Source organism: Pleurodeles waltl, chromosome 4_1 (assembly GCF_031143425.1).
Source record: "Pleurodeles waltl isolate 20211129_DDA chromosome 4_1, aPleWal1.hap1.20221129, whole genome shotgun sequence".
Lineage (NCBI taxonomy): Eukaryota > Metazoa > Chordata > Amphibia > Caudata > Salamandridae > Pleurodeles > Pleurodeles waltl.
The window spans coordinates 63,409,135-63,481,223 of NC_090442.1; the positions used below are offsets into that span (position 1 = coordinate 63,409,135).

A 72,089-nucleotide genomic window follows, 5' to 3' on the forward strand; every position below is an offset into this window, starting at 1 on the left:
CATTGGGAAGTCCACTGTTGGCAAACCCAAGGTGGGCTTTGGCCCTGGAGGGCCTGGAAACCATGCTGGCCACATTGGCCCACTCCAGCTTGGGTTGGGGGGCACAGGTGCAGTGGTGCTGTCTGGTGTTGTGTTTTGGCGGTCCTGAGTCTTTGTGAGTCCTCTTTGGTGCCTGCAAGATGCAGGGAAGCAGCTCCGCTACTCCACGGGAGACCCTGGTTACTTCTCGAAGTGCTGACAGTCCTCCCAGGCTTTTGGAGGCAGAACAGCTGCAGGACAAGTCGTCTTTGGCGCAATTGATTAGAACAGCAGGCAGGTCGGTGGGGTTGGGGCCAAGTCAGTTGCTGCTCCTCAGTTTTTGCTTTTCACAGCACCTTGGGTTCTTCTTCTTTAGTCCAGCAAATCTGAGGTCCTGGTAGCAGGGGGTCATCTAAATACTTAACTTAGGGGCGTTAAGATGAGTGAGGAGTAGTAGTCAATGGGCTACTTACCCCTGGGGTCATTACGCCTTCCTTTGGGGGAGGGAGCATCGCCCTGTCCCCAAATTACTTAATCCACCACACATAAGATGGTGGAATTCCTAAGTCTGTGTTCATTCTAGGCTAGTCACCCTAGAGGTGTGTCCAGCCTGCAAATGCAGCACGCCTCCTGCATAGCTAATTTTCCTGCCTGTCCAGGTGCCAAATGGGCCCTGGGGTGGGGGGTCAACATCTCCCTTCTGAGGAAAGCCAGATCTGCATATCAACAGCAGTGGGCTTCTTTGAAGCTCCCCTGCCTTGGAATGCAGATTTGCAGGGTATTCGGGTGGGAGGGGTGTGTTAACACCACTGCCAGACCAGGGTTTGGTCCTGACTGCCTGAGAGCAAAGGCTTTCACCACTGGTGGGGTCAGAAACTCGTCCGTTATGGCAGACTGGTGGAAACTAGTCAGTCAGCCCAGAGGCAATTGGTAGGTTTTCAGGGGGCACCTTTAAGGTGCCCTCTGGGTGCATGTATTAATAAATCCATCACTGGAATCAGTGAGGGTTTATTAATACGAGATATTTGATACCAAGCATCCCTATTTTCAGTGAAGCCATCAACTAGCTGATGAACTCGTATTGATCAGTGTCTAGCACATGTATTTAAAATGGAATCCCTGTTCACTCACTATGTCTAAGAATTGACATAGTAGGGGCATATTTGTTCTTGGTGATATGCCTTCACCTGTAATATAATGCATCCTTTCGTAAGGCCTGCTGTAGGTGTGACTTACAAATGTTACAGGCAGTGTTAGGGGAAATGGCATACTAGTGTGTGCCATGTCGTGTTTTCACTTTTAGGGGCACCATGTCACAGCCTGCAGTGGCAGTCTGTATGAGTTTGGTGCTGGGTCCCTTAAAGTGGCACAAGATGGCTGCAGCTCTTGGGGATCCTCTTTAGTACCCTGCCCTAGATACCAGAGGCGCCATTTACTAGGGACTTACAGAGGTACTAAAGGACCTGACCACTTGGGGATCAAGTGACCAGGTGGCTTGTTTTGGGGAAGGAACACTGGCACTGAAGATCTGGTTAGCAGAAACTCAGTGCACTTCAGAGTTGCATTAAAAACCAGGCAAAAAGTGAGGGGCTTCTGCAACCAGAACCCAGTTTCCTACAATTATGACCAGGGACACTGGAATTATGAGATTCTGCGGCCACTTTATTTTCCATGTAATCATGAACTGCCACATAATCCATCATATAGTACGTAGTCTGCAGTTGTTAAAAAACAAAATGGTTCTAGCTCAAACAGATCAAGTTGCTAAAAGCTCTGTAACATGTGCTGCTGTGCAGTGGAATGTCCTAAGCAAAGTTTGACTGCTCACATTTCAGTTGCTGATTGCTGTATTTGGATGTGGAACTGGTACTATAATTGGTTTTCTTGATGTACAATCTGAAATATCTTGTTCATACATTGGTGCTCTACAGAAATCAACTATTTTAACTTCTCCTTTACTGGTACCCCAAGCCGCATTTCACCACCCTGAAATCGACCCTACGCTCCGCAGCATGCTTGGTCAATGGGGCCAAAAGTAATACAAACATCACACCTATGCTGGTCAGTCACTCTTCGCTGATTGCCTGTTGAAGCCAAGGCAATGCACAAGAATGTGTGCATCGCTCATAAGGCCCTACACACAACCTCTCCTTGTTGCATGGCAGACAAACTCAAGCTATCAGAAGGTTCTAGACCACCGCGAAATGCCAAAGCACTGAAGCTAGAACCTCTGCCCTTAAAACAAAAAAACAAAAAAAAAGAAGGATGATCCAGGCACAATCCTTCTAGGGTAGCACAACCAGAATTTGTAACTCATTTACCTACACACCTAGGCGCTACCACCTTGCTGGCAACCTTTGAAATTGACCTGAAGGCTCGCCTCCTTTAACCATATTTTAGCTAAAACACTGCAGCTAATCCTTTCCAGCGGGGACATGCTCACTGACTTCTTAGCACGGAGCTTCTCTGCCTCCATTTCATGAGGCACTTATTATCTTTTCAATGTTATATACACTTCTTGTAAAATTAGTTTTTTCTGTAATTTTACCATTTGGTAATTCTTGACCTTATGTGGCTACATTCGGTAAATTTTAATCCACTGTAGCTATCCATTTTAGGACATATGTCTGCTGTAAAGCGCTCTAGCGCCCTGGGTAATGCCCGTGCTGTATAAAAATGCATTAATAAATAAAATACCAGTAAAAGCTGTGCTTGAATCATACACTGATTGTATGTGCTCTCACACTCACTCTCCACTTCACCCAGTCACTGCCAAGGCTATACAACTGAGAGTTGTCGTCAACAGCCCTCCCCCAGCACTGATCCACCAGCTCGGGCATACCCCGCTATCTGTGCACTCACAATTATTCCGCCGCCCAAACTTCGACACCGGCCCAGGTTCGGCCTCTATCGATTGGCTTCAGCTCACTCCGCCCTCACCCGTTAACAACTTTGGCTCTACCTCAGCAGTATTGTCACACGAAGCTTAGCTGTCCCCACTCTCGGGAGATGTAACTATGCCACCCGCCGGTCTCATTACCTTCAGCCCCTCCTCTGCCTATCTGCATATCCCTTCCTCAGAGCTGGAGCTTTCCTCAGAGCTGGAGCTGTGGGACAGCGGTCAAGGTATCCCTTCCTCAGAGCTGGAGCTGTGGGACAGGGGTCAAGGTATCCCTTTCTGGGAGCTGGAGCTGTGGAATAGGGTTCAAGGTATCTGTTCCTGGGAGCTGGAGCTGTGGAACAGGGTTCAAGGTATCCCTTTCTGGGAGCAGGAGCTGTGGAATAGGGTTCAAGGTATCCCATTCTGGGAGCTGGAGCTGTGGAACAGGGTTCAAGGTATCCCTTTCTGGGAGCAGGAGCTGTGGAATAGGGTTCAAGGTATCCCATTCTGGGAGCTGGAGCTGTGGAACAGGATTCGATGTATCCCTTCTTGGGTGCTGGAGCTGAGGAACAGGGTTCAAGGTATCCCTTTCTGGGAGCTGGAGCTGTGGAATAGGGTTTAAGGTATCCCTTTCTGGGAGCTGGAGCTGTGGAATAGGGTTCAAGGTATCCCATTCTGGGAGCTGGAACTGTGGAACAGGATTCGATGTATCCCTTCTTGGGTGCTGGAGCTGAGGAACAGGGTTCAAGGTATCCCTTTCTGGGAGCTGGAGCTGTGGAATAGGGTTTAAGGTATCCCTTTCTGGGAGCTGGAGCTGTGGAATAGGGTTCAAGGTATCCCTTTCTGGGAGCTGGAGCTGTGGAACATGATCTGAGGTATCCCTTCTTGGGAGCTGGAACTGTGGAACAGGGTTCAAGGTATCCCTTCCTCTGAGCTGGAGCTGTGGAATAGGGGTCAAGGTATCCCTTTCTGGGAGCTGGAGCTGTGGAACAGGGTTCAAAGGATCCCTTTCTGGGAGCTGGAGTTGTGGAACAGGATTCGAGGTATCCCTTCCTGGGAGCTGAAGCTGTGAAACAGGGTTCAAGGTATCCCTTCTTGGGAGCTGGAGCTATGGAATAGGGTTCAAGGTATCCCATTCTGGGAGCTGGAGCTGTGGAACAGGATTCGATGTATCCCTTCTTGGGAGCAGGGACTGTGGAACAGGATTCAAGGTATCCGTTCCTGGGAGCTGGAGCTGTGGAATAGGGTTTAAGGTATCCCTTTCTGGGAGCAGGAGCTGTGGAATAGGGTTCAAGGTATCCCATTCTGGGAGCTGGAGCTGTGGAACAGGATTCGATGTATCCCTTCTTGGGTGCTGGAGCTGAGGAACAGGGTTCAAGGTATCCCTTTCTGGGAGCTGGAGCTGTGGAATAGGGTTTAAGGTATCCCTTTCTGGGAGCTGGAGCTGTGGAATCGGGTTCAAGGTATCCCTTTCTGGGAGCTGGAGCTGTGGAACATGATCTGAGGTATCCCTTCTTGGGAGCTGGAACTGTGGAACAGGGTTCAAGGTATCCCTTCCTCTGAGCTGGAGCTGTGGAATAGGGGTCAAGGTATCCCTTTCTGGGAGCTGGAGCTGTGGAACAGGGTTCAAAGGATCCCTTTCTGGGAGCTGGAGTTGTGGAACAGGATTCGAGGTATCCCTTCCTGGGAGCTGAAGCTGTGGAACAGGGTTCAAGGTATCCCTTCTTGGGAGCTGGAGCTGTGGAACAGGATTCGAGGTATCCCTTCCTGGGAGCTGAAGCTGTGGAACAGGGTTCAAGGTATCCCTTCTTGGGTGCTAGAGCTGTGGAATAGGGTTCAAAGTATCCGTTCCTGGGAGCTGGAGCTGTGGAACAGGGTTCGAGGTATCCCTTCCTCAGAGCTACCCTCAAAATCCACACCCACTCGGACGACACCCTCAAGACAGCCGAACACCTCCACTTCCAGATCCACACGGACCCCAACACGACCCTCAGAGGAACCCTCATATACCGCCCTCCAGGACCAAGAGCCCCCTTCAGCGACACCATCGCCGACCTCGCAAGCACCCACGCCCTCGCCTCCATTATTACATCCTCCTGGGAGATCTAAACTACCATCTGGAAAACGCCAACGACGCCAACACCGCATCACTGACCTCCAACCTCCTCAACCTCGGACTCCACCAGCAAGTCAACACTCCCACCCACATCGCCGGACACACCCTTGACCCCCTCTTCACCTCAAGCAACCACATCTCTTTCAGCCACACCTCCGAACTCCACTGGACCGACCATCACTGCGTCCATTTCACCTATAAGAAAATCACAGAGCAACACCGCATCCAGCTACCTCCTCACCGCCGCTGGGGCAAAGTCACCCAAGACCAACTGACCAGCACCCTCATCAACAACCCTCCACCCGACGCAACCGACCCGAGCACAGCCGCCATCAATCTCCATCAATGGATCCTCGACTGCGCCAACACCCTTGCCCCACTCAAGAAACCCACAGCAATCCAAGGAAAGAAAAAAACAGCCTGGTTCAAAGACGATCTAACCACCTCCAAAAGCATCTGCCAGAAGCTCAAAAAGAAATGGATCCAAGAACGCACACCCGACAACCTCGCCACCCTCAAAAACGCCAACCGTGAACACCACCAACGGATCCGCCTCGCCAAGCGCGCCCACTTCACCGAACGCATCAACAACAACGCCCACGACTGAAAAGAACTCTTCGGCATCGTGAAGGAACTCTCCAACCCAAAAGCCAACTCCAACGACATCCCGCCCTCCCAGAAACTCTGCGACGACCACTCCACCTTCTTCCACCAGAAAATCGCCACCATCCACGACAGCTTCAACACCGGTCCACCGCCAGACCCCACCCCCGACGTCTCCTCCCACGACTGCCGCCTCACCGCCTGGACCCACGTGGATGATGCAGAAACCATAACAACCATGAACACCATCCACTCAGGCTCCCCTACGGACCCTTGCCCTCATCACGTATTCAACTCAGCCAACGCCACCATCGCCCCCGAACTCCGCAAGATCATCAACCTCTCCTTCACTTCCGCCACTTTCCCGGACAGCTGGAAACACGCAGAAATCCAACCCCTCCTCAAGAAACCCAAAGCCGACCCCAACGATCTCAAAAACTTCCGTCCGATCTCTCTCCTCCCTTTTCCAGCTAAAGTCATCGAGAAGATCGTCAACACTCAACTCACCCACTTCCTCGAAGACAATTCCATCCTGGACCCCTCACAATCCGGATTCAGACGAAACCACAGCACTGAGACTGCTCTCCTCGCCGCCACAGATGACATCAGACATCAAATGGACAACGGCGAAACCTCAGCCCTCATCCTCCTCGACCTATCAGCCGCTTTTGACACAGTCTGCCACCACACCCTACTGACCCGCCTCCAGGAAGCCGGCATCCAAGATAAAGCCCTCCACTGGATCTCATCCTTCCTCTCCGACAGAACTCAGAGAGTCCGTCTCTCCCCTTTCCGCTCCAAAGCGACCAACCTCATCTGCGGCGTCCCCCAAGGATCCTCCCTCAGCCCTACGTTGTTCAACGTCTACATGGCCCCCCTCGCTAAACTGGCCCGCCAACATCATCTCAGCATCATCTCCTACGCCGACGACACCCAGCTCGTCCTCTCCCTGACCAAAGACCCGCTCACCGCCAAAACAAACCTCCACGTGGGACTAAAAGCCATCGCCGATTGGATGAACAACAGTCGCCTGAAACTCAACTCCGACAAGACGGAAGTCCTCATCCTCGGGCGCACTACCTCGGCCTGGAACGACTCATGGTGGCCCTCCGACCTCGGAACCCCGCCCACCCCTGCCAACCACGCAAGAAACCTCGGCTTCATCCTGGACTCCGCCCTCACCATGTCCAAACAGGTCAGCGCTGTCTCCTCCTCCTGTTTCAACATCCTTCGAATGCTCCGCAGAATCTTCAAGTGGATTCCAACAGAAACCAGAAAGACGGTGACCCAGGCCCTCGTCAGCAGCAGACTTGACTATGGCAACGCACTCTACACAGGCATCCCAACCAAAGACATCAAACGACTCCAACGTATCCAAAATGCCTCCGCCCGACTGATTCTCGACATACCCCGCCGATGTCACATCTCCCCTCACCTGAAGGAACTCCACTGGCTCCCGGTAGACAAGAGGATCACCTTCAAGCTCCTCACCCACGCTTACAAGGCGCTTCACAACACCGGACCCTCCTACCTCAACACCAGACTTAACTTCTACACTCCAACACGTCAACTCCGATCCGCCAACCTCGCCCTCGCCATCGTACCCCGAATCCAGCGCAAGACCTCCAGCGGCAGATCCTTCTCCTTCCTCGCCGCCAAGACCTGGAACTCTCTCCCCACACCTCTACGCCAGACCCAGGACCTCCTCGCATTCAGAAGGCTCCTCAAGACCTGGCTCTTCGACCGCTAAACAGCAGCGCTCCACACCCCCCCCTCCCCCCAGCGCCTCGAAACCCTGACGGGTACATAGCACGCTTTATAAATATTGTGATTGATTGATTGAGAGCTGGAGCTGTGGAATAGGGTTCAAGGTATCCGTTCCTGGGAGCTGGAGCTGTGGAACAGGATTCAAGGTATCCCTTCCTGGGAGCTGAAGCTGTGGAACAGGGTTCAAGGTATCTCTTCTTGGGTGCTGGAGCTGTGGAATAGGGTTCAAGGGATCCCTTCTTGGGAGCTGGAGCTGCGGAACAGGATTCGAGGTATCCCTTCCTGGGAGCTGAAGCTGTGGAACAGGGTTCAAGGTATCCCTTCTTGGAAGCTGGCGCTGTGGAACAGGGTTCGAGGTATCCCTTCCTCAGAGCTGGAGCTGTGGAACAGGGTTCAATGTATACGTTCCTGGGAGCTGTGGAACAGGGTTCGAGGTATCCCTTCAGAGCTGGAGCTGTGGAACAGGGTTCGGGGTATCCCTTCTTGGGAGCTGGAGCTGTGGAACAGAGTGCAAGGTGTTCTCCCGGGGAGCTGTGAGTCATGGTGCCCCATAGTGATGTGGGACAAATGCGGTGGAAGTGGGATTGCTGGGGGTGCTGCAGCACCCCACAATTCACATGCTGAGGTTCAGAAAGTGAATGAGCAAGAAAGATGTTTTTACCTTGTCTCATTTCCTCTGCATTTAAAGACAGAGGAAAATGTCAGGTATGTCTTCTGGCGTATTTCTCTTTATTCTTTTAGCATTGATATAGGCATTTAGGCCCAAATTTAAGAAAAGGTGTGCTGCATTATATGTAGCGCTACTTTTCTTGCACCATTTAGCACCCCCTAACCCCACGATGTGTACGCCATATAAAACATATGGCACACCATGGCCCAGGTCAGGGACAATAGCATCATTATTGTAGCACATTGCAGTATTAGTGCCAAAGTTTGGTACATAGGGGCCAATTAAGAATAATGGTGTGCCTCCTTTTAAAGCCTGCTCTGTGCAGGAGTTAAAAATAGCTACTAAAAATGGCACAGTGGAATCGCAGGGATTCCACTGCGCCATTTTTGCAGTCACACTAACGGGGGAATGTCCCCCTTACATACATTATACCTGGCGCTGGCATAATGTGGCGCAAGGGGTTACAAAGTGGTGCAATTCAAGCCCTGTGGCACTTTGTAAACCTGGCATGGTGAATTTGGCCTCGTTGAGCCACATTGACATAATAGAAAATGATGCTAATGTGGAACAAGGAGGCGCTAGGCCTTCTTAAATCTGGGTCTTAATTTTCTTCCTCTGACTGCAGATTGAGAGGCTTTTGTAAACTGAACTATGTGACAAGCTTGGTGGGGCACAGGGAGTATAAAATAATAGGCTATATGATGTCATTAAAAAAAAACACTAACATTTAATAATGTGTAAATTAATGATACAAATATTTCAAAAGATAGCAGATAGAAAGCATAAAGGAAGCACTTTGCTGTAATTCTGAAGCATGATGGACACAAAGGGTTTAACAGGATCAAAACAAAACTTGTTGATGTGCAAATAATAAATATTAGCTGAAAGCTAAATTCCAGACATTATCCTTTGTGCACTATATAGTTTTATCAGTAAAACTACAAAGATGTGTTGTCTGTAAATGACAGTGCACTACCACAGCATGCTTTAGAAATACAGACCTGCCCACTCACACAGTGCCACCATGTAGTGCTACCGCGTGTCACACGACTTCTGCTCCGTTCACACAGTCACTCGGCGAGGAGCCAAAATCGCGCAGTGGCTGTCCAGGCGAGCTATGAACCACGCAAAAAAGTGGATTTCCAGCATGTCTTTTGAAGCTGTCAGAAACTAATGTCCATTAAGTGGTGTGAAAACTCCCCAGGATATCAGCGACCCTTTTTTTTTTGGGTGGTGGGGAGGGAGTGGTGGGCTTGGTGAAGGGCACAGTGCCACCTAGGTAGTTCATGACATGAGCCCCCCCCCTCCATGGCTTTGTCCCTCCTCATGTTATAACATTTATTTACAATTTGGCAGGACTGGTAATATATTTGTGACAGTGTGCTCCAAAATGCACTACCAGCTAAATACTACACCCTTAACAATCTCCTGCTGAATGGGTGTGGCTCATTTGCTACACGTTCTTTTTCTGACTTTTCACAGTCCGTATGACTGCAGTATTGTAACAAGGATAGAAGTACTCCCATGCCACAATTTGTTCCAGCACCACTGCCACATAGGGCCACAAATCAAAAAACAACACCCTTCCAACCATTGGTGGCATAGCTTGCGGCCCTTAAAGTTAAGCGGTTCAGTGCCCCCCATAGGGGTATAAGTGCTATACAATGCTGCAATACAATATAATAGTTATAATTTGTAAATCACCAAGATTTGTTTTGATCCTATTAAAATCTTTTTTCCATCACACTTTAGAATTAAAAAACAAAACATACTTCATTTGTTCTTTAATAATTGATGATGTATTTTGAAATATTTGTACAGTTCATTTAAATCAACTTAAATGTTGATGTGTATCAGGAAAAAAATGACATTTTAGAGACTTTCCCTCCCATTCTCTTTGCCACAGGGAGATTGTCACATAGTTCACTTTACACATTTTTCTCATTTTGCATTTAGAGAAGAAAAGTAAACAACATCCCCATTTAAAGAGAACAAGCAGCAATTTGTCTGAAGACGTAGCCTGACATTTGACGTCTGTCTTTGAATGCAGAGCAAACGTGACAAGATAAAAACAAGTTTTAAAGACATTTTATTGCTCGTTCACCTTCTGAACTACTCTGCTTAGCTTTAATAAATACAATGTCAGCTGCTTCGGGTCATCTGGTGGGTCCTTTCTGGGAGCAAGCACCCACGCCCTCGCCTCCACTGATTACATCCTCCTGGGAGATCTAAACTACCATCTGGAAAACGCCAACGACGCCAACACCGCATCACTGACCTCCAACCTCCTCAACCTCGGACTCCACCAGCAAGTCAACACTCCCACCCACATCGCCGGACACACCCTTGACCCCCTCTTCACCTCAAGCAACCACATCTCTTTCAGCCACACCTCCGAACTCCACTGGACCGACCATCACTGCGTCCATTTCACCTATAAGAAAATCACAGAGCAACACCGCATCCAGCTACCTCCTCACCGCCGCTGGGGCAAAGTCACCCAAGACCAACTGACCAGCACCCTCATCAACAACCCTCCACCCGACGCAACCGACCCGAGCACAGCCATCAATCTCCATCAATGGATCCTCGACTGCGCCAACACCCTTGCCCCACTCAAGAAACCCACTGCAATCCAAGGAAAGAAAAAAACAGCCTGGTTCACAGACGATCTAACCACCTCCAAAAGCATCTGCCAGAAGCTCAAAAAGAAATGGATCCAAGAACGCACACCCGACAACCTCGCCACCCTCAAAAACGCCAACCGTGAACACCACCAACGGATCCGCCTCGCCAAGCGCGCCCACTTCACCGAACGCATCAACAACAACGCCCACGACTGCAAAGAACTCTTCGGCATCGTGAAGGAACTCTCCAACCCAAAAGCCAACTCCAACGACATCCCGCCCTCCCAGAAACTCTGCGACGACCTCTCCACCTTCTTCCACCAGAAAATCGCCACCATCCACGACAGCTTCAACACCGGTCCACCGCCAGACCCCACCCCCGACGTCTCCTCCCACGACTGCCGCCTCACCGCCTGGACCCACGTGGATGATGCAGAAACCATAACAACCATGAACACCATCCACTCAGGCTCCCCTACGGACCCTTGCCCTCATCACGTATTCAACTCAGCCAACGCCACCATCGCCCCCGAACTCCGCAAGATCATCAACCTCTCCTTCACTTCCGCCACTTTCCCGGACAGCTGGAAACACGCAGAAATCCAACCCCTCCTCAAGAAACCCAAAGCCGACCCCAACGATCTCAAAAACTTCCGTCCGATCTCTCTCCTCCCTTTTCCAGCTAAAGTCATCGAGAAGATCGTCAACACTCAACTCACCCACTTCTTCGAAGACAATTCCATCCTGGACCCCTCACAATCCGGATTCAGACGAAACCACAGCACTGAGACTGCTCTCCTCGCCGCCACAGATGACATCAGACATCAAATGGACAACGGCGAAACCTCAGCCCTCATCCTCCTCGACCTATCAGCCGCTTTTGACACAGTCTGCCACCGCACCCTACTGACCAGCCTCCAGGAAGCCGGCATCCAAGATAAAGCCCTCCACTGGATCTCATCCTTCCTCTCCGACAGAACTCAGAGAGTCCGTCTCTCCCCTTTCCGCTCCAAAGCGACCAACCTCATCTGCGGCGTCCCCCAAGGATCCTCCCTCAGCCCTACGTTGTTCAACGTCTACATGGCCCCCCTCGCTAAACTGGCCCGCCAACATCATCTCAGCATCATCTCCTACGCCGACGACACCCAGCTCGTCCTCTCCCTGACCAAAGACCCGCTCACCGCCAAAACAAACCTCCACGAGGGACTAAAAGCCATCGCCGATTGGATGAACAACAGTCGCCTGAAACACAACTCCGACAAGACGGAAGTCCTCATCCTCGGGCGCACTCCCTTGGCCTGGAACGACTCATGGTGGCCCTCCGACCTCGGACCCCCGCCCACCCCTGCCAACCACGCAAGAAACCTCGGCTTCATCCTGGACTCCGCCCTCACCATGTCCAAACAGGTCAGCGCCGTCTCCTCCTCCTGTTTCAACATCCTTCGAATGCTCCGCAGAATCTTCAAGTGGATTCCAACAGAAACCAGAAAGACGGTGACCCAGGCCCTCGTCAGCAGCAGACTTGACTATGGCAACGCACTCTACACAGGCATCCCAACCAAAGACATCAAACGACTCCAACGTATCCAAAATGCCTCCGCCCGACTGATTCTCGACATACCCCGCCGATGTCATATCTCCCCTCACCTGAAGGAACTCCACTGGCTCCCGGTAGACAAGAGGATCACCTTCAAACTCCTCACCCACGCTTACAAGGCGCTTCACAACACCGGACCCTCCTACCTCAACACCAGACTTAACTTCTACACTCCAACACGTCAACTCCGATCCGCCAACCTCGCCCTCGCCATCGTACCCCGAATCCAGCGCAAGACCTTCAGCGACAGATCCTTCTCCTTCCTCGCCGCCAAGACCTGGAACTCTCTCCCCACACCTCTACGCCAGACCCAGGACCTCCTCGCATTCAGAAGGCTCCTCAAGACCTGGCTCTTCGAACGCTAAACAGCAACGCTCCACGCCCCCCCCCCTCCCCCCAGCGCCTCGAAACCCTGACGGGTACATAGCGCACTTTATAAATATTGTGATTGATTGATTGATTGATTGAGAGCTGGAGCTGTGGAATAGGGTTCAAGGTATCCGTTCCTGGGAGCTGGAGCTGTGAAACAGGTTTCAAGGTATCCCTTCCTGGGAGCTGAAGCTGTGGAACAGGGTTCAAGGTATCTCTTCTTGGGTGCTGGAGCTGTGGAATAGGGTTCAAGGGATCCCTTCTTGGGAGCTGGAGCTGCGGAACAGGATTCGAGGTATCCCTTCCTGGGAGCTGAAGCTGTGGAACAGGGTTCAAGGTATCCCTTCTTGGAAGCTGGCGCTGTGGAACAGGGTTCGAGGTATCCCTTCCTCAGAGCTGGAGCTGTGGAACAGGGTTCAATGTATACGTTCCTGGGAGCTGAGGAACAGCGTTCGAGGTATCCCTTCAGAGCTGGAGCTGTGGAACATGGTTCGGGGTATCCCTTCTTGGGAGCTGGAGCTGTGGAACAGAGTGCAAGGTGTTCTCCCGGGGAGCTGTGAGTCATGGTGCCCCATAGTGATGTGGGACAAATGCGGTGGAAGTGGGATTGCTGGGGGTGCTGCAGCACCCCACAATTCACATGCTGAGGTTCAGAAAGTGAATGAGCAAGAAAGATGTTTTTACCTTGTCTCATTTCCTCTGCATTTAAAGACAGAGGAAAATGTCAGGTATGTCTTCTGGCTTATTTCTCTTTATTCTTTTAGCATTGATATAGGCATTTAGGCCCAAATTTAAGAAAAGGTGTGCTGCATTATATGTAGCGCTACTTTTCTTGCACCATTTAGCACCCCCTAACCCCACGATGTGTACGCCATATAAAACATATGGCACACCATGGCCCAGGTCAGGGACAATAGTATCATTATTGTAGCACATTGCAGTATTAGTGCCAAAGTTTGGTACATAGGGGCCAATTAAGAATAATGGTGTGCCTCCTTTTAAAGCCTGCTCTGTGCAGGAGTTAAAAATAGCTACTAAAAATGGCACAGTGGAATCGCAGGGATTCCACTGTGCCATTTTTGCAGTCACACTAACGGGGGAATGTCCCCCTTGCATACATTATACCTGGCGCTGGCATAATGTGGCACAAGGGGTTACAAAGTGGTGCAATTCAAGCCCTGTGGCACTTTGTAAACCTGGCATGGTGAATTTGGCCTCGTTGAGCCACATTGACATAATAGAAAATGATGCTAATGTGGCACAAGGAGGCGCTAGGCCTTCTTAAATCTGGGTCTTAATTTTCTTACTCTGACTGCAGATTGAGAGGCTTTTGTAAACTGAACTATGTGACAAGCTTGGTGGGGCACAGGGAGTATAAAATAATAGGCTATATGATGTCATTAAAAAAAAAACACTAACATTTAATTATGTGTAAATTAATTATACAAATATTTCAAAAGATAGCAGATAGAAAGCATAAAGGAAGCACTTTGCTGTAATTCTGAAGCATGATGGACACAAAGGGTTTAACAGGATCAAAACAAAACTTGTTGATGTGCAAATAATAAATATTAGCTGAAAGCTAAATTCCAGACATTATCCTTTGTGCACTATATAGTTTTATCAGTAAAACTACAAAGATGTGTTGTCTGTAAATGACAGTGCACTACCACAGCATGCTTTAGAAATACAGACCTGCCCACTCACACAGTGCCACCATGTAGTGCTACCGCGTGTCACACGACTTCTGCTCCGTTCACACAGTCACTCGGCGAGGAGCCAAAATCGCGCAGTGGCTGTCCAGGCGAGCTATGAACCACGCAAAAAAGTGGATTTCCAGCATGTCTTTTGAAGCTGTCAGCAACTAATGTCCATTAAGTGGTGTGAAAACTCCCCAGGATATCAGCGACCCTTTTTTTTTTGGGTGGTGGGGAGGGAGTGGTGGGCTTGGTGAAGGGCACAGTGCCACCTAGGTAGTTCATGACATGAGCCCCCCCACTCCATGGCTTTGTCCCTCCTCATGTTGTAACATTTATTTACAATTTGGCAGGACTGGTAATATATTTGTGACAGTGTGCTCCAAAATGCACTACCAGCTAAATACTACACCCTTAACAATCTCCTGCTGAATGGGTGTGGCTCATTTGCTACACGTTCTTTTTCTGACTTTTCACAGTCCGTATGACTGCAGTATTGTAACAAGGATAGAAGTACTCCCATGCCACAATTTGTTCCAGCACCACTGCCACATAGGGCCACAAATCAAAAAACAACACCCTTCCAACCATTGGTGGCATAGCTTGCGGCCCATGAAGTTAAGCGGTTCAGTGCCCCCCATAGGGGTATAAGTGCTATACAATGCTGCAATACAATATAATAGTTATAATTTGTAAATCACCAAGATTTGTTTTGATCCTATTAAAATCTTTTTCCCATCACACTTTAGAATTAAAAAACAAAACATACTTCATTTGTTCTTTAATAATTGATGATGTATTTTGAAATATTTGTACAGTTCATTTAAATCAACTTAAATGTTGATGTGTATCAGGAAAAAAATGACATTTTAGAGACTTTCCCTCCCATTCTCTTTGCCACAGGGAGATTGTCACATAGTTCACTTTACACATTTTTCTCATTTTGCATTTAGAGAAGAAAAGTAAACAACATCCCCATTTAAAGAGAACAAGCAGCAATTTGTCTGAAGACGTAGCCTGACATTTGACCTCTGTCTTTGAATGCAGAGCAAACGTGACAAGATAAAAACAAGTTTTAAAGACATTTTATTGCTCGTTCACCTTCTGAACTACTCTGCTTAGCTTTATTAAATACAATGTCAGCTGCTTCGGGTCATCTGGTGGGTGGTGTTGTGGGGTGGGGGCAAAGATTAATGTGGATTGTCCCGGCCTTCAAATGAACCAACCTCCCCTCCCCTACATCCCTGGGGTGAGGTGCCCCAGCTGAAATGGAAGGGAGAGAGTCTCATGTGCTGTGAAGTTGAGGGAGGGACAGGGCTAACCAGGAGTCACGCCTACCGCCAGATTGCCTGCTCATTGAGTGGAATGCAGATGTGCGCAATTGATTAACTAGGAAATGTAAAGGCTGCTTGGAAGCCAATATTGTCTTTCATTGATGGAGTTACTTGAAGCTTCATGATGAGATGTTAGCAGATGAGCTGGGGAGTGCAAGTTTTTAATGAACACATTAAAATGTTTGCACCAGGTACAATCTGTGCATTACTATAAACTATATTATGGAAGCATTTATTTTTAATCTTAAACCTATTTGTTTCCACATTTTGGAACAGCTTATCGTTTACTGCCTGTAATAATGCATTTCTCAATGATTTTAAATGCAGTTGCCTGAAGGTGAAAGAACAAAATACTTACAAAATATTTTGCTCTTTTTAGTCACATCTGTGACCCCTAGGCCTACTGACCACGCGCCACTAGACTCAGGATCACAAATACTTATTATAATGCACTTTGACTGCGGGGCAGGAGAGGAGTGTGAGGTGCTGAGAAGAGACAGCAGAGGACTGCGAGACGCTGAGGAGAGACAGACTGTGAGGCGCCGAGGAGAGACCGAGCAGGACTGTGAGGCGCTGAGTAGAGACAGCAGAGGCCTGTGAGGCGCTGTGAAGAGACAGCAGAGGTCTGTGAGGCGCTGAGTAGAGACAGTAGAGGCCTGTGAGGCGCTGAGTAGAGACAGCAGAGGCATGTGAGGCGCTGTGAAGAGACAGCAGAGGACTGCGAGACGCGGAGGAGAGACAGACTGCGAGGCGCCGAGGAGAGACAGCAGAGGTCTGTGCGGCGCTGAGGAGAGACAGACTGTGAGGCGCTGAGTAGAGACAGCAGAGGCATGTGAGGCGCTGTGAAGAGACAGCAGAGGCCTGTGATGTGCTGAGAAGAGACAGCAGAGTCCTGTGAGGCGCTGAGGAGAGACAGCAGAGGACTGCGAGGCGCTGAGGACAGGCAGGCTGTGAGGCGCCGAGGAGACACCGAGCAGGTCTGCGAGGCGCTAATTGGCTTCCAAGTGAGCAGTGACAGGCGGTGCGCGGCAGCTGTCAGCAATATCGAGCAGGATCCGCAGCGTCAGGAGAGGAGGCGCCGGGAAGTCAATAAGCGGATTGTACAAGCACTTAGCCATGACAAATAACACATGTTACCGAAATACAGAGGAATGTGTCAGAAAATGAGGCTGTGCGAAGGAGGGCGGCCTGCGCGCGCTAAAGACGCCATAAAGGCGGGAAAACGCGCAATAATCACAGGTGCCTCCGGGTGATGGATTGGCAGCAGAACCAGTAACAGCTCAGCACTCAGTGCCAGACTATACACACGCACTGAGCGCATGAATTTACTAACACGCTTTAGCTGATGAGATATTAGCGTTACAATGCAAAAACTCAAAAGGCCTAAAATGATAAAAATCTGGGCAGCACTTTAGTTCCCGACAGCACGGTGCGTGACCTCACAGGCAGGGCCGGCTTTAGGGTGGTGCGACTGGTGCGGCCGCACGGGGCACTGATCTGAGCGGTGGAGGACGCTGTTTTGAGCAATACGATTCAAAAGCACCTGCTGCAGAGTTCCTTGTGAGTCCAGCTTCCAAGCAGCAATACAAATGTCAAGATAACCCTTGTGATCAATGTTCCTGCAGGAGGGAGATCGAGTTTTGTCTAGTGGCAGTTTTGACTTGTCATCAAGTAGCACAGAGGGTTAATATGCCTGCTGCAAAGAACAGATCTGTGTTTTATGTGGTTAGCTGAGTGGATTGGTGAAGTCAGCCTTTACCAGTGCTTTGCAAACAATGAAATGTACGCGAGAGAGAGGATATGGAGAGATGCAGAACACCTTTTCCAGGTGCTAGTGTGGGAATCCGAGGAGGAGGTCATGGAGGGGGGCACCAAAAAAAGATTGCCACACCTGTCACCACCAGCACTAAAGTCTTCTCACGGGCAATTTCCAAAAAAACACCATCTGACTGTAGAATAGGCGCCTCCTATGTAGATGTGTGTGTGCTGCAGATCACATATTAAAATCCATCCTTGTTTTCAGATGGATGAGCACAGTACTCCTGAGTGAGGCAATGGTTGCACCAGTCACGTGCAACAGCAGCAGTTGTGTGCAAGTCTTTATACAAATAATATTATTGGTGATGTGATGTGTGGCATCATTGACTTGTCTAATCACATCACACATGGGATTTTCGACAGCCCTACAACTCAGAGCCATTGTTTCAGGACATCCGTGGCCACCGCTGTGAAATTGCAAGGGCGATGTCTGGAACTAAGTTAGGACTTCCTTCACCTGCGTTTATTCATTTTTAGCCGCAAAAGTTGCTCCTTTTTCATGTCACCCTGGTGCCATCACCAGGAGTTTTTTGACTAGTAATTAATCCATGTCTGGCTGTGGAACCCACCAAAGGCTGTGGAACCCACCAAAGAGCCCCTCACTCTAATAGCAGTGGCAAAAAACCCTTTACCTGCTCATGTGGAGACTGCCTGTACCTGTGAGAGACAGGTACAGGCACTTAAATTATAATTTTGGTTAGGGGCACATCATATAGACAGGTATTCAGCATCTCCCTGGTCAGAGGGCAGTGGGGTATTGTGTGTGTACATCGAAAAGGGAATAATCAGAGACACTCCAGTAAGCAACATGGACAAGTCAGAGATGCTCTGAAATGAGTAAAATCATGTTTAATGGGCAAGAATTAGACTTTGGGAGAAGAAGTAGATATATACCTTGTTTTTTAAAGGTAGTGATAATGCCTATTGCTGTACAAGACGCTCATGAGTAAGAAAGAAGACTAAGAACAGTCAAAGTTGGCAAACTGTGAAAGAACTGCACAGTTTATAAGAGGCGCAGATTCAACCTACTTCTGCTAGCTCAAAAGAAGCCAAAAGTTTGAGTAAGGGTTCATGCAACAAACCACTCTCATGCTCCCAAAGGCAGACAAGCACCAGTTGCCCGCCCCCTAGTCATAGCCAGATATGTGAAGGTGAGAGGTGAAGTGCTCAGTAGGCTGCTGCCCTGACATCCCAAGACTAAATTTGCCTGCTGATTATTACCCCTATCTCTTTACCTATCCACGCTAGCCAAATACTTTTCCTAGATCTGGGAGCTCCTTACTCTTTTGAGTTTACCTTAGGGGGTTCCCTCCTGCACGTCAAGAATTTCCTCCTAGACAACTTCCAATTCATTAGCGGGGAATGACATTTCACGGTTGTTGGAGAGTGGCCCTTTCTGTAGGGTCAGCCCCAAAACTTTTGCCTTCCCACTTCTCTTTTATTGATCTCAACTTTGCTGGCCTTAGGACTCTGAACACTTTACCACTGCTAACCAGTGCTAAAGTGCATGTACTATCTCCTCAAAAAATGGTAACATTGGTTTATACCCAAATGGTGTATTTAATTTACTTAAAAGCCCATAGTACAATGCACTACACATGGCCAGGGCCTACAAATTAAATGCTACTAGTTGGTCTGCAGCACTGACTGAGCCACCCACTAAAGTAGCCCCTTAATCCTGTCTCAGGCAGGAACTGCAGAGCCTGGGTATGCATTTTTAAACTGCCATTTAGACCTGGCAAAATAAACCTTTTCCCAGGACTAAACTTTCAGTTTTTACATATGTCACCCCTAGCCTAGTGTAGGCCTTGGACAGTCCAGATGGCAGGATGCAATGTATTTAAAAAATGGGACGTCATTTTTAGTTGTACATGACCTGGTAGTGAAACATTCTAAAATTTGTTTTTCACTACTGCATGGCCTATCGCTCCCATAGGATAACATTAGGATTACCTCATTACACTTTATAAGTGCAATTTACAATTGGGAAGAGATAAATCCTTCAAGCTTGGGGTCTCTGGAATCACAATTTAAAATCCTAACTTATAATGAACTTAGATTTTAAGTAGCAATTCTGAAAATGCCACTTTTAGAAAGTTATTAGAATACACAGGGCTACCCCATATTCCTCCAAGGAACTCAGTGAAGACAATTGTCAAGAATACTAATGTTAAATCACATTGGTAAGACAAAGCCAATATCCACAAGTGAGGAAAAGTCAAGCATATTAATATAACAAATGAGGAAAAGTGACGATACGCACATACTAATTAGATCAAAATATATTGTAATCAAAACATCATACAGATATTAAAACTCAATGTATGAGCATTGGTGCATCAATAACTCAATCAACACTGTGTAACCCCCACAGTGATCCCTTACACTTAGCATTGGGTTTAAGTCCAAGGATCCTAGCGAAGTGCCAACACCTCCTTTACAGCAATAGTCTTTTGATCCACAGTCCAAAATACTGTTTCTTAATTCTCAGGGTCGTGTCATTGAAGTGTGAATGTCGACGTTTCGGTCTTCAATAGCCTAACTGTCCGCAAGAACATCATCAGGATTCAGTGTTTGAAAGAATAAGGTTAACACTCAGTCACACCAGGGCCACTAAGTGGGCTAATAGGCAGGATAAATCCACACCTGGGAACTATACAGTATAGTCACATTCATGGACATCTATTAAACTATTCCAAGCTGCTGCTTAATTATACTTAAGCAAGTGAAGTAAAGCAGAATTGAAACTACTAAAAGGAAGCCAGCAACCGTCTGCTTCTGAGGCCCCACACTCGTAACTTTGAGCGACCAGCAGTCAGGCAAGCGTGACTTAGGGTGATCATAATATATTCTGATCTAATCAGTAAGTGCGTGTCGTCACTTTCCTCATTTGTCTTATTAATATGCTTGACTTTTCCTCATTTGTGGATATTTGAATCATATTACCAATGTGTTTTGGCATGCAGAATGATGTATAAATGACTCCTCCAGGAACTTTTAGAAAGTTGGCATTTTCTTATTTAGCAATTTGATGCCTGCAGCCTGACTCTGATCCCATCTGGGTAGTTGGCAGTTGAGCTTTGTGTATTCCTCCTAGGAAGCCACACACAAACGGAGCTTAGGTGTGACTTGACAGGCCATTCTGGCAGGATGGGAGGAAAGAGCTGAATCCAGTCTCACTGTAGGAAAGTGCCCTTTTTGTCATTGTCACCCCCACTTTTTGCTCACTGGTATTGAGGTTTTTTCACTGTGGTGCACAAGGTCCCTGCTAAACAGGACCCCAGTGCCAGTGCTCTTTCCCTAAAAACATGTACAAATGAGTACAATTGGCATAGACTCCTCTGCCTGTGCAAGCCCCTAGTAAGTGGTACCCCTGGTACCTAAGGCATGGGTAAGGAAGAGGGTCCCCAAGGGCTGCAGCACATATTGTGCCACCCTCAAGGGGTCCCCTAAAAACAAGTAGCACGCAGTTGCCATCGCAGTCTGCATGTCCTGGTGCAAGCAAGGTGAAAACATGACATGGCAAAACCAGCATGTGCCCTGTCACAAACACTGCATCACAATATATGTAAATCACCCTTAAAGCAGGCCTTGGAGCCCCAAGGCAGGGTGCATTGTATTTGATGTGTGGTCCTAGCTGCCCGAGCAGATAGGACCTGTGATGCACAGCCCCATTGCTAAGCATTGCAAGTGAACAGGGAAGCCATCTTAAGGTATGTCCTGGTCACTTGTCAACATAAATTACACAGTCACTTAATGGCTTTACTGAGACATATGGTGCTTGGTATTAAACACCTCATCTTAATAAATCAAGGCTGATGGCAGCCTCAGATTCATTATGACATGCACCCAGAGGGCACCTTTGTGGTGCTCCCTGAACCCCAATAGTCTCCAAGTGTGTTGGCTGACTGGTTTTGACCAGCCTGCCACCACAGATTTCTGACCTCCTGGAGGTGAGAGCCCAGGCTCTCAGAAGGCAGAAACAAAGCCTGCTCGGGACAGAGGTGTTGACACCTCCTCCAGCAGGACAGCTAGTGAATCTGCATACTATGGCCAAGGCATTCAAAGGCCCTGACACCTTTTGGCATGCAATCCATGGCTCCTCCAACCCTAGGTGTAACCATCCCCTGCCCTGAGGTCCATTTGGCACCAAGACAAGAGGAAAAGTTAGTTAGTCCGTAGGTGTGTACCACCTTTAGGCCACCCACACCCCTAAGGTGGGTTACCTGAAGTGGACACTCGAGAAAGGGTTCTAGAATCTTGTGTTTGGTAGATCTAGGTCTTCTGGGATAGGGATATGCCCACTTCCCACAGGAAGTGGTCACACAAGGAGTATAGTCACCCCAAGCCTGAGTAGCCCATTGGCTACTACTCTACACCCCTAAATCGCCCCTAAATTGAGTAGGTGACTCCCCGACACCATGAGAACAGATTCATTGGACTAAAGAAGAAGAAGGACCCAAAGAACCATGAAAAGCATGAACAGAGGAGCTGCACCTGACTTGGCCCCAGCCCTACCATCCTGCCTGAGGTCCTTGACAATTGCACTGACGATGACTTATCCTGAAGTTGTTCTGCATCCAAAAGCCTGGGAGAACTGCCAGCATTCCAAGAAGTAACCAGAAACTCCCATGAAGTAGCGGAACTGCTTCCTTCCACTCCTGCAGGCACCAAAGAAGACTCACAAGGACTCCGGACTGCCCAAAAACAGACACCAGACAACACCACTGCACATGTGCTCCGTAGTCCGAGTTGAAGTGGGCCAGTGGTGCCAGCGTGGTTCCCAGACCATCCAGAGTCGAGACCCACATTCGGTTTGCCATCAGTAGACTTACCGACACCGCCTGTAGCGTCTCTGGGCAGGCGCCTCTACTGTAACTGCCTCAGGTGATGAAAACACAGTGCATCAGGATAGCTGTGCAACTGGCCTCCCTGTCCCATGAAGGAGACGACCAAAGGTGTCCCTACGTCCCCGAGCATCACCAGATCTAGGCTCCCCTGTTGGTTCAGCCAGACTGCCCCCCCCCAGTCCCTACTTGCAGCCTCTTTTCCCTAAGACTGTTTCCCATTGAAATCAATGGGGCACCTGATGTCATACAGCACCTCTGCACCCGGATGCCCTAGAGGCTCCGGAGGTGACCTGTTGGTGCTGCCTTGAACAGTGCCCTGTACTTACCTTAACTCCAGGACATTGATCTTGTAAGCAGCTGCTGAGTACCCATATGCAGTGTATATATTTTTCTCCATAGAAATTGCATTACCGCATTAGAGACACAACAAGAATTTTGCCTGTGTTCTTTAAAAGTACATCAGTATTTATTTTTGTAAAAGTATTCTGGTGTTGAAACATAACATGAACAGAGTAACTATTTTTCTAACAATTGGTCGAGAGTTCCTTCTTGAATGTCTGTCTTATTTATTGCCTCCCTGAGTACAACAAATGCTTAGCACTACCCTCTGATAGGCCTACCTGCTCGTCCACACTACCACAAAAGATAGCTATTGCGATTGTCACTTTTAACCCTGTAAACCAATAAGGATTGCCTGGACTATCTGCATAGTGTCCCATTACATTTGGTACACTACATAAATAGCCAGATTCCTACACTCACTTGTCCTGTCCCCACACAAAGGGCTGCATAGCCCTGTATAGTGAGTCTGGAGCTAGGGCAGGAAGGCAGGAACTCTGTGCCCTTCAAAGGCAAGTCTTTGAAGTGTCTCCCACTTTAAAGGCACCACTGGGTATAAGTACTAGATCTCAGACACTACCACTTCAGTACTACTTGTGGACCTGAGGTTACTCTGCCAGGAAACAGGACAGCTGTGCTGCTATAAGAACTGCCACTCTGCTGGTCCACTACTTTGCGGTCTTCTTGCCTGGGTGAAAAGAACTGGGCCTACCTCACTTGATCCCAGAATGACTGCAAGGACAATTGGCTGGCCTCCTGATCTGAAGTCTCAGAGGCATAAAAGGCTTCCAAAACCCAGGTCCTGCATCTGGACCATGCAAAGTTTTGCCACCCCAGTCCTGCACCCTTGGAAGTCGGCATAAGGTGCACTGCCTCTGTGGAACCATCAGAACCAACGCATCTTCAGCTGCGTGGTGAAAATGCCAAGCAAACTGGTGCATCACCTTTACACTGTGGATTGGACCGGTCACAAGCTTCGCATCGTGGCCACACCCCGCAACTTGGGACCGATGTATCACCTTTAGAGCTGCACAATGCTTTTCCTAGCGCAAGCTCCTCACATTTCTTGTGGACAGCAGCCTCGACGACGATGCCGAACCTCCACATTGCAGCCACAGTGCTCATCAAAATCGATGCATCTCCTCTGATGCACCATGCTTTCTTAACGCTGGCCTTTCGCAATGCAAGCCCCGTCAACAGGATCTTCAACAATGACACAACAGCACCTCGTTGCATCTCAGAACAAACACCTGCTGCACGACACATCTTCAATGTAGAACTCAGATTAAGGTAGTTTGGCTCACGGGACCTAACTGGATCCCGTAGTCAGCCCATGCTCCATTTTGGTCAGCCTGAACTTTTGACTTTGTACCACTTTGGCATGACCAGATATCCACAGTTGGCGCTTTTTGCTTTTTGATTCAGTATTTCTTAAAATCTTTTAAATTCAATAACTCCAGTTCTACTAATGCGATATTTGTCATTTTGGTCTTGTTTTATTTATTAAATTAACCTCTATTGGTCTAACATGGTGTGGTATCCTTTTGTGTGGTATTTTCACTGTTTTCATGTTTGAAGTGATGCACAAATACTATACACATTGCCTCTAAGTTAAGCCTGACTGCTCCCTGCCAAGGATGAGCAGAGGTTAATTTGAAGCTTGCTTGTGCCTTAACCTGACTAGGATTGTGGTACCTGCTTGACCAGAGCTTAACCTCCACTCAATCAGAAATCCAAATTCTAACAACGGTTAAAACACACAAATATGTTGAAAGGAGGCATACCTTGCTGCCACAGTCATGGCTACGATAGCAGCAATGCACAGGCTTTGCAGTTCTCATTTTGTCTGATCTTACCCCATCTCTTCTGAGACCTATTAGATTTATATCCCTTTTGCACGAAGTAGGAAGCTGGCTCTGTATATACTATACCAAAATGAGATATATTGTGGACAGAGTCCAGGGGTTCCCCAGTGGCTTAACAGAGGCTAAAGTAGATAATACTAATGCACTCTTTTGTGGTAGTGAGGTCGAGAAGTTAGGCTTATCAGAGTGTAGTTCAAAGCAGTTGTTGTATACACAGTCAAGAAATGAGGCACACGCTCAATAACTCCAGGCCAATGATTTTATATAGCATAAATATATTTTGTTACTTTATTACTAGAACCCAGAGATCTTAGTTGCAGGTAAGTACAGCTGTAACTAAGTATCAAGCGTATGTATCAAATGTACTTTGTTTAGGTTTTGCAGATAAAGCAGTTTACAAGTAAGTAACACTTTTCAATTGTAAAAGGTGACACTGCAATTTCTCATAGGAACTAATGCAGGCCTAGTGAAAGAAAAGTTTTAGCACAGTTAACAGGTAAGTACTCAAATTACGACCCCAGCCTTCAGGGGCTAGGATGTCCACAAGTCAAAGTTTAAGTTGACCCCAAAAGTGCACCACCAGCAACACAGGGCTGGCTGGGTGCAGAGGCCAAAGCTGGCATCGGGTTTTCAATGGAATCCTAAGAGGACTGGGAGCACTCAGAAGAAAACAGATTGCAGGTAAGTACCTGGAGTTTCGGGGCACAGGCTTGGCAGGTTTAGGACAGCACTGGGGGGACCACAGGTCAGCACCAAACACACACCCTCAGCGGCATTAGGGTGGCCGGATACAGGGTGAAAACACAGTGTCGGGCCAAATGCTTTTCAATGAGGGAACCCCGGTGTTCAAAAAGATGCTGCAGGCTGAGTAGAGTTCTGGAAAACCAAAGGCTGGACAGGACGGAGAGGAGCCCGCTGGACATTGCTGGACCATCGGTCGGATTCCCCAAGGCCAGGGGGCTGCGGATGCAGAAGTACCTTTTGGCATTGGGAATATTTGTCCGATCTGGTCGGGGGGGGGTCCTGTGAATTCAGAATGCAGGCATTGCTGTGTTGGCCAGGAGGTGTCAACACAGGATGGAATCACGGTTGGAATCACTTGGGGACTTTCTCTGGATGGTGGGCTACCTGGACTTGGGCCGTGGGTGTCGGGTGCAGAGTAGACAGGGCTCCCGGATCCAGGGCAGTTCTAGAGTCCTTTTGGAAGGTTTCTTCTGGACAGGGCCACTGTTCTCGGGGGTTCTTGGTCCTCTGCTGGGCAGGCAGTCCTCTGGGGGTTTGCAGAGGTCAGTGGTCCTGCATGATGTGTCGCCTTTTTGTAGCAGAAATCTTGAAGCTGCTGGCAGGTCAGTAGGGCTGGGGACAATTCAGTTGTCATCTTGATTCTTCACTGCTGGGTTCAGCTTTGCAGTCCTTCTTCTTTCTTCAGGTCACAAGGAATCTGGTAAGGTTCAGGGGTGGCCATAAATGCTAGATTTAGGGCCATTAGAGGGGTCCTGAGGGTGGCTACACCCTTCCTGGGCCCACTGCCTTTGGAGAGGGGGGCACATTTCTATCTCTACTGTTCCCTCTCCTCCACAACAAGATGGAGGATTCTGCAAGGAGGGGATCACTTCAGCTCTGGACACCTTATGGGTGGTACTAGCTTCAGCGGTCACACCTCCTTGTTTTACCTAATTTTCCTGCTGGACCTGACACCCAAAGAGGAGCATGGTGTGGGGGAGCGGGCATCTCCATTAGCTGGAGTGCCCTGAGGCACTGTAACAGAAGGCCTGAGTCTTTGAGGCTCACTGTAAAGTGTAGCAGTTCCTGCAGGGGGGGAGGTGTGAAGCACCTCCACCCAGAGCAGGCTTTGTTCCTGACCCCAGACAGCGCAAACGCTCTTACCCCAGACTGGTCAGCCCTGCACTAAAGAGTTGGGTAAAATACATGGGGCATCTCTAAGCTGCCCTCTGTGTGCATTTTACAATTAATCCAACACTGGCATCGGTGTGGGTTTATTGTGCTGAGAAGTTTGATGGCAAACTTCCAAGTCTTCAGTGAAGCCATCATGGAGCTGTGGAGTTTGTAATGACAAACTCCCAGCCCATGTACATAATATGGCCACACTGCATTTACAATCTCTAAAAATGGACTTAAACACTGTAGGGGCATATTGCTCATGCAGCTGTGCCCTCACCTGTGGTATATTGCACCCTGCCCTAGGGCTTAAGGCCTGCTAGAGGGGTGATATACCTATGCCACAGGCAGTGGTTTGTGGGCATCGCACCCTGAGAGGGATGCCATGTCGACTTTACCCTTTTTTTCCCACCAACACACACAACCTGCAATTGCAGTGTGCATGTGTTTGGTGAGGGGTCCCTTAGGGTGGCACAATACATGCTGCAGCCCTTAGGGACCCTCTGTGGCCACAGAGCCTTTGGTACCACTGGTACCTTTTACTAGGGACTTAGCTGTGTGCCAGGGGTGTGCCAATTGTGGAAACAATGATACAGTTTTAGGGAAAGAACACTGGTACAGTTTTTGGGGCCTGATTAGCAGGATCCCAGTACACACTCAGTCAAGTTAGTATCAATACCAGGCAAAAAGTAGGGGGGTAACCATGTCAAAAGGGGCACTTTCCTACACATGACATTTTCAGGTCAGCCTCACAAGGAGAGAGATGCTTGTTATTTGCAATGCTCTACCAGATCATCTCCCCTGATCCCATGTGGGGACGAGCCCTGCCCCTAAATTTGTGGGCCCAATCACAATCAATATGTACTGTTTTGGCATTGGGCCTTTGTATAGAACATACTATGTTTTATGCTTGTAGCACCCTGGGCCAACTTAACCTTCCCTCTTGGGGTGTTCAGCCAAGATGTCCAAATAAAGAGCCTGAATTTAGATCTCAGTGGATGTGTTACTCCATCACAAAGTGATGTATATCCCATCCGCCGAAATATAAATCCCATAGTTTATAACCAGGCCGTGAGTATCCAGATTAGAAGTGGACGGGTTAAAAATGACTTCCTTTTGTGAAGATAAGTTAAGGGCCAAGGCTGGGTCTAGACCCCCTACCCTGTTTCCTTGTCATCACATCTTCCCTTGAACCAAACCTTTTGTCTCCACTTCCCTTGGGGGTAACATAACTGCATTCCTTCTACAGAATCACTCCTTTGACCATCCTTCTTCGGTTTTATTGAGGTTATCTACACAATGGGTTGGTCTAGCCACACTCATGTTGGACCTCGCTGCACATTTATTATTGCCCACCGTATAACACTCATTCCTGGGATTTACTACGTGACTCCATGCCACACACGATATATGTTCAGAGGAGTCCATGTAAGTGGATTCCTTGCAGCATATAGCATAAATCATTTCTCTATGCTGCTGTTGCATGGATGTCAGGGCATGTACCATAGCTGTTTACGTTGACGTACATTTGCCCCTCCCAGGGGCTGTAACTTAAGTCTCTGGGAGCTTTCTCAGGCCTATGTTGTATGTGGTTTAAACTGTAAATGCAGAGCTTCGCAACTCAAAGTTGGTAGGTATTGACATGTGACTGCATCTACCATCACACTTTTCTCCTACACCTTTATGTGTAGGTACAGCTACACAACTGTTTATGACTCGATTGCAGAAACCTCATACATACATACTCCGAGACACGTCCTCTTTCGACTTGGTACCCCACACTTTTTACTTGGAATATGATGTGGTTTCCAACTGTAAATGCCCTGGGCCCCTGCTAACCAGGTTCCCAGGGCCAGATCTCTTTCCCAAAAACTGTGTTTTGGCACTTCAGACATCCCGTAAGTCCCTTGTAAATGGCACTCCTGGTACCTAGGACATGGGCACTGAAGAGGGCCCCCTGGAGCAGCAGCACCAATTGTGCCTCTTTGAGAGGCCCCACACCTGCCTCATGCAGAATGTCATTGCAAGTGCTTGACAAGGTGTATTTAAAAGTTGCAAACTTGACATGGCACTCATCAAGAGGGCCCTGTCCACTAACACTGCATGCACTATAGGTAAGTCACCCCTCTGACAGGCCTTACAGCCTTAAGGAAGGGTGCACTATAATGCATGTGAGGGCATATGTTTGCATGATGAAATATGCCCCTATTGTGTCTTTACAAAACCTTAAGACATAGTAAGTGTACAGGGATGCCAATACATGTGCTGGAAATACATGTGCTAAACACTTGTCATTATGTGTTCAGCAGCTACATGATGGCCTCTCTGAATACTGGGTTGTTTGGTATCAAACAACTCAGAATAATAAACCCACACTGATGCAAGTGGTGGATTTAGTATACCGTGTACCCAGAGAGCACCTTAGAGGTGCCCTCTGCAAAACCTAACAGCCCTGGCAGGTTTGCTGACTGTGTTTTACAGCCTGCCACAACCAGACAAAGTCTGGACTCTTTGGGTGAGAGCCTCTGCTCTCAGGATCCAGAACACAAAGCCTTTCCTGGATGAAGCTGTTACATCTCCTCCAGGCAGGCACCCAGGGCAAGCGGTCAGCTTCAAAGGCGTTACCACCTCTAAGATCTGACCTCTGACTCTGCTGCTAGCAGCAGATGGCCATCCAATGGTTTTCCCCCACTTTGAGAGGTAAACTGGTGGGAAGACCTAGCCAGAGTAGGAGGAGTGGTCACCCCAGGTGTGGCAGGCAAGGTGACAACTCCATTTCATTTTCCTTCATCTGAGATGGTAGGAAAATTGACAATCAGGGTTAGGGATGTGACCCTTTCCCACAAGAAGTGGTCACATAGTGGGTGTAGCCACCCTAAGGTAGTTGGCCCATTGGTCACTACTAGGAACTCCCCCTAATGCAGTATTTAGTTGGCATCTCTGGACCTACAGATGAGATTTGATGGACACAAGAAGGGCAGTGACAAAGAAAACCCATGGCTCGAGAACAGAAGTCCTACTGCCAGAAGAAAAAGGCATCCAACCCTGCCTGCTGTACCCAGGACTCGACAATCGCAGCTGAGGGGTTGGCTCAGCACCAGACAGACTCTAAGAAATGCCAGAGGACCTCCAACCTTCTAAGAATTGCCAAGAACCTCCCTCTGAGTGAAGGCATCACTCCCTGCACCCTGCAGGCAAGAAACCAGTGAAGTCCAGTTCACTGATTGGCCACTGACCAATGAACCAGTGATAGCAGCCTGATAGACCCGCAGGACAAACCCTGCTAGCGTGCCAAGTTTGGTGGCACTGTGGCCTCCAGTGGCTCAGACGTGCCATAGCCTGGGGTACTCGACTCCCAACGTCGGACACCCAGAAGAAGAGTCCACTCTGGACCAGAAGTAAGCTACAGTTAAGGTACTTCAGGACAGCCAAGAACCAGCCCCCAGAGTGGCCCTGCTGACCTGCAACCCACCCTCAAAGTGACCTGCACCTTACTCCAAGGACCCTAGGATGCACAACCCTTGGCTGACTAATCCACGCTGCACCCGGCCTCCCTTTCCTCTGCATCGACAAACCAGCTGTGCTATAGTGGTTCCCAACCCCTTGCAACATCTGCACTCTAAGAGGACCCATCACATTTACCTTTAAGTCCATCTGTGCAGTGTATTCCCAAGTGTTCCCCTTCACTGTTCTTCACCAGCTCCAAGACATTCAGCTGTTGCTCCTTCCAAAACCTGGAATCACCCGAACTTCTCCGACTGGCCCACAGGACATCTTGATGACCTCGACCTATAGACAGAAGGTGACACTTGTAAGAATATTGCCTATTATGAGCATTTTTAAAGTTTTATTCCATTGATTCCCTTGGTGCGTGATTAAGCACAGAAACAGAACATTTTCTAAACTTTGAAAAATCACAACTTAAAAAGTACTTACCTGATTTTGATGGTCTTGGTCTTAATTTTTTATAAAAAATCTGAAGTATTTTTTAAATTGGTCTTCAGTTATTCTTTTGAGTGTGCGTCCACATTATTTGATACTGTGAGTAAAATGCTTAGCACATAGCCATGATAAGCCTTACTCCTCACCCAAACTACCACAAAAACAGAGCATTAGGTGGTCTACCTCTGGAAACCAAGGCAGGGTTGCTTGGATTCTCTACAAAGTGCACATCATTTTTGTACATTATATAGAGAGCCAGACTCCTACACCTACACAACATCAAAACAAATTCACATAGGCCACGCTAAGCTAACACAATTGCATCCATCCATATTGTGGTGCTTAATGTCTAAGAGACCTCACACTTTCTGTGTTAAATTCACAGCACAACAGGAAAACACAAGACAAGCTAAACTTTGGTACTAATTCATAAGCCATATCAGCCACATGACAAATACATGCACTTCCATTCATATCACTCTCAGGGATTAGGATTACATCTGTCCACACATGTGCTTCAGTGCCTTGTGGAGGGTGTGGGTGTATGAACATCTATATAAATGCAACTACAGTACAAGACAATACAATTAAACCTGACAGCACTGGCAGACAATACCAGTTGTGATAAAGCACTATACCAATGTCTCTTAACGTACCCCAAATAGTTACCTAAGATCGGACATAGACATTGACGATACGCAAGGATGGCCAGACTTGCCTGATACATCAATTTACGTATCTCCTATAATCTTGTAGACTCTGATCTGCATCTTTGTGTTTGCTTCTCATCCTGGGAAGTGACCATTTTGAAGTATATAGGCCCATATTTAAGAAAAAGTGACGCATCAGCTATGATGCACCACTTTTATTGCGCCCCCACCTACCAGCATCTAAGGACACCATGGTTGTGCCGCATTTATGATACAGCGCACCATGGTGGTCGTTAGCACAATAGCGTCAACATTTTTTAAAGCTATTGTGGCACTTTGCTACACTAGCGTGAAAAATGTTGACACTAGTGCAGCAAAGTACAAGGAGGCCCATAGGTTACTATGGAAGCGTCATTTAATGCCTGCTCTGAGCAGGCGTTAAAAATGACGTCAAAAATGGCACAGTGAAATCTTTTAAATTTCACTGCACCATTTTTGTGGGCCTCCTAGCACCAGAACACCCCCCTTGCATACATTATGCCAGGCATTATGAGGCACAAGGTGTTACAAAGTGGCACAGTGCATGCAGCAAATATGGCGCTGCAGAAAAGCCACGTTAGCGCCACCTGAGTATAAAAGATGACACTATAGCGTAGCTAAGGTGGCGCTAGGGCCTCTTAAACATGCCCCACAGTGTTAAAGAAAATGCCACATGACCTGAAGAATTGCATGCAGAGTTCCTTAGAGACTAGGTTAGGCGGGAGCTAGTTTACAGCTCTTACCCTGAGGTAAGTCAGATGGAAACAGGGCTGAAACCCGGTGCCTTAGTATGTAAATCCTATATAATGGTGCGTTCATCAAAACAAAAACATGTATGTACATGCAAGTCAGGCATTTAAAGAAGTGTGGGACTACACAAATGGTGGGACTGCAATATGCAGATAGCAAGGCAACACACATTGGGGGTCATTCTGACCCTGGCGGTCATGGACCGCCAGGGCCAACGACCGCAGGAGCACCGCCAACAGGCTGGCGGTGCTCCCATGGCATTCTGACCGCGGCGGTACAGCCGCGGTCAGATACGGGAAACCGGCGGTGTACCGCCGGTTTCCCGCTGCCCAAGGGAATCCTCCATGGTGGCGCTGCAGGCAGCGCCGCCATGGGGATTCCGACCCCCTTACCGCCAGCCTTGTTCTGGCGGTTTTGACTGCCAGAACCTGGTTGGCGGTAACGGGTGTTGTGGGGCCCCTGGGGGCCCCTGCAGTGCCCATGCCAATGGCATGGGCACTGCAGGGGCCCCCTAACAGGGCCCCACCAAGATTTTCAGTGTCTGCCACGCAGACACTGAAAATCGCGACGGGTGCAACTGCACCCGTCGCACCCCTTCCACTCCGCCGGCTCCATTCGGAGCTGGCATCCTCATGGAAGGGGGTTTCCCGCTGGGCTGGCGGGCGGCCTTCTGGCGGTCACCCGCCAGCCCAGCGGGAAACTCAGAATTACCGCGGCGGTCTTTTGACCGCGCAGCGGTATTCTGCCTGTGGGACTTTGGCGGGCGGCCTCCGGCGCCCGCCAAAGTCAGAATGACCCCCATTATATCTCACGATAAAAGTTGGGCCTCTGTTATTGTTTGAAACATGGCCCAGAATGGGAGTGTTGGGTGTAGACTGTTTACATACAGTAAATCTGCTGATAATTTCATCCTGCAAGGAAATAAACTTACCTTATAGTGTGGCAGTCAATTCATTATGCAAGTGTTTCTCTAGGAGTCACTTTGATGTGAATCAGGAATAGGAAAACAGCATATCACAAAGTGACAGGTTGCACACATCCCACAAACTGTGTTTCCTGAATATTAACAGCAGAAATGTTTATCTGGCTAGTAAAAAATGCAGCGGTTTTCATTGATATTGTGTACTGTTCTGGAATTATTTTAATGTTTCCTGATATCAGTATATCATTTAAGACTCACTGATTACTGTCCACGATCATTAGATGGCATATCAAAACTAAAGTGGTGTCTGGTAACAATGAAAACTGTATAGTATATTTTTTTACTAACTATGTATGCCACGAAAATGAACTGATGTGTGGACAATCTTTTTTCTACATGATATTATTATATAATATATTTTCATCTTCATTAAATTGCACAAATGGGGCCATTACTCTTGCAGGTCCGTCACATACCGACATATCAGTGCAGGTGAGTATCTCATATATTCTTTTATTTACTCCACAACAACACTCAGTATACGGAGACATGCCCACATTTGTGTGGTCTCAAACATGCTTATTTGGCAATGCCGTAGTGGGCAGACAGAAGTCATACCTTTAGTCAGCAATGGGGCAGTAGCACCTTTTTGGGCTGATGATAAATATTTCATGAGCACATTGTCCTGCCACAGAAGGAATAGTGGGCGAACTGGCAAAAACGTTTGTCTCCTAGAAAACACTTTGTGAAAAGTGTTCTAATATGCTTTGTATTGAAATCTGAAGAAGCACCATTTTAGTTGTGATTGTATTCAATCCATTTTCCAAAGATTACGGTCAGTAGACTATAAAATATAAAATCCGTGAAAACATGTTTCGTATAATTATTTTGGGTCTGTCCAATAGCTATAAAATGCACAGATTGTTACTCTCATATTTGTTCTGTGTACTCTCTGCTCTCATTGCTTGAAGTGTTAGCACCACCCCAAATTCTTATAGTGTTAGCACCACCCCAAATTCTTACAGTGTTAGCCCCCTCCCCCAGTTAAAGACTAGTTGCTCTGCTGAGCTAGGCAAAGCATTGACAGAGAATGAGCAGGAAAGGGTCCACAGCCGGGGCGGTCCACATCAGAATGTGCAAAAGAGCCAGTGTGGTTCACGTCAGAATGTGCAACACAGCCGGCGTGGTCCACGTCAGAATGTGCAACACAGCCAGCGTGGTCCACATCAGAATGTGCAACACAGCCAGCGTGGTCCACATCAGAATATGCAACACAGCCAGTGTGGTCCACATCAGAATGTGCAACACAGCCTGCGTGGTCAACATAAAAATGTGCAACACGTTGAGTGCGCGGTCCACATCAGAAGGTGTAGCAGAGCCAGTGTGGCCCGTATGAGAATGTGCAACATAGCTAGCGAGATGAATATCAGAATCTGCAACACAACAAGCGTGGTTTACATCAGAATGTGCAACACAGCCAGATGGGCCACATCAAAATGTGGAATACAGTCACCGCTGACCACATCCGAAGGTGGAGCCCAACCAGTGTGGTCCACATCAGATAGTGAAACACAGCCAGTGAAACAGAAACAAGAGAGACTGTATTTAAAATATCTACACTGAAGCTAAAGTGTGGGAATGGGAAAATAGAAATCAAATTGGTAAGCGTTTAAGGGAAAAGAACTTTGTCATACTTGCTGTGGTAATGCCCTAGCCTTCAGACTTACTGGAGGGTACAGCTGGACACTACAGACAAGATGTTCTCAACCACAATATCTAGATTCCTAGCACACTATGACCCAGATTTATGGTGTCCTAGTGCCGTTCCAACACCAACCACATTAGCGTCGTTTTTTTATGCTCATATGGCTTTGGAAGGGCAAAAACACCACGCCATATTTATGAAGTGTTGCAATGCTTGCATTGCCCCACTTTGTAACAACTTGCGCCACATTATGCCTGTGCTAGACATAATCTATGCAAGGGGGGCGTTCCGGTGTTAAGGGGGGCATAACAATGGTGCAAAGAAATGTATGAGATTCCTTTGTGCCATTTTTATCAGCATTTTTAATGCCTGCTTAGTGCAGGTGTTAAAAAGAGGCTCCCATTGTGTTCAATGGCCTCTGGGTGCTTTGCAGGATTAGCATCAACATTTTGGACGCTAGTCCTGCAAAGCGCCGGACTAGCGTAAAAAATTATGATGCTAGTCCCTCTGAATACCACCATGGTCTGCTGTATTTTGAATACGGTGCACACATAGTGACATTAGGGTGGCACTAAGGGGCTCAAGAAAAGTGCCGCTGCACTAGGTGCAGCGTCTCTTTTCATAAATCTGGGCCTATATACTGGAGCAAAACATTAGAAAAGACTGCACACCTGTTAGACCTGGCAGCCTTAGGGTGGTCACCCTCAACTTTTTGCCTGCCTCCCTCCACTTTTTGACACAGTTTTTACTGGTTTTAGCACTCTGCACACTTTACCACTGCTAACCAGTGCTAAAGTGCATATGCTATCTCCCTTAAAACATGGTGACATTGGCTTATAACTCCTTAGTAAAAGTGCACTACATGTGCCCAGGGCCTGTAGATTAAATGCTGCTAGTGGGCCTGCAGCACTGATTGAGCCACCCACATAAGTACCCCCCTAACCATGTCTCAGGCCTACCATTGCAAGGCCTGTGTGTGCAGTTTCACTGCCAATTTGACTTGGCATTTAGAATACTTGTCAAGCCTTAAACTCCCCTTTTTCTACATATATGTCACCCCTAAGGTGGCCCTAGGTAACCTATAGGCAGGGTGCTATACAGGGAAAAGGCAGGACATGTGCCTGTGTAGTGTATATGTCCTGGAAGTGTAAAACCCCTATATTCGTTTTACTCTGCTGTGAGACCTGCTCCTTTCATAGGCTAACATTAGGGCTACCATCATATACTGTGTGAGTGGTAGATTCTGATCTGAAAGGAGTAACAAGGTCATATTTATTATAACCAGAATGGTATTACAAAATCCTGCTGACTGGTGAAGTTGGAGTTCATCTTACTATTTTTGAAATGCCACTTTTAGAAAGTGAGCATTTCTCTGCACTTAAATCCTTCTGTGTCTTACAATCCAGGTCTGGCTGGGTTAGTTGACAGCTCCTTGTGCATTCACTCAGACAACCCCAAACACTGGATGCTCAGTCATACCTGCACAAATCTGGATACTGAATGGGTCTTCCTGGGCTGGGAGAGTGGAGGGACTGCCCTCACACAATGGGCTGCCAAACCCCTTACTGTAACCCTGGCAGACAGGATGGAACTGAAAGGGGACCTTGTGCACTTCAAAGCCACTCTTTGATGTCTCCCCCACTACAAAGGCAGATTTGGGTATTTAAACAGGGCAACCGACCCTACCAACTCAGACACTTCTGGACAAGATGACCCTGGGGAAGAAACTCTGAACCTGAATCTGCAACCATGCCAAGAGAAGCTGCCTGGCTGCCCAAAGGACTCACCTGACCTCTTTGCTGAAAAGAACTGCTGCCTTACTGTTGCCCTGCTGCCTTACTGCCCTCTGGCTCTGCTGAGAAGTGCTCTCCAAGGGCTTTGATTGAGATTGCCTCCTGTTTTCCTGAAGTCTCAGGGCCAAAAAGACTTCACCTCTGCAAATAACTCTTTGTGCTGCGAAAAATTAATGCACAGCCTGTCGGAATCGATGCACAGCCTACATCGCGGTGAGAAAATCACCACACACTGAATTGGAATGACGCAGCCCGGCTTTCCGACAAGAGATTGGTGCAGCGCCATCATTGCGACTGGAACTTCGACGCATGGCCCACTGGACCGACGCATAACTGAGCCGGAACGACGCAGCCCAACTTCCTGTGAGAAGAATCAATGGAGCGTCTGCCGTATGACAGAAATTTCCCCACATCACCCACTGGATCGACGCAGCTCCTGTGACTTAGTTCCGCACGTCGAGGATTTCTCTGCATCGTCCCCGGGGCGTCCAAATACCCTGCAACCTGAAGAAGATCCAAGTCCACGTGCTGGAAATCGAGACAAGGCCCTTGCTGCATGGAAAATATCGACACATCATCTGTGTGCGACCGGAGAAACCAGCACACACCTCCCAGTTTTCTACACATCTCCTCCTTTGTGGTCCCTTCCGGATAATTTAGACGCAAAACAGGTACTTTGTGTTTGCAAGAGACACTTATTGCTTTTTAGGAACTAAAGACTCTATTTTTAATTACAATAGTGATCTCTCAACTTGTACTGATCAAATCTTGATCGTTTTGACCTCATTCTACTCAGATAAATATTCTAGATTTTTCTAAACCTGTGTGGTGTATTTTTGTGGTGTTTATACTGTGTTATTGCATGATGTATTGCACAAATATGTTACACATCGCATTCTAAGTTAAGCCTGACTTCTCAGTGCCAAGCTATCAGATGGTGGGCACAGGATAATTTGGATTGTGTGTGACTTACCCTGACTAGAGAGAGGGTCCCTGCCTCGACAAGGGATAACCTGACTGCCAAACAAAGACCCCATTTCTAACAACACCATTTTTCAATTTCTTAGTCAAATAATTTATTTAACTCAGTTGCCCAATTAGTGCTCCTCATCATTGAGTAGTTAACATCACAAAACACAACTGCAAAAGCCTATAGAGTAGTGCCTAAAAACTGACCATATTGACAGACAAACAACTGCTGATAGAACTACATGATAAAATATAGTAACAGGTGCTGTAGGAAAGTTTGGGGGAATGGGTGTTTAAGGGGTAAGGTTTATTAAGTTGTGTTAATTGCCAGGTAGTGCTTGTAGGAAGGTATCTTGCTAAAGAAAAAATAAAAAGATTGTGATCATAAAACTTACCAAGATAACCATAACCACATACATTTGGGGACAGAAGAAAATTTATGTGCAGACAAGATCTCTACATAATACAATAACCGCACCTCGCCGGACATCATGCAAACATAGAAACACTTCCTACACATGCCTAAAGCAAAAAACATCATACTCAATGTAGTGTGTCAGTGTCCCAAATGGGAGTAGTAAGAGCTAGACTAGTGATGCCCATAATACGGCCCGTACCAACATTCAGCCTTCCTGACCTTTGTATGCGCCCCCTGGTTAACAGCAGCATTGGGCTGCTGTTCACTCGACTCACCACTAACTTTAAAAATATGTTAAATAAACAAGTAAGCATTTATTTAAGGTGAATTTAAGTTGAAGGAAGGAAGTAACAAGAGTGCCCTGCACAACTTAACTTCAGAAACACCTTCATTTAAATACATATTTATAGCAAATGTGTAAAAGAATGATCAGGTCTATTCAGAATTCAAAAAGTTACATTCATTAACACACAGAACCGTTTCACCTTATGTTAGAAATGGTGTCTCGGGCTGGCAGTGGTTTGTACTCTGTCCAAGTAGGGACCCTCCATCTAGTCAAGGTAAGGGAGTCACACTGGTAAGATAACCCCTGCTCACCCCCTTGGCAGCTTGGCTCAAGCAGTTAGGCTTATCTCAGACAAACACGCACATTAACACAGTGAAAACACCACAAAGTACTCCACACCAGTTTAGAAAAATAGCCTAATATTTATCTGAGTAAAATAAGATGTAACAACAACAATCCAACATACACAAGTAAGGATATGAATTAAAGATTAAATCTTAGTAAACGTCGTCTTGACTCAGTTATTCCCAACATTCCAAAGCCACTTGCGAGGGAGTGTGGGCCGGTCACAGAGTAGCATAGAGGTACAGTACCTTGGAAAACGATGAGGAAACACAGATGTTGCATGGAGCCGGTGCGGTGTCGTTTCTCTACTGCTACCAGGAAGGTGAGGTGTCAGTGCCTTACTGCTAGGCAGAGGAGGTGAGGTCACAGTTCCTTATGGTTGCAGGGGAGATGATGCGTGTCAGTGGCGAAGAATTGGTTCCTAACGACAAGGTGGGTTTGATGAATCCAGCAGGTCAAGATGCGAGGAATCGACTTTGCTGTGTTGTGATCCCAACACAGGGCCACAGGTGCTACGGTGGAGTCAGAGTTGGGTGTCATGGACGTGGGTGATGCAGTACCCAAGACTTATGCTTTGACAAAGGACTTTGGAGGTACTGCGGCATCATTGGGCCACGTTGCAGGTAGCAGTCGTTGCACTCAGCGGGGACCATGGCTCCAGTCAGGCAGCAGCACGGAGTCAGACAGCAGCACTGGTTCCGAAAACCTGCCACAGTCAATGTGCTTGGTTTCTTCCTGGTTGCCTCAGAACTCGCTCCCAAAGGCCCAGGACTTGGACTTGACACCACTTGGCATGTCAGAACTTTCAGCAAGAAAACCCAGGTGCTGGCAAATGAAGTCTTTGATGTCCCTGAGACTTCTTAACAGGAGGCAAGCTCAGTCCAATTCCTTGGAGAACCTTTGGAAGCAGGATGTAGAAAGCAAAGTCCAGTCCTTTCACCCCAAGGATAGAAGCAGCAAGTAGCAGGCCAGCACAGCAAAACAACAGGCAGAGTGGCAGTCCCTCCTACAGCATCTGGCTCTTCTTTCTGGCAGAATGTTCTCAGTCCAGAAGGATTCTAACTATGTGGTGTCAGAGATCCAGTACTTATACCCATTTCTGTCTTTGAAGTAGGCAAATTTCAAAGAGAAGTCTTTGTAGTGCACAAGACCCCATCTTTCCTGCCCTGGCCTCAGACATACTACAGGTGGTTGGAGACTACTTTGTGTAAGGACAGCCACAGCCCTATTCAGGTGCAAGGGTCAGCTCCTTCCATCACTCTAGCCTAGGAAGACCCATCAGGATATGCAGGGCATATCTCAGCCCCCTTTGTGTGACTGTCTAGAGTGAAATAAAAAACAGCCCAACTCTCATCTTGAACCAGATCTGTATTCCACAGACAGGCAGAGGCAAAGAATGGTTAAGCAAGAAAATGCCCACTTTCTAAAAGGGGCATTTTCAGACTTACAATTTAAAAAACAACTTATCCAAAAGATGTATTTTTAAATTTTGAATTCAGAGGCCCCAAACTCCATATCTCTATCAGCTCCAAATGGGAAATTACACTTAAAAGCTATTTCAAGGCAATCCCTATGTTACCGTATGGGAGAGATAGCCCTTGCAATAGTGAAAATCAAATTTAGCAGTATTTCACTGTCAGGACGTATAAAATACACCAGTACATGTTATACCTTTTAAATACACTGCACCCTGCCCATGGGGCTGCCTTGGGCCTCCCTTAGGGGTAGCTTACATGTAGTAAAAGGGAAGGTTTGGTCAAATTGGCAGTGCAAAACTGCACACACAGACACTACAGTGGCAGGTCAGAGACATGTTTACAGGGCTATTCATGTGGGTGCCACAATCAGTGCTGCAGGCCCACTAGGAGTATTTAATTTACAGGCCTTAGGCACCTCTAGTGCACCTTACTAGGGACTTACTAATAAATTAAGTAAGCCAATCACGGATGAACCAATCACCAAAATAATTTAGACAGAGAGTGTTAACAGTTTAGCACTGGTCAGCATGGTAAAGTATAAAGTACCCAGAGTACTAAAGCCAGCAAAAAACGAAATTACCAACAGGATAAAAAAATAGGAGGTCAGAAGACAGAGCTGTCATGCCGCGGGCTTCGGTGGCTCGGGCAGGGGACCCGGTTCGAGCCGTGGTCCGTTTTACCGGCCGCAGGGCTCACAGTGGCACCTTTTTCCAGCTGCGGCTCACGTCGTTGTCCGCGGCAAAGTCCGGGGCCCAGGATCGGGCGTCTGGCCTCGTCGTCTTCGGCACCCGGTGCGGGCCTCGGCATTAGGTGTCTGCGCCCCCACAGACCCTCACTTACCTGGTGCCCTGTTCTAGGGCTCTTTTCTTCTTCCTTCTTCTTCCTTTCTTCTTTCTTTTTCTTCTTTTTTTCTAGTGGGGCCATATTCTCTTTCTCTCAGCATGCCTTTCTTCTTGCCTTTTTCCCTGCATGCATCTGGTTCCCTTTCTCATATGATGTCCTCTTCTACCTTGTTCTATAATCTTTTACCAATCTATAATGGCGTTCTTGCCACTTCCTGCTCAGGGCTATTTAAGGGGTTAGATTCTTGTGCTCCTTGTGCTGCAACACTTCCTGATCACGCTCCGGCTGTTTTTTTCGATTCTAGTTTTTGTTCCTGGTTGTTCCAGCTTTCTTCCAGTTATTTTTTCTTGACTTTGGAAGTCTGATATTTTTTTTAACGTGTCTTTTCTTCTGTTCCAGGGAGTTCCTGTCATAGAGGTTTTTTCCCTTTGGGGTTTTTCCTCTGGGACTCCGTCTGGATTGCATGGACTGTTTTTGACATACCATTGTCAGCAGCACCGGCTACCGGAAAGGGCCGCCCTTACCTTGGCCAGAGCAGGACCTGCAACAATTGAGGTCACCCTCCAGTTCCAGTTCATAAGCGAAGGGTAGATCGTGACAGATTGCAGCGCCCAAAAACCACGTTTTTGTCAAGCATTATGGAGAACACTCCGATGGCTGCTGTAGAAACAAACCAATCGTTACTCCTGACCGTCCATCAACAAGCCCAGGAACTGCAACAGTTACGAACTGAAAATGCGGCTTTACAACAAGCCTTGGTCTCCCGAACAGCAGATGTTCCCACCGTTTCTGCTACCACATCACACTTTTTCAGGGGATCCCAATAAATTACGTGAATTTCTTGATGCCCTGACAGTCTATTTTGTGTTTCTATCTTCAGAATTTGTGCAAGATATGACTAAAGTAGGATATTTAATCAGTGCCCTGTCTGATCCAGCCTTAGCTTGGGTGACTCCTTTGGTGGCTACAAATGATTCCAGATTATCTGACTATTCGGCCTTTGTTGCAGCCTTTCAGCAAATGTTTGAACTTCCTGGACTTGAGTCCTCCGCTGAGGAAGCCTTATGTGACATCCATCAGGGTAACCAGGACATCTTACAATATATCACACACTTCAGACAATTGGCAGCAGAAACTACTTGGGTAGAACGTACTCTTGTTATCCTTTTTCGTAGGGGTCTTCGGGATGAAATAAAAGATGAGCTTATACATTCCACTAGACTGCAAGATTTAAAGGGTTTAATGGACTGAGCGCTCTCCGTAGAATATTGCCTTAAAGAACGTAGGATGGAGAAGAGAAAGAGTCGTTGATCACCTCATTCAGGGATCTCACGTACCATCATTCACTGGTCCAAAGAGACTCGACCTGAGTCTCAAGGAGCTACAGATGAGGAACCTATGCAAATAGGCACAGCTCGTGGCCCCTTAACTGCTAGCGAACGAGAAACCAGACGACGAAAAGGACTGTGTCTTTACTGTGGTGCTTCTGGTCATTTGATTCGTACATGCCCAGCTTGTCCTGCGAAGTCTTTGGGAAACACCGACTCCCGTCCTCTGTGAGAAGGGAAGGGACGGGATTCTCTGAGATACCTTCTATTTGTTTTTCCAAAGAAAAAACAATGGTCCTCTTTCTTTTACCTATTACATTGCAGTTACCTGACGGTTGGGAAGAGAGGGCGTTGGCGTTGTTAGACTGTAGAGCCAGTGGATATAATATATATATATAATATATCTTGATGAGACACAGGCTTTGAAAAAAAAAATCCTCAAATACCTAAGGACAGTCCAGAACAGGTTCATACAGTTGATGGATCCCTTCTAGCTTCTGGTCCTGTCATGAACACTACTCCTACCTTATGTTTACATTTTGGAAAACATCAGGAATATGTTTCCTTCAATCTGATTTCCTCACCAAATCACGTAATCATCCTAGGTATACCCTGGTTAACATGGCATAATCCTCATATCACTTGGGAAACCAGAACTATTTCACTCTCTTCCCAATTTTGTCAACACCACTGCTTTTCATCAGGAACATACTGGTCACCAAATAGAATGCTATTCATACCACAAGAAGTAGATTGTTCCATCAACTCGATCCAAGAGGTACCCAGTCATTACCTGGAATACGCAGACATGTTTCAGAAACCCGAAAGACCAGTGCTACCACCACATAGAGAATATGATTGTGCCATTCCCTTGGAATCCTTTGGGAGAATGTACTCACTTACTGAGCCCGAGAAGAAGATATTCAAGGAATATCTACAAGAAAATTTACAGAGCGGCCTGATTGCACCCTCTTCTTCACTTGCTGGGACTCCTCTCTTATTCATGGCTAAGAAGACGATGGATCTACGCCCCGTACAGACTTTCATGGACTCAACAAGATCACCATAAAGGACCAGTATCCTCTACCCCTTATAAAAGATACTCTGGAAGCAGTAAGAGGGGCAAAGACATTTACTAAGTTAGATCTTAGGGGAGCCTACCATCTTCTAAGAATAAAAGGTGATAAATGGAAAACCGCGTTTCGCACAACTTTTGGTCATTATGAATATTGTGTAATGCCCTTTGGCCTAACCAACGCTCACTCTATTTTCCAAAGGTTTATGGATTCAGTGTTTTCCGACCTTTTAAATCAAACAGTAGTAATATACCTAGATGATATCTTAATATATTCCAGTCATCCAGAACATCATACTATGCATGTACTTCAAGTTCTAGAAAGACTCCGGCAACACCAACTATTTTGTAAACCAGAAAAATGTGAATTGGACAAGACTGAGGTAAAATATTTAGGGTATCATATTAGTCAAGTTGGTATTGCCATGGACCCAGACATGCTTCAAGCCATCCTAGACTGGCCATCCCCCTCTTCTATCAAAGAAACCCACAGTTTTTTAGGATTGGCCAATTTCTATCATCAATTCATCACAGTTTTCTCCCAACAAACTAGTCATATCACACAAACTCTTAAAAAAGAGAATTTACAGAACGTTTTTTTTTGGACAGAAGCTGCTGAAACTGAATTTCAAATCCTGAAGCGTGTCTTCACACAAGCTCCTATATAACAGCATCCTGATACCACCAAACAATTTATAGTAGTCACAGATGCTTCAGAGAAAGCAATTGGACCGCATTACTACAAAGATGATGGATTAAAACACCCAATTTTTTATCTGTCTCATGTACTATCTGATTCAGAGCGTAATTACTCTGTCTTGGAATGAGAACTACCTGCTTTAAAGACAGCTTGTAATGAATGGAGACAATTCCTTGTGGGTTCAAGGGAAACATTTGAAGTAAGAACAGACCATCAAAATTTACAGTGTCTACGAAACTTCCAATGTCGGAACAGTTGCCAAGCCTGATGGGCCTTCTTTTTCAGTTAATTTGACTTCTATGTAACCTATATACCAGGTCCTCAAAATATTCTGGCAGACACCTTATCACAACGCTATCCTGAAGGTATTGATCCAGCTACACAAAACCTCATTGAACCAGATAGAATTATTGGACTAGTACAGTCCTTTCTTGCTAAAGTACAGTCTGAGTATTCAACCCTCTCTGAACTTGAAATGAAACACTTACGTCCAAATTTATGCAAGGTTAAGGGGTATTACTATCATAAGGATGCATTGTTCCTCCCTTCAAAGATAGTCCAAACGAAAACACTACAAATGTGTCACGATTCTCCTTTTGCCAGTCATTGTGGTATCAAAGCCACACAAGAACTACTACTTTGCTCCTTTTGGTGGCCTACGCTAAAGAAAGACACCAAGAGTTATGTGGCTTCTTGTCCCATCTGTGCTCAAACTAAAATACCCCATACCAAACCAGCAGGATTGCTTCAATCTTTACCCATCCCACCAGCCCCTTGGTATACTGTATCAACTGATTTCATGTGTTCCTTACCCCCCTCAGCAGGAAATCGAGTTATAATTCTGACCATTGATTCATTTACTAAGATGGCTCATTTGAATGCGTTAAAGAAACTACCCACTGCAAAAGAATTGAGTCAAATCTTTATACAGGAGATGTTTCACCTTCATCGTCTCCCTCAAGTCATTATCTCAGACCGTGGCCCCCAATATATTTCAGGCTTTCGGGAATTTTTTTGCAAAATCCTACACATCAATGTGGCCTTATCATCTGGTTATCATCCACAAACAAATGGACAAACGGAACGCCTAAGCCAAGGACTTGAACAATATTTACGCTGTTTTTGCAATGCTACTCAAAGTAACTGGTCTATGTACTTACCACCCGCCGAGTTCACATATAACAACACAGTACATAGTGCTTCAAAAGTCACTCCTTTTTTTTGCTGTTATGGTTTTCATCCCAAATCCTTTCCTGCTATCATCAAGGAATCCTCTACACTTCCTGCAATCACCTCATTTACTCGACGACTACGTAGTATCCAACGTATTATACATTCCAATCTTCTATCTACCAAACAACAAATTAAAAAGATGGCTGATAAGAGACGATGTGATGCCCCATCTTATCAAGTCAGAGAGACAAGGTCTGGCTTTCTTCTAAATTTCTGCCCCTCCGTCTGTCACAAAATAAGTTCAAACCCCGTTATTATGGACAATTCCTGATTCTTCAAAAAGTCAATCCGGTATCATTTTGTCTTTGTTTACGTCGAACTTGGAAGATACATCTTGTGTTTCATGTGTCTGAGCTGAAGCCCTATATGCCTGATCCTTTTCATAGACAATTTTGTTGGTGGATGATGTACCCGAATATGAGGTTCAGGAAATATGTGACTATCGTATATTCCGAAAACGTCTCCAATTTCTCATTCACTGGAAGGGTTATCCTCTTAGCGAATGTTCTTGGGAAGATGCCTCTTCTGTTTACGTTCCTCTTCTGGTCTGTCGTTTTTTCTGTCTCTATCCGGACAAACCGGGGGCTCCGGGGGGCTGAGGGGACCTACTGTCATACCACGGGCGTCCGCGGCCCAGGCAGGGGACCCGGTTCGGACCGGGGTCTGTTTTTCCGGTCACGGCTCGCGTCGGAGCCTGTGGCGAGCTCCGGGGCCCAGGATTGGGCATCGGGCCTCGCTGTGTTCGGCGAGAGGCGCGGGCCTCGCATTAGGCGTCTGCGCCCAACCCCTCACTTTACTGGTGCCCTGTTCTAGGGCTCTTTACTTCTTCCTTCTTCCTTTTTTCTTTCTTTTTCTTTTCTTCTTTTTTTCTAGTGGGGCCATATTCTCTTTCTCCCAGCATGCCTTTCTTCTTGTCTTTTTTCCTGCATGCATCTTCCCTTTCTAATATGGCGTCCTCTTCTACTTTGTTCTATAGTCTTTTCCAAGTCTAAAATGGCGTTCTTGCTTTTTCCTGCATGTCACTTCCTGCTCAGGTTTGTTCCAGCTTTCTTCCAGTTAATTTTTCTTGACTTAGGAAGTCTGATATTTTTTTACGTGTCTTTTCTTCTGTTCCAGGACGTTCCTGTCATAGAGTTTTTTTCCCTTTGGTGTTTTTCCTCTGGGACTCCTTCTGGGACTCCAGATAGCAATAGCTATACCAGATAATTATAAAATCACCAGAAGAGACCGCAACAACAAACCAGGAGGAGGAATCGCCATAGTCCATAAAAACACCATAAGAATCTCCACCAACTCCGACGACATCATCAAGTCCGCCGAGCACCTCCACTTCACCATCTACATAAATACCAACAACACACTCAGAGGAACACTGGTCTACAGACCTCTCGGCTCGAGACCACAGTTCTGCGACGATATCGCCGACGCCATCAGCTCCCAAGCCCCTCACCTCAACGCACTACATCCTCCTAGGCGACCTGAACTTCCACCTGGAAAATAACAACGATACCAGCACCACGAACCTAATCAACAACCTCGCCAACCTCGGCCTCAAGCAACTTGTCACTTCAGCGACCCACTCCGCAGGCCACACACTCAATCTCATCTTCTCAACCAGCAACCACGTCGCCTTCAGCCACACCACCAAACTCTACTGGACAGATCACCAATGCATCCATTTCTCCTACCAGAACTCACTCACAACCACCGCACACAACCGCCCGACGCAACTGGAGCAAAATTTCCACGGACCAACTGATCTCCACCCTCGCCCAGACCCCCCCTCCCGGATCTCAGACCCCAACACAGCCGCAACCAACCTGCACCACTGGATTGAAGACTGCGCCAACACCCTCGCACCGCTCAAAAAACACCCTAACACCCCGCACAGAATCAAGGCCAGCTGGTTCACCCCAGATTTAAAGGAATCCAAACAACAATGCCACAGAATGGAAAAAAGCTGGTGCCGTGACCCCACCACCTCCAATCGCATCACCTTAAAGGAGGCCCTAGGCAGACATCACCAATTGATACGCACCGCCAAAAGGACCCACTTCAAAAACCGCATCAACACCAACGCTCGCAACAGCAAAGAACTCTTCGCCATCATCAAAGAGCTATCCACCCCCAGGGCCTGCTCCAACGAACCCCCGCCATCACAGGAGCTCTGCAACTCACTCGCATCTCACTTCCGTCGAAAGAGAGAAGAAATCCACAACAGCTTCAACTCCCAGTCCCACCAGCTAACTGCAAACACCCCCGAGCCCTACGCGCCAAGCAACACCCACCTCCTCCACACCTGGACCCCGGTCAACACAGAAGACACCGTGAACACCATGGCCACCATCCACTCCGGATCACCATCGGACCCCTGCCCACACCACATCTTCAACAAAGCCAACACCATCATCGCCCCCCAGCTCTGCCACACCATCAACAGTTCCTTCGAATCAGCCACCTTCCCAGAGAGATGGAAGCATGCAGAAATCAAAGCCTTGCTAAAGAAACCCAAGGCAGACCCTGACGACCCCAAGAACTACCGACCTATCTCCCTCCTCCCCTTCCCAGCCAAGGTCTTCGAAAAAATCATGAACAATCAACTATCCCGTTTCCTAGAAGACAACAAGGCACTCAACACCTCCCAATCCAGATTCCGCAAAAACCACAGCACCGAGACTGCACTCATTGCTGCACTCATTGCTGCAACATCAGGACCATGCTCGACAAAGGAGAAACAGCAGCACTCATCCTCCTGGACCTCTCCGCAGCTTTCGGCACGGTATGCCACCACACTCTCCGCACACGCCTCCACAACGCTGGAATCCGTGACAAAGCCCTGGACTGGATCTCGTCATTTCTCACGGACAGGACCCAAAGAGTCCGCTTCCCGCCGTTCCTATCAGAAGCCTCCAACATCACCTGTGGCGTCCCTCAAGGATCTTCACTCAGCCCCACACTTTTCAACTTGTACATGGCCCCCCTTGGAAACATCGCACGAACACACCACATCAACATAGTCTCCTACGCTGACGACACTTAGCTCATCATCTCCCTCACGAAAGATCCGACTACCGCAAAGGTCAACCTACACAACGGACTCCACACCATCACCAGCTGGATGGAATCAAGCCACCTCAGGTTAAACACAGACAAGACAGAATTAATCATCTTCGGCACCAACCCCTCAGCCTGGAACGACTCCTGGTGGCCCACCTCCCTAGGACCCGCACCCTCACCCACCTCTCACGCACGCAACTTGGGCTTCATTCTGGATTCCACACTCAGCATGACTCAGCAGGTCAATGCCATCTCCTCTTCCTGCTACAACACCCTCCGCCTGCTCCGCAGAATTTTCAAATGGATTCCCATCGAAACCAGGAAAACCGTCACCCACGCCTTGGTCAGTAGCCGATTGGATTACGGAAACACCCTATATGCAGGAATAACAAACAAACTCCAAACAAAACTGCAAAGAATCCAGAACGCATCCGCCCGCCTCATTCTGGACATCCCACGCTGCGACCACATCTCACCCCACCTCAGAGACCTAGACTGGCTACCAGTATCAAAGAGGATCACCTTCAAAATCCTCATCCACGCACACAAGGCCCTCCACAACACAGGACCCGCCTACCTCAACGACAGACTCACCTTTCACACCCCCACCCGCAACCTTCGCTCCGCCAACCACGCCCTCACCTACGTTCCTTGCATCCGCCGCATGACCGCTGGAGGAAGATCATTCTCTCACCTCGCTGCAAAGACCTGGAACTCCCTACCACTCCACCTCCGCCTGACCCAAGAACTTCTATCTTTCAGGAAACTCCTCAAGACTTGGCTTTTCGACCAGTGGCTCCCCCCTCGCCCAGCGCCTTGAGACCTTACCGGGTGTGTAGTGTGCTTTATAAATCCCTGATTGATTGATTGATTGGAGGGCAGGGACTGTTTTTGACGTGCCATTGTCAGCAGCACTGTGGCTATCGGAAAGGGCCACCCTTACCCTGGCCAGGGCAGGACCTGCAAGAATCGAGGTTGCCCTCCAGTACCAGTTGACAAAGGCCGTAAGCGAAGGATAGATCGTGACAAGAGGAAACCACGCCAAGAGCTGACAGATCTAACTTCTTAGTACACCAGATTATACCAGCGCATAGAAGAAATCAATTTTTTCAAGTGATAGTGTTCTAACAAGAATTTAGAAATAGTCACTCCCACCCACCTGACAACAATGCCAGTGGTGAACTAAGACGATGGTCAGTTGCTAAGTACACTGTTTGGGTGGTTTGAGTGTCTACTATACATGAACATTATAGTTTATTAAATCAAACACAAGAAGGTTTGGTACAGAAGACATCCTGAAGTCATGTATGTGGAGGTCCTCATATGTGATAATGAATACAAAGCAGGGACAATGAAATAAAACATTTGCCTGGGGTCACACAAGTTAGTTAAGTGGAGAAGCAGCGATTATCCACAATTTTATTTTTTTCAGATTGTGGGATTCAGACACTAAACGTATATGCTTTGCTTCCCTTACACCCACCTTATCGCCAAGTCTCGACCACCTCCCTGCTGCCATCAATGCGGCCTCGGTCACATCACAGAACAAACTTTGTGGTGGCTACCGGGAAAATGCTTGTGAGTACCCATGAGCTAGACACATGTTTTATTGCAATACAATGCCGGGCTCTGGGTGTGGCTGATGCATTGTAATGTGGCTCTTTTGCCAGCAGGGGGCAGCAGCGAGGAAGCGACGTCTTTATATTCTCTCTCTTTCTCTCCCCTCCATCTATCTCTGTGCCTATTGCCTCTCCACAGAAAAAGTGACTTCCGGTGTACTTCATACATTCTTTATTTTCTTGAATACTTGTAAACACCCAGGGGACACCAGAGATTTTGTAGCAGACACACTTCTAGGTGTGGATCCTGGCGCATGAATGGTACAGTAACTAACCATCTGTGGTCTCGGCGCCCTGGTGACTGCACGCTCCACTGCGCCTTTACGAGGCCCCACGTGCCGGTGTGTAATGATCCGAGCAGAGACCCATTGATGAATCGAGTTTGGCAGCAGCTGTGGAGGCTAATTACGCAATGCATTCATTAATCAGGCCATTTCATATATGTGCGAAAACAAGTGCTTCATTAATTATACAACTCGATGATGTCTGCAATACCATGCCTGATAAACCTGGGTTGCTGTTTATTAAGTGCCAATTCTGCACTTTTTAGAAATTGGCTGCATTCACTGGCTTCTAAAGTTGAACAGCCCTGGTCAGAATGTTGGCTGTTCTAAGTCAATAATTAGGGAGAATTGTAAAAGAAAAGGATCTGTAATAAGATATTTTACATTGCATCAACATTTTCCTGCACCAGTTTGCAAGGTCTCCAGAGGCAGGGATTTAAAAGGCTCCGCGTGGAGTGTAGGAAACACACGTAGGCGCGTGCTTAGAATTTACTCACGAAAATTGTATCCATCAATATGTTTGCCACATCTCCCTGGTCAATTTCCACAGTGCAAAAATGGATACAGTTCCAATGTAAATGCCCGCAATGAGGGGACCCGCGGAGAGAGAGACGCAGTCTAGTCTCTCTGCGGGTTGATTCGGGACAGGGGAAGTGGCGCGCAAGGCGCCTGATAGGACAGGAGGTAAGTAGGGGCGGGGTTTTGATTTAGGTTTATAAGGGGGTGGAGGGTGGGGTCGGCCCTTTTGCGCGCCGACTAGGAGGGTAGGAGATTTGTTTTAGGTAAGACAAGGGTTTTTTTCATTGTTAGGCAGTTAGGCCCAGAATAGTGTAGTGGTTTTTACCCGGTTGCCGGGGAACCGAGATGCGGCCGGACAGTCAGGAACACCGGGATAGGGGGGGGGCGGTCCCGCGGGCAAAAGTACACGGCGTTTTCTGGCAAAGCCGGGAGGTGGGGAAAGCCACCCCTTTGGGGCTGGCATAAGCAGCTAGACACCGGAGGGAGCGGGCCCTCGGGCAATTTTTGCTAATTTTCAGCGCGCGGAAAGCGCGCGCGCTGGCACGAGACGGCCCCCTGGCCCGAAGGCAACAGCGGAAGGCCGCGTTGTAGAGGGCCAGCTGCGGCAGGCCCAGCAGAGACAACAGCGCCCCACAACCTAGTAGAGGGCCCTCAGAACAGGCAGCCAGGAGCACAGGGCGGCGAGGGCACAAAAAAAAATATATATATATATATTATTTCAAGTTTGTGGAAAATTTAGATTTAGGCCCCATTGCCACCCCCCCACAAGCAAGGGGCCACAAGGGCAGCATTTGAGCCCGTGTGCCAGGGCAGGACAGGCAAAAAAAAAAAAATATATATATATATATATTATATTAAATTTAAGAAATAAATAAAAACAGCTATAAAACACACACCTAGGATATATATAGTAGCCCACATATATCCCACCCAGAGCCCGTGGAAGCCCGGACAGGACCATATTAGAACGAATTGGGGCCGGGTCGGGTGTCGGAATGGCCACAGGCCACGACGCAGAGGCAGTCAGGGCCGCGCTGCGCGTACTCGGCGAGGCAGGCATGGCAGATCTGCTCAGACCAGGGGTTTTAGACCAGGCTTGGGTTGGGATGGCACGCCCCACCAGGGCGGCATCTGGCAGGGTCGCGGCCGCAGTTGCGGCCTGTGAGTCTCAGGAATCTGAGGGGGAAAAAGATGAAGGGGATATACCCCCCGGACAGGGCACGTCGGAACAATCACTTCACGGTGCACAGAGCCCGCTGATGTTCGGCGAGGGGACACAACCTTTCCAGGCTAAAGGCACAGACTGCGCACAGGCAGATTTCGACCCCGCAGGCCCGGGCGGGCAGGCGGCGGGGGGGGCGGTTTTGTAGGGCAAGGCAGCGAGATAGAGCAGCCCATACCGGGGACTAGCGGGGTTTGCGCCCCCCTAGACTTGTCTTATCACAGAGGGGAGGCCCCCAACACAGGTTGTTTCGAGGCGCCAGTAAAGAAAAGAGGCAAGTATGCCGGGAAAAACAGGGGAGGGCCGGGGAGGGCCAAGACGGTGCCCCGCCAGGCCAGGGGGGGGAAAGTTAAGTCACCACAGGAACCAAGGGTCGTGGCGAGCCAGAGTTCACCCACACAGGGGAACTGGGACCAGGCAGATACCTGGGATATAGAGGCCAGAATCAGGGAGCAGCGCAGGGCGGTATTGGAGACGGAGGCCAGGTGGGCACAGCTGTGCAAAGACAGGGAAGAGGCGAGCGCCCACAGTGAGACAACTCATAAAACTAGAGAGGCCAGCGGGCAACCAGGTATGCGGCAGCCAGGACAAGAGAAAGGAACCTGGGTATGGGTGCCGCAGGTAAGAGGTGAACGGGGTCAGGAGGCTAGAGCGGCCGAAGGGTTAGTCGGCGAGGGGAAGCCCGGTGACGCAGACGGTCACAGGGACAGCAAGGCAGCGATGCTAACGACAGAGGTTGGCAAGAGGAGGTGCATGCCGACTGGGCGCAAGATGGCCCAAACGCGTTGGCACGAAGCACTGGAGGGGTCTACGGCGGCCTTCTCCACACCGAGGGACCGAGGTCAACGTCAGGAGGACACGCTTTTTGCGGGCAGGGAGGCAAACGAGAGTGCCTCAACCAATGTGAGAGACGTGGGTCAAAGCAAAGGCCATTGGGAAGGCGAAGATGATTTGGAATTGGATTATGAGGAGGAAGGGGATGAATGGGAGGATGGCGAAATACACGATTGGGAGGTGAGCGCTGTGAAAAAGGGTGGGGGGCGAGGGCGCAAGAGCGGCGCAACCTCTTCTTCGTGCTCTGTTTTGCAGGTTACAGCTCCGTTGGAAGGCCCCACTGGTGTTCGGCAACTTACGCCGCGTGGCAGAAGCCTAAAGAGAATACCAAGGAGTCTGGGAGACACCGCTGGAGGTAAGAATTGGTGGTCAGTGTGGGGCGAAGGGAGTGGGTTAACTAAAGAGGCTAACACGAGAAGGTCCATTGGGGTGGGAGACGGGTCAGTTTTAGAGAAGGCAGGTGACAGTGACATCCAGAGGACTGTAGAGAACAAAGATAAGGAAAGCACCGCCACGAGTGGGACGGACCCAACAGGGAAAGGGGATACAGGAGAAAAGACGGGAGATGACAAGGAAGGGGGAGGGCACAGGAAGAGATTGCCGTACATGGGTTTAGCCATGCCACTAGGCTCGCATGTGGCCGAGAAAACTAAAAACAAGATATGGAAACACGAATATGTGGATGTGTTTAAACTGTTACACAGGGACATACAGGCAAAGGAGGGGTCCAAAGAAGAAGAATGGGAATTAGCACGTAGGCCTCGGGTACCGATAACAATGGACAACTGGACATCGGCCTTTCTGATATTCGCCAGTATATACTGCGAGAAATACCCGGACAGGGCCATTGCACTTTTTAAGTACATGGATATAATTAGGAAGGCCCAAATGCATTTTGGAGGTTTCGCATGGCTCAGTTACGATGAGGAATTCAGGGCCCGGGTGAGTGTCAATCCGGAAAAAACATGGGGTGACGTGGACCCCGAATTGTGGATGCAATGGATGGCATTGGCACAGACAGCGGCGTCCACTCACACTGCGAGTGGCCTGCCAGTTACTTACAAGCCCTTTCAAGCTCGCCCCACCCAGGGAGGGGCAGGCAATACCACTAAGACAGCAGGGACAACGGCAGGGGCTTGTTGGAACTTTAACAAAGGTTTTTGTTCCAGGGCACAATGCAGGTTCAAGCACGACTGCTCCAAGTGCGGGGGCCGTCACCCAGTCACCCAATGTTTCTCTTTGTCCAGCCCAGCTGAACAGTGGAGGGCCGCCAGAGGGAGAGGGGGACATGGCACTCCTGCGCATAAAGGGGCCTACACCAGTTAGACTGGAATTCCTTTTACCATGGTTACATAGTTACCCAGACATGGAAAAAGCGCGTCTACTCGAATGGGGTTTTAGAGAAGGTTTTAGAATAGGTTATCAGGGCCCTAGGCAACGGAGATGGGCTGACAATTTGCGGTCAGCAAAAGAACGCCCGCAGATAGTACGGGAAAAATTGGCGAAAGAAGTATCGTTAGGCAGAATAGCAGGCCCATTCTCCAGGTGGCCAAGTGACACCCTGATGATATCCCCCTTGGGAGTGGTACCCAAAAAAGCACAGGGGGAGTTCCGGTTGATTCATCATTTGTCTTGGCCGGAAGGGACGTCTGTCAATGACTTTATTGCCCAAGAGGATTCTAAAGTAATTTACGCGTCAGTTGATGATGCGATAAAGCTGGTCCTAAAATGTGGCAGGATGGCGGAATTGGCAAAATGTGACATTCAATCAGCTTTTAGACTGCTCCCTATTCATCCAGCAGATTTCGACCTCTTGGGCATGCAGCTGGACGGCAACATATACGTGGACAGGGTGCTGCCCATGGGCTGCTCGATATCATGTGCTCTTTTCGAGACTTTCAGCACATTTTTACAATGGGTTTTTGTAAGGGCGAGCAGACATAGGTGGGTGACGCATTACCTAGATGATTTCCTATTCGTGGGGCCAGCGGCATCAGGGGCGTGTGGGCGGGCTCTGGATGCTTTCCAGAGAATGACACAACAGGCAGGTGTGCCTTTGGCTCCAGAAAAAACGGAGGGCCCCGTGCTGATTTTAACCTTTTTGGGCATTGAACTGGATACGAAAGACCTGGTCGCCCGTTTGCCAGCGGCAAAGGTGGGAGAAATGCTGGTGTGCCTAGCGGAGGTACGCGCCTTGCATAAAATGGACCTGAGAACGGCTCAGAGGCTATTAGGCTACCTTAATTTCGCGTGCAGAGTAGTTAGGGGAGGTAGAACTTTTTGTAGGCGTTTGGGACTTTCCATGTCAGGTGCTGTACTTCCACACCACAGGATAAGAGTATCATTGACGTTACGAGAGGACATTAGAGTATGGGAGATTTTTCTGAGACATTTCAATGGAGTGCCGATGTCTTTTGGGGAGTCAGACACGGTATGGCAAGTACAAATATTTTCAGACGCGGCAGGTGCATCAGGTTTTGGTTTGTATTGGGACGGGAGGTGGTGCGCGGAGACATGGCCGGCGTCTTGGATGCAGCAAGGAAGAAGCATTGCGTTTTTGGATTTTTTTCCCCTTTTAGTTGCGCTGGCGGTGTGGGGACAAGAATTAGCTAACAGGACAGTGATTTTTCAGATAGACAATATGGCAGTGGTAGAACTAGTCAATAAACAGAGAGCAAGGGACCTCAGAGTTTTGCGCTTGTTGCGCCAGTTCATGTTGTTATGCCTGTCTCTGAACGTTATTTTTAAAGCTGCGCATATACCAGGGATTTACAACGAGATTGCAGACTCACTATCTCGTTCACAGTGGCGGCGTTTCTGCGAATTGGCACCTGCAGCGGATCAGATCAAGACTGCGGTCCCGGCAGACATCTGGGAATGGGGGGCATGATGATCACAGGGCTGGTGGAGATGTCATTAGCAGTATCCACGCGGCGTAATTACAGAATGGCATGGTTGGAGTTTCAATCTTTTGAACAGTTTTGGGGCAATTTTTGGGCACAAAGCCTGCCAATGTTGGAAGCCAGGACTAGACGCTTCGTGCTGTTTCTGATCGGGGAGGGTTTATCTCCAGCCACAATTGGCGGGAAATTGGCTGGTGTGTCTTTTTATGGCAAATTGTTTTTCGGTTATGACCCAGCGCGCAACGATCTATTGGGAAAAATGCTGAAGGGATGGAGCAGGGTTAGAGCGAGCGGTGACAAGCCAGCAAGGGAACCCATTACGTTCGAATTGTTAGTAGAGATGGTACAGGTGCTACCAGTTTGTTGTAGGGATGACTACGAGGCGAGTTTATTTAGGCTATGTATGTTGTGGATGTTTTTTGGCGCATTTAGAGTATCAGAGTTGTTGGGGGTGGGGAAAGAAATCGGGGTACGAAGAAAAGAGGTATGCGTGCATAAGGACAGGTTGGGGATATGGCTACGACGGTCAAAAACTGACCAGCTGGGGAAAGGCAAGTGGATATGGTTGAAAAAAGGGGGTGTGGAGTTAGCTTTCCCGGTCGAGGAATGGGTCAATTTCAAAGAGAGATGGCCAGGGGCAGGTGAAACAGGGGTTTTCATACATGCGTCAGGGAAGAAGCTAACGAGTTATCAACTTCTACAGGTCATGAGGATGGCCTTAGGAAGGATAGGGCGACGCGCAGGTGACTACGGAACACACTCATTTAGGATTGGCGCGGCAACGGAGGCAGCACATTTGGGATGGGACTGGGCAAAGATCAAGGCTATAGGGAGATGGAAGTCTAGGTGCTCTGAGAGATATGTTAGGCCTTGAAAAACACGGAGCAGATAGAAGAAAGAGAAAGGGGTGGGGGGGGGGTTGTGTTTTTCAGGCATTTGTTACAATGTTTTTTCTTTACAGGCTGTGTGGCCGGGCCGGAGGCGGGAAAGATGACGACATGGTTGGTCGGCCATTTGTTTGTGCACTGGGCAGCGAAATTTGCAGAGAAGCAGGTTTACGGCAGATCATTGGGACTGCCCAGCAGAAGCCATGAAGTGCGTTGGTGGGGCAAGAGCGGTATGAGGTGGGGGAGCCTGCTTCCATTCATCACGAGTAACTTGCCTCAGTGGGGATACCCAGATTTGTTATTGATACATCTGGGGGAGAATGACCTGGTGAAGCTATCGGGCTCACCTTGATTCAATTGATGCAGAGGGATTTGGAACTGTTAAAACAGAAACTATATGGAACATGCTTGATATGGACGGAATTTGTGCCGAGAAGGGTATGGAGAGGGGCGATCATTAATGGAGCCATAGAGCGGGCTCGGAAAAAATTGAACAGAGCTATGAGAGTTTTCTGTTGGGCCCAGGGGATTAAAGTTTTGAGACATGGGGACATAAAAGAACAAGAACAAGTTTTGTTTCGAGACGATGGGGTCCATCTATCTCAGTATGGTATGGTATATTATATCACAGAGTTGAGACTGATGCTGGAAGGCGCATGGGGTACAAATTTGTGTACCCGGAAATAAAGGGGGGTGGGGCAGTGAAACGCCTCACGGGTTTCTCTGGTTGGCAGGAGATGGGGGAGGGTGGAGAGCCAGGTGCGGGCTTGTCCACCCTTCCAGGGGGAAAACAAGGAGGTGAAACATCAGAGCGGGGAGGGGTAGGCTACAGGCAAGGAAGGCATGGGCGGAATAGGGGAGCATATACGGCAGGAAAATTGATGGGAGACATTTGAGGAGAAAATGAAGGTGAGGGAGTTTTGTAAAAGTTAAAGTCTGCCTTAAAAGATATACAGTTAAAGGTTTTAAAGTATTTGTTTGTGTTTAAATCCTGTTCTAATAAAATGACCTTTTACACCAACAAGAGTGTCACGTATGTATGTCCCGATGAGGGGACCCGCGGACAGAGAGACGCAGTCTAGTCTCTCCGCGGGTTGATTCGGGACAGGGGAAGTGGCGCGCAAGGCGACTGATAGGACAGGAGGTAAGTAGGGGCGGGGTTTTGATTTAGATTTATAAGGGGGGTGGAGGGTGGGGTCGGCCCTTTTGCGCGCCGACTAGGAGGGTAGGAGATTTGTTTTAGGTACCACCCACCCACCCAGCTAGGAAGGCAGGGGGAGGAAGGGTTTTTCGGTTAGGTATATTAAGTTAGGTCAGGTAGGGGGGGCAACAGTCATTTAGGACAGGTGAGCTTTAAAGAGATAGCAGGAGATGGGGGAGGGTGGAGAGCCAGGTGCGGGCTTGTCCACCCTTCCAGGGGGAAAACAAGGAGGTGAAACATCAGAGCGGGGAGGGGTAGGCTACAGGCAAGGAAGGCATGGGCGGAATAGGGGAGCATATACGGCAGGAAAATTGACGGGAGACATTTGAGGAGAAAATGAAGGCGAGGGAGTTTTGTAAAAGTTAAAGTCTGCCTTAAAAGATATACAGTTAAAGGTTTTAAAGTATTTGTTTGTGTTTAAATCCTGTTCTAATAAAATGACCTTTTACACCAACAAGAGTGTCACGTATGTATGTCCCGACGCGAGTAGTGGAATTATTCATGGTTGAGTGAACTAAGCGGATACAATGCAGGAGTTCCTCTAGGAGGGGGTGAAATGTCATGCATCTGTGGACAATCACCCAAGAACAAAAATATCTGAGACCCACTCCTCGGGGACTCTTCCTGGATAGCATCAGTACATTGTGTGCATATCCAGTCACATATAACCGAGAGGGATCCCAGCTCCCTGTATAGGAACAAATATTTTGCACCTTCCTTTTTGTAAGGGTGGACAGAATTGGGGCAATTTGATTCTGCGGAATTACATTAAAATTCCATGAGATTCCACGGAATTCCACCACTGGGAAGAATGGGCATTTTGCACTATTTTCTTAGCGCAAAATGCACACATGTCCAAAATGGGATACAAGGATGCATTTTGTGCTCTGAAAATAGTGCAACGAAGTACCCCTCTGTGCCCTTACATACTCTGCAGTGGTCACTGCAGAATATGTAAAGGTGCAGGTGCTGAGTGGTATGCAGTGGTTTTAAAACTTTCACTCTGCAGTGCATAGCCCTCAGTGCCCTTACATACTATGCAGTGAATACTGCGGAGTTTGTAAGGATGCTGAGATATACACACTGCAGTAGTATTTAAAGGGTGCCACAAGTGAGAGCAGTCCCTCTATCTTTCAAAACCACTGCAGATTAAACTTTAATCTGCAGTGATTTTTAAACATAGAGTGTCTGCTCCCTCTTCCAGCTCTTTTTAGAAACCTAGGGCCTGGTTTAGTTTGGCAGATACGGTTACTCTGTCAAAAACGTGACAGATACCAGCCGCGTATTACAATTCCATTATATCCTATGGAAATTGTAATGCGGCGTACGGAATATTCATGACATTTGTGATGGAGTAAACCATCCGCCAACCTGTAAATCAGGCCCTTAGATTACTGCAGATTAATCCCTTTATAAGTAATTCTGTATTACAAGATTGATGCGAAATTAGTAAATTCCTCTGATTCCGCCGGCAGAATTAAACATTCCGCCCAGTCCTACATTTTTGCACATCCCCGTTTCATTCCATTGGTTTCTTCCAAACAATATGACTTCCTCCTCCGTTCCCCCTCCATTTCAACCTGCCCTGTGCAGACAGAATGTGGACTCTGTGAGTTGTGCAACAGTATGAGCTCATGGGGCTGTGAGGGACTCTTCTAGGAGGCTTTATCGATGGAAAGGCACCAATACGTTTCTGTTGTGGAACCCCGTTACCTGATGCTCTTTGACAATGCAACAGTGGCATAGAGTGCTTGTTACTGTATTGAGGAGAGCTGATCCACATCTTCACCCCTGCCCCATTCCACCTCTCTAACAGCCAAGGACAGGAGAGATTGAAATGATCAACATTTGCATGAGAATGAGGAAAAGCACCATCTATTTAGGTCTTGCGTTAGCCAAGGTCTTTTGATTTTAATAAAATGATGTGGATTGGCAGCTTTCAACTAGCTTACTTCATACATTGGCCTGTTGCCATGTCATTCACAATCTGCTTCCGCCGTATATAACATACAGCATAGGGCAATGGGTCAGCCTACTTCAACCACTGCCTAACCTCACTTTCTCTTCTTTTTACTCTTTCACAAGGATCATATCCACACACAAGGTAGTTCACTTCCGAGCCAGTGGTTTTGTTTTCACAATATTATTACATTAGTGATGACTTTGTGTTTAGAGCCTGCTGTGTTAGCAAGTCATTTTCTACCAGCTCTTGCTTTTTATGTGAGCACAGGGCACATTTCAGCTTTATCAGGTCTTGTCCCCTGCTGTTGTAAATTGATTTTGAAATGGCCTTTATCTGACTTCTTCTATTTCACACTATACCTTATTGTGTTCATTTGATACTTTCTTCATGAAGTTATTTTCATTTTAGTATGCATTCAATGACACAAATTTTCTGTTGTAGGAAATCTGCCTTTTCACACCCGATTTATCAACTTTTGCTGAACTCTATATTTGCACTAGCCTCTTAATTTTTTTATAAATAACTTTAATGATTTTGCACAGGGAAGACAAAAGAGAACGTCCCAGCATCCTACAGAAATGCAGGTTAGTATATACATATTACAGTCTTCTCACATCAGTCAGTTGTGTGTCCAAGGCTCTTAGCCCCAGCCCATAGTACTGTCACTATTTGCCCCAGAATCTAGCATGTTTTTGGGTGCACCCCCGGCACTGTAATTGGGTTCCTCCTGGTGAGCGCACTAGCCAAAGCCCCTCTGCCATTCAGCACTGGGGGTGGGCACACCTCCATCTCTGTGCTATGTCTCTTTTGCCAACCAAGGTGGGCACACCCACCAAGGTACACTGTCCCTGATGCCACCAATGCCTTCCAGCATCCCTGCTAGAGCAATTGAGGTGTTAAGTTGTTCGGTCTATCAAGGACCTGAGTGTGGACATCTCCAATCTGATGCCAGTGTCCGACAATTTTAGTGCTTCAGTGCCCTTTTTACTCTGTCCACTTTATCTCTGCTAACCAGTGAAATAAACATTTGCCTAGGTTCACACAAGTTGATTAGGTAAGTTATTCACAATTCTATGCTTTCAGATTGTACAATTCAGACACTAGATGTATATGCTTTGCTTCCCTTACACCCACCTTACCACCAACACTCAACACCCACCCGGTTGCCATCAATGTGGCCCTCGGTCACATCACAGACCAAACTTTGTCATCACAGTCGATTTCAGCCTTAAAGAGATTGGTGCTGTCTTTGGTCAGTGGGTGGATAGTTCTAATAGTCTATTTTTATAAGTGGATTTACTACTCTTTCATAGAGTCACCAAACACCATAACAGCAATTGCCTTTCTTGAAAGGGTATTTCTTATTGAGAGTTCACCACTGAACACAGTGACTGATAACGGCATGCATTTTGTGTCCATAGAGATGAGGGAATTTTTAAACAATTTTGACTTAAGACATTCACAAGTGGCACTATACAGTTCTTCATTGAATGGCACACGCGGCTGTGGGGGGGAATTAATAATAAAAGAAAACTCACCTGAATCGTTGCTGCCGCCATTACCACACTGCTCCTCTACTGTCTAACCAGGCTGCAGGCACAGGCTTCCAGCCTGCCCTGCGGCCAATCCTGATGCTGCTCAGAGCAGCTTCAGGATTGGCTGGAAGCACCCAGCCAGGGCACTCCCAGGCAGACTGGAGCCTGCGCCTGCTGTCACCAGCTTGCAACACAGTGCCGGGCTTGAGAGAGCCTACTGCGCATGTGTGTTTGGCTGGCCCAAGATGGCCGGCCAAACATACATGCGCAGTGAGGGGGAGTGCTGTGCACTCCCGATCATGGCTCTTCACAGCCTTTGGCCCTGACCCGTTTACCAAAAAACGATAATAAACATAGTTTTTTTCGTTTTTTGGTAAAAGGTTTGGAGCAGCTGCTGCTGGCGGGGGGCAACGCTTCTCTGCCCAAGAGGAGGAGCCATGCCTGGACCAGAGTCTATGAGTCTAACTCCACCTGATATTAACCCAAAAGCCTATTTTTATAAGTAGATTTACCACTCTTTTGTAGAGTCACCAAACACCATGGCAGCAATTGCTTTTCTTGAAAGGGTATTCCTTATTGAGAGCTCACCACAGAATATAGTGACTGATAATGGCATGCATTTTGTGTCCACAGAGATGAGGGAATTTTTAAACATTTTGACTTAAAACATTCACAAATGGCACTATACAGTCCTTCGTCAAATGGCCTTGTTGAGAGGGCTAACCATACATTGAAAGAGGGCATACAAACTGCCATTGCTGCTAATATTGTTGGCTTTTCTTTTCTGGAGGAAAAGCTTTAGGCATATGTAACCACTCTGCATTCTATTACAGGTATTATACCTTTTAAAGTACTAAGGGGAAGAGAAGCCAGAAATAAATTGATAGCAGAATGGTTATGGAATACGTCTGGTGGTAAGCAGACATTTGAGAAAGATGAAAAAGGATGCCAATGAGAGAGTCTTGTGGAAACTAGATGTACAAAAGAGAAACTATGCAGAAAGAATGCGAAGAATATTGATGTCAATGTGAATGATTGGGTTTTAATCAAGAAACCATTTAGAGTTGGTAAGGGATGCTCTAAATTTTCTTTACCAGTCAAAGTTGTCAAGATGAAGAAAGCCTGGTGTTGCTTACATGGCAAAGGCTGGTGGAACAAGGATAGTGTAGGTCCGATACTGAACTCCCAAGCAGAAATTTATTTTCACACTTGTGCCAAGAATGGATTACTTGATTCCATGTAGGCTACGGATCTTTCTAGTAACAACGATGTTTCCAAAACCCACAGATGGTCTGAATAGGCCAATGGCCGATGATTTGAGCACTTCTACTTGTGGTGATACTGTGGGTGTTTGCGGGCTAGTTGGCACTCGTAGTTCATGTATTGTAAAACTTCCTGCCAGACTACAGGAGTATGTAATATCCTAATTTTCCTTTTATGCACTCTTCATTTGTTTTATTGTGTATAAGTAAGGGGGTGATAGTATTGAGGGTTTTGTGTTCCACATGTTTTGTTTACTCACGATGTAATATGTAATCTGTGCTCTTGACCTACGTTGGTGTAGAGCTCTCGGTAGGTTCTGAAATGGTTGGGTAGTTGCCAGGTGCCGGATCATTCCTTGTCCTGCCTGGTGGTTTGCGCTGTTGAGAGTCTCCCTCCCTGCCAGTAACAAAACTGTCTTCTTCTCCTCCCGCATGTGGAGTGTTTCCTGGAGATGATCACCATTATACACCCCATGCTACAACATCATCTCTGATCCGAGGGCTAATCCAGGGCCTTTGTCTAAGTACTGTGATTATGTGGCATTTTTAGTGACTACTTTTTATAAGTGTGTGGTTATTTTGGGAGGGATGTGTAGGAGGCTGGACTGGCTTGTAGTGAGTACCAAGGGGTACTTGCACCTTGCACCAGGCCCAGTTATCCCTTATTAGTGTATAGGGTGTCTAGCAGCTTAGGCTGATAGATAATGGTAGCTTAGCAGAGCAGCTTAGGCTGAACTAGGAGACGTGTGAAGCTACTACAGTACCACTTAGTGTCATATGCACAATATCATAAGAAAACACAATACACAGTTATACTAAAAATAAAGGTACTTTATTTTTATGACAATATGCCAAAGTATCTTAGAGTGTACCCTCAGTGAAAGGATAGGAAATATACACAAGATATATATACACAATAGCAAAAATATGCAGTATAGTCTTAGAAAACAGTGCAAACAATGTATAGTTACAATAGGATGCAATGGGGAAACATAGGGATAGGGGCAACACAAACCATATACTCCAAAAGTGGAATGCGAACCACGAATGGACCCCAAACCTATGTGACCTTGTAGAGGGTCGCTGGGACTATTAGAAAATAGTGAGAGTTAGAAAAATAACCCTCCCCAAGACCCTGAAAAGTGAGTGCAAAGTGCACTAAAGTTCCCCTAAGGACAAAGAAGTCGTGTTAGAGGAATAATGTAGGAAAGACACAAACCAGCAATGCAACAACTGTGGATTTCCAATCTAGGGTACCTGTGGAACAAGGGAACCAAGTCCAAAAGTCACAAGCAAGTCGGAGATGGGCAGATGCCCAGGAAATGCCAGCTGCGGGTGCAAAGAAGCTTCTATTGGACAGAAGAAGCTGAGGTTTCTGCAGGAACGAAAAGGGCTAGAGACTTCCCCTTTAGTGGACGGATCCCGCTCGCCGTGGAGAGTCGTGCAGAAGTTGTTTCCCGCCGAAAGAACGCCAATAAGCCTTGCTAGCTGCAAATCGTGCGGTTAGCGTTTTTGGACACTGCTGAGGCCCAGGAGGGACCAGGAGGTCGCAAATTGGACCAGCAGAGAGAGGAGACGTCGAGCAAGACAAGCAGCCCTCTCTGAAGCAGGTAGCATCCGGAGAAGTGCCAGAAACAGGCACTACGAGGATGCGTGAAACGGTGCTCGCCGAAGTTGCACAAAGGAGTCCCACGTCGCCGGAGACCAACTTAGAAAGTCGTGCAATGCAGGTTAGAGTGCCGTGGACCCAGGCTTGGCTGTGCACAAAGGATTTCCGCCGGAAGTGCACAGGGGCCGGAGTAGCTGCAAAAGTCGCGGTTCCCAGCAATGCAGCCCAGCGAGGTGAGGCAAGGACTTACCTCCACCAAACTTGGACTGAAGAGTCACTGGCCTGTGGGGGTCACTTGGACAGAGTCGCTGGATTCGAGGGACCTCGCTCGTCATGCTTAGAGGAGACCCAAGGGACCGGTAATGCAGCTTTTTGGTGCCTGCGGTTGCAGGGGGAAGATTCCGTCGACCCACGGGAGATTTCTTCGGAGCTTCTGGTGCAGAGAGGAGGCAGACTACCCCCACAGCATGCACAAGCAGGTAAACAGTCGAGAAGGTGGCAGGATCAGCGTTACAGAGTTGCAGTAGTCGTCTTTGCTACTATGTTGCAGGTTTGCAGGCTTCCAGCGGGTTCAGCAGTCGATTCCTTGGCAGAAGGTGAAGAGAGAGATGCAGAGGAACTCGGATGAGCTCTTGCATTCGTTATCTAAAGTTTCCCCAGAGACAGAGACCCTAAATAGCCAGAAAAGAGGGTTTGGCTACCTAGGAGAGAGGATAGGCTAGCAACACCTGAAGGAGCCTATCACAAGGAGTCTCTGACGTCACCTGGTGGCACTGGCCACTCAGAGCAGTCCAGTGTGCCAGCAGCACCTCTGTTTCCAAGATGGCAGAGGTCTGGAGCACACTGGAGGAGCTCTGGACACCTCCCAGGGGAGGTGCAGGTCAGGGGAGTGGTCACTCCCCTTTCCTTTGTCCAGTTTCACGCCAGAGCAGGGGCTAAGGGGTCCCTGAACCGGTGTAGACTGGCGTATGCAGAATTGGGCACATCTGTGCCCAACAAAGCATTTCCAGAGGCTGGGGGAGGCTACTCCTCCCCTGCCTTCACACCATTTTCCAAAGGGAGAGGGTGTCACACCCTCTCTCAGAGGAAGTTCTTTGTTCTGCCATCCTGGGCCAGGCCTGGCTGGACCCCAGGAGGGCAGATGCCTGTCTGAGGGGTTGGCAGCAGCTGCAGTGAAACCCCAGGAAGGGCAGTTTGGCAGTACCAGGGTCTGTGCTACAGACCACTGGGATCATGGAATTGTACCAACAATGCCAGGATGGCATAGAGGGGGCAATTCCATGATCTTAGACATGTTACATGGCCATATTCGGAGTTACCATTGTGAAGCTACATATAGGTAGTGACCTATATGTAGTGCACGCGTGTAATGGTGTCCCCGCACTCACAAAGTTCAGGGAATTGGCTCTGAACAATGTGGGGGCACCTTGGCTAGTGCCAGGGTGCCCTCACACTAAGTAACTTTGCACCTAACCTTTACCAGGTAAAGATTAGACATATAGGTGACTTATAAGTTACTTAAGTGCAGTGTAAAATGGCTGTGAAATAACGTGGACGTTATTTCACTCAGGCTGCAGTGGCAGGCCTGTGTAAGAATTGTCAGAGCTCCCTATGGGTGGCAAAAGAAATGCTGCAGCCCATAGGGATCTCCTGGAACCCCAATACCCTGGGTACCTCTGTACCATATACTAGGGAATTATAAGGGTGTTCCAGTAAGCCAATGTAAATTGGTAAAAATGGTCACTAGCCTGTCAGTGACAATTTGGAAAGAAATGAGAGAGCATAACCACTGAGGTTCTGATTAGCAGAGCCTCAGTGAGACAGTTAGTCACTACACAGGTAACACATTCAGGCACACTTATGAGCACTGGGGCCCTGGGTTACCAGGGTCCCAGTGACACATACAACTAAAACAACATATATACAGTGAAAAATGGGGGTAACATGCCAGGCAAGATGGTACTTTCCTACACAACCCCCCCCCCCAAACGAAGGACAATAAGACTAGCCATGACCTGATGAGTCTTCATTGTCTAAGTGGAAATATCTGGAGAGTCCATCTGCATTGGAGTGGCTACTCCCAGGTCTATGTTCCACTGTATAGTCCATTCCCTGTAGGGATATGGACCACCTCAACAATTTAGGATTTTCACCTTTCATTTGTTTTAGCCAAAGTAGAGGTTTGTGGTCTGTCTGAACAATGAAGTGAGTGCCAAACAGGTATGGCCTCAACTTCTTCAGAGCCCAGACCACAGCAAAGGCCTCCCTCTCAATGGCAGACCAACGCTTTTCTCTAGGGGTCAACCTCCTACTAATAAAAGCAACAGGTTGATCCTGGCCCTCAGAATTAAGTTGTGATAAGACTGCCCCTACTCCTAATTCAGATGCATCAGTTTGGACATAGAATTTTTTAGAGTAACAAGGGCTTTTCCGGACAGGTGCAGAGCACATGGCCTGCTTCAGCTCCTCAAAAGCTTTCTGACAGTTTGCTGTCCATAATACCTTTTTAGGCATTTTCTTGGATGTGAGGTCATTAAGAGGGGCTGCAATGGAGCCATAGTTCTTAATGAACCTCCTGTAATACCCAGTGAGGCCTAGGAAGGCTCTCACCTGAGTCTGAGTGGTAGGGGGAACCCAATCAATAATTGTTTGGATTTTCCCCTGTAGTGGTGCAATCTGTTCCCCACCAACAAGGTGTCCCAGATAAACCACCTTACCCTGCCCTATCTGGCACTTTGAAGCCTTGATAGTGAGGCCTGCCTTTTGCAGGGCCTCCAAAACTTTCCATAGGTGGACCAGGTGATCATCCCTGCTGGAGCTAAAGACAGCTATATCGTCCAAATATGCTGCACTGAAAGCTTCCAGCCCTTGCAGGACTGTGTTCACCAACCTCTGAAAAGTGGCAGGTGCATTTTTCAAACCAAAAGGCATTACAGTAAACTGGTAATGTCCTCCAATGGTTGAAAATGCAGTCTTAGGTTTAGCATCTTCTGACAATTTGATCTGCCAATACCCTGCAGTCAAGTCAAAAGTGCTTAGATACTTGGCAGATGCCAGTGTATCTATGAGCTCATCTGCCCTGGGTATAGGGTGAGCATCAGTTTTGGTTACCAAGTTGAGACCTCTATAGTCTACACAAAACCGCATTTCCTTCTTTCCATCTTTGGAATGGGGTTTTGGTACCAGTACCACAGGAGAAGCCCATGGACTGTCAGAGTGCTCAACCACTCCTAGTTCTAACATTTTCTGGACCTCTTGCTTTATGCAGTCCCTGACATGGTCAGGCTGCCTATAGATCTTACTTTTGACAGGTAAACTGTCTCCAGTATCTATAGTGTGCTCACACCAAGAAGTGGTACCTGGCACAGTAGAGAAGAGTTCAGCGAATTGATCTAGGAGATTTATGCAATTATCTTTCTGCTCAGCAGTAAGACAATCAGCCAAAACTACACCTTCCACAAGAGCATCTTGTTCTGTGGAAGAGAAGAGATCAGGTAGAGGATCACTGTCTTCTTCCTGTCCCTCATCAGTTGCCATGAGCAGGGTGAGATCAGCCCTGTCATAGTAGGGTTTCAGGCGGTTGACATGGAGCACCCTAAGGGGACTCCTGGCAGTGCCTAAGTCAACTAAATAGGTGACTTCTCCCTTCTTTTCAACAATTGTGTGGGGACCACTCCATTTATCTTGGAGTGCTCTTGGGGCCACAGGCTCCAAGACCCACACTTTCTGCCCTGGTTGGTACTGAACCAAAACAGCCTTCTGATCATGCCATTGCTTCTGGAGCTCTTGGCTGGCCTGAAGGTTTTTACTGGCCTTTTTCATGTACTCAACCATCCTTGATCTGAGGCCAAGTACATAATCCACAATATCCTGCTTAGGAGCTTTTAAAGGTTGTTCCCAGCCCTCCTTTACAAGTGTGAGTGGACCCCTAACAGGGTGTCCAAAAAGAAGTTCAAAGGGGCTGAAGCCCACTCCTTTCTGGGGTACCTCCCTGTAGGCAAAAAGGAGGCATGGTAGAAGGATATCCCATCTCCTGCGGAGTTTTTCAGGGAGACCCATAATCATGCCTTTGAGAGTTTTATTAAATCTCTCCACCAGTCCATTTGTTTGTGGATGATAGGGTGTTGTGAACTTGTACGTTACACCACACTCCTTCCACATGGCCTTTAAGTATGCAGACATGAAATTGCTTCCCCTGTCTGATACTACTTCCTTTGGGAAGCCCACCCTGGAAAATATTCCCAGGAGGGCCTTTGCCACTGCAGGTGCTGTAGTGGTCCTTAAAGGAATAGCTTCAGGATATCTTGTGGCATGGTCCACTACCACCAAGATAAATCTATTGCCTGAAGCAGTAGGAGGGTCAAGGGGGCAAACTATGTCAACCCCTACCCTTTCAAAGGGAACCCCAACCACAGACAGTGGAATAAGGGGTGCCTTTGGGGTGCCACCTGTCTTGCCACTGGCTTGACAGGTTTCACAGGACTTACAAAATTCCTTTGTGTCCTCAGACATCCTAGGCCAATGAAACAATGGAACCAATCTGTCCCAAGTTTTCATTTGACCCAGGTGTCCAGCTAGGGGAATGTCATGTGCCAGGGTTAGGAGGAACTTCCTGTACTCCTGAGGAATCACTAATCTCCTGGCAGCTCCAGGTTTAGGATCCCTATGCTCAGTGTACAAGAGGTTGTCCTCCCAGTAAACTCTGTGAGAGTCACTGACATCCCCATTAGCCTGTTTGACAGCTTGCTGTCTGAGACCCTCTAATGTGGGACAGGTTTGCTGTGCCACACTCAGCTCCTCTCTGGCAGGCCCCCCTTCACCCAAAAGCTCAGCATTGTCTGCTTCCAGCTCCTCTGGTGTAGGTTCTGCACAGGGAGGGAATTCTTCTTCCTCAGAAGTTGAATCCACTGTAGAGGGAGGGATAGTAGGAAGTGGTTTGCTTCTACTAGCCCTAGCTTTAGGGAGCACTTGGTCCATTGTTCCAGGATCCAAGCTTCCCTGTCCTTTTTGCTTTTTGGCCTGAGCCCTTGTCAAAGCAAAAATATGCCCTGGGATGCCCAGCATTGCTGCATGGGCCTCCAACTCCACATCTGACCAAGCTGATGTCTCCAAATCATTCCCTAATAGACAGTCTACAGGTAAATCTGAAGCTACCACAACTTTCTTTGGACCAGTAACCCCCCCAGTTGAGATTAACAACAGCCATGGGGTGGCTAAGTGTGTTGTTGTGAGCATCGGTTACTTGGTACTGGTGACCAAGTAGGTGTTGTTCAGGGTGGACCAGTTTCTCTATGACCATAGTCACACTGGCACCAGTGTCCCTGTAGGCCTGAACCTCAACACCATTTATTAGGGGTAGCTGCTTGTACTTATCCATATTAAGGGGACAAGCAACTAAGGTGGCTAAATCAATAGCCCCCTCAGAGACTAACACAGCCTCTGTGGCCTCCCTAACAAGGCCAACCCCAACTAAGTTACCAATAGTGAGCCCAGCTACTCCCTTGGATTGGCTATTAGTAGGTTTGCTCCCACCACCACTGCTATTAGTAGGGACACTAGGTGTAGCAGTAGGGGTTGTAGTGGTAGGAGGCTTGGTGCCTTTCTTTGGACAACTTGGATCTGTTGTCCAATGGCCTTTTATTTTACATAAATAGCACCATGGTTTCTTTTCCTTGTTCTGATTAACAGAGGATTTGGGCCCACCACCCCCACCAGAGTGTTTTTGTGGGCCTGATGAAGACTCATTTTTAGATTTGTCCCCACCCTTGTCAGAAGACTTACCATCCTTCTTTTTGTTGCCATCTTTGTCACCCCCTGTATGAACTTTTCTGTTCACCCTTGTTCTGACCCATTTGTCTGCCTTCTTTCCCAATTCTTGGGGAGAGGTCAGATCAGAGTCCACCAAGTAAAGGTGCAACAAATCAGACACACAATTATTAAGAATATGCTCTCTCAGGATCAAGTTATACAGGCTGTCATAATCAGTAACTTTACTGCCATGTAACCACCCCTCCAAGGCCTTCACTGAATGGTCAATGAAATCAACCCAGTCTTGTGAAGACTCCTTTTTGGTTTCTCTGAACTTTATCCTGTACTGTTCAGTGGTTAAGCCATAACCATCCAGGAGTGCATTCTTAAGAACTTGGAAATTATTTGCATCATTTTCTTTCACAGTAAGGGGCCTATACCTACCTTTTCCACTAAATGATAGCCATAGGATAGCAGCCCACTGCCTTTGAGGGACATCCTGTACAACACAGGCCCTCTCAAGTGCAGCAAACCACTTGTTAATGTCATCCCCCTCCTTATAAGGGGGAACTATCTTATGCAGATTCCTGGAATCATGCTCTTTTGCAGGATGACTATGGGGAATACTGCTGCTGCCACCATGGGTTTCTAAACCCAGTTTCTGTCTCTCCTTCTCTACTTCTAAAGTCTGTCTATCCAAATCCAGCTGTTGCTTCTTGAGCTTCAGTCTGGTTTGTTCCACTCTCAATCTATTGAGCTCCCTTTCTAACAATCTGTCATCAGGGTGGGTGGGAGGGACATGCCTTGAAACAGAAGTATGGTGAGAATGGACAGAAGGAGACAAGTCCCTTACAGAAGCCACCCTAACAGCTTGGCTAACAGAAACATCACTACCAGTATGGTGAGAATAAATGCTTTTGCTATGATGTGAGACAACACTATTTATATGGTGTGGCTCATCATGATTACCAACTATGCTAGACTGTCTAGTAATGGGCAAGCTAGGAAGTTTCTTTCCTGAATCTTTTCCTGGGGGAGACCCCGGATCAGATTGAGAACCATTAGCTACTTTTTCAACAGATTGGGCACTTATGGCCTTATCCTGTACTCTAAGCATGTTAATTAACAGTTCTAAGGAAGGATTCTTCCCTACACTCAAACCTCTCTCTATGCAGAGATTCCTTGCTCCTTTCCAGCTAAGGTGATCATATGCAAGTTTGGACAGATCAACATTTTGGCCTGTGCCAGACATTTTTTAGAGAGAGTTAAAGTATAGTAAAAGATAAAAAGTTTGTCAGAGCTTTTAGAAAGACAGAGAAAAAAAACTTTTTAAACTTTTTAGAACTTTTTAGAAAGTTAGAAGTACTTTTCAGCACTTAGAAAAGAGTGAAAAGAGGAAATGCAAAACTTTTTGGCTATGTGTATATACACTGACCTTGTTTTGTATATTTTTCTCTTATGAAAAGTACAATGACAAGAGTAGTAAGTAGTCTCAAAGCACTTATCCCACCGCTGCACAACCAATGTAGGAGGCTGGACTGGCTTGTAGTGAGTACCAAGGGGTACTTGCACCTTGCACCAGGCCCAGTTATCCCTTATTAGTATATAGGGTGTCTAGCAGCTTAGGCTGATAGATAATGGTAGCTTAGCAGAGCAGCTTAGGCTGAACTAGGAGACATGTGAAGCTACTACAGTACCACTTAGTGTCATATGCACAATATCATAAGAAAACACAATACACAGTTATACTAAAAATAAAGGTACTTTATTTTTATGACAATATGCCAAAGTATCTTAGAGTGTACCCTCAGTGAGAGGATAGGAAATATACACAAGATATATATACACAATAGCAAAAATATGCAGTATAGTCTTAGAAAACAGTGCAAACAATGTATAGTTACAATAGGATGCAATGGGGAAACATAGGGATAGGGGCAACACAAACCATATACTCCAAAAGTGGAATGCGAACCACGAATGGACCCCAAACCTATGTGACCTTGTAGAGGGTCGCTGGGACTATTAGAAAATAGTGAGAGTTAGAAAAATAACCCTCCCCAAGACCCTGAAAAGTGAGTGCAAAGTGCACTAAAGTTCCCCTAAGGACAAAGAAGTCGTGTTAGAGGAATAATGCAGGAAAGACACAAACCAGCAATGCAACAACTGTGGATTTCCAATCTAGGGTACCTGTGGAACAAGGGGACCAAGTCCAAAAGTCACAAGCAGGTCGGAGATGGGCAGATGCCCAGGACATGCCAGCTGCGGGTGCAAAGAAGCTTCTACTGGACAGAAGAAGCTGAGGTTTCTGCAGGAACAAAAAGGGTTAGAGACTTCCCCTTTGGTAGACGGATCCCTCTCGCCGTGGAAAGTTGTGCAGAAGTGTTTTCCCGCCGAAAGAACGCCAACAAGCCTTGCTAGCTGCAAATCGTGCAGTTAGCGTTTTTGGACGCTGATGAGACCCAGGAGGGACCAGGAGGTCGCAAATTGGACCAGCAGAGAGAGGGGACGTCAAGCAAG

General features: G+C 47.6%; 1 protein-coding gene across 1 annotated transcript; it reads right to left on the reverse strand.

Annotated features, from left to right (window-relative positions):
• Positions 1-3,155: 3,155 nt before the first annotated feature.
• LOC138286991 (uncharacterized) lies at positions 3,156-40,671 on the reverse strand. Its single transcript, XM_069227354.1, has 2 exons — positions 40,588-40,671; positions 3,156-4,007 (listed from the first exon to the last, which is right to left on the reverse strand). Exons 1-2 carry the CDS (start codon positions 40,669-40,671, stop codon positions 3,156-3,158), a joined length of 936 nt encoding a protein of 311 aa, XP_069083455.1.
• Between the last annotated feature and the right edge of the window lie 31,418 nt (positions 40,672-72,089).

Excerpts from the sequence above, each read along its gene's own strand:
- LOC138286991 (XM_069227354.1), bottom strand. The coding sequence starts at position 40,671 with ATGGCCCCACTAGAAAAAAAGAAGAAAAAGAAAGAAGAAAGGAAGAAG. Across the intron at positions 4,008-40,587 it reads GCCCTAGAACAGGGCACCAG|CTCCAGCTCCCAAGAAGGGA; the intron begins GTAAGTGAGGGT and ends CCTATTCCATAG.